The sequence below is a fragment of the Mytilus galloprovincialis genome, chromosome 3 (assembly GCF_965363235.1).
Source record: "Mytilus galloprovincialis chromosome 3, xbMytGall1.hap1.1, whole genome shotgun sequence".
NCBI lineage: Eukaryota > Metazoa > Mollusca > Bivalvia > Mytilida > Mytilidae > Mytilus > Mytilus galloprovincialis.
This window is the reverse complement of record NC_134840.1, coordinates 41,463,150-41,523,151: the sequence shown is the minus strand read 5'-3', so window position 1 is coordinate 41,523,151 and position 60,002 is coordinate 41,463,150. Positions and strand designations below refer to the sequence as shown.

General features: G+C 32.1%; 4 protein-coding genes across 5 annotated transcripts in view; 2 read left to right on the top strand and 2 right to left on the bottom strand.

The window, feature by feature from the left end:
* The window catches only part of LOC143067954 (retinoid isomerohydrolase-like), a 2,930-nt gene extending 1,783 nt beyond the window's left edge, over window positions 1-1,147 (top strand). The window contains exon 2 of the mRNA XM_076241620.1: window positions 1-1,147. This exon is cut by the window's left edge and continues 305 nt beyond it. Within this exon, the coding sequence (XP_076097735.1) occupies window positions 1-1,084 (1,084 nt within the window). The 3' untranslated portion in view covers window positions 1,085-1,147.
* A 6,937-nt stretch (window positions 1,148-8,084) lies between these two features.
* LOC143067952 (beta,beta-carotene 15,15'-dioxygenase-like) lies at window positions 8,085-10,271 on the top strand. The gene is made up of 2 exons (XM_076241619.1): window positions 8,085-8,337; window positions 8,850-10,271. Exons 1-2 carry the CDS (start codon window positions 8,179-8,181, stop codon window positions 10,230-10,232), a joined length of 1,542 nt encoding a protein of 513 aa, XP_076097734.1. The 5' UTR covers window positions 8,085-8,178; the 3' UTR covers window positions 10,233-10,271.
* Window positions 10,272-12,639: 2,368 nt separating this feature from the next.
* On the bottom strand, window positions 12,640-40,482 carry LOC143067951 (cap-specific mRNA (nucleoside-2'-O-)-methyltransferase 1-like). Its single transcript, XM_076241618.1, has 22 exons — window positions 40,374-40,482; window positions 38,983-39,134; window positions 38,340-38,498; window positions 37,878-37,970; window positions 37,134-37,205; window positions 36,588-36,682; window positions 34,636-34,708; window positions 25,852-26,044; window positions 25,090-25,208; window positions 24,521-24,617; window positions 23,925-24,057; window positions 23,256-23,441; window positions 22,663-22,719; window positions 22,324-22,381; window positions 21,870-21,938; window positions 21,267-21,407; window positions 20,304-20,429; window positions 18,825-18,916; window positions 17,793-17,909; window positions 17,162-17,280; window positions 16,725-16,833; window positions 12,640-15,914 (listed from the first exon to the last, which is right to left on the bottom strand). The coding sequence occupies exons 1-22, from the start codon at window positions 40,384-40,386 to the stop codon at window positions 15,776-15,778; spliced, it is 2,412 nt and encodes an 803-aa protein (XP_076097733.1). The 5' UTR covers window positions 40,387-40,482; the 3' UTR covers window positions 12,640-15,775.
* A 9,809-nt stretch (window positions 40,483-50,291) lies between these two features.
* Window positions 50,292-60,002, bottom strand: part of LOC143067950 (acyl-coenzyme A amino acid N-acyltransferase 1-like) — a 25,771-nt gene continuing 16,060 nt past the window's right edge. For both annotated transcript variants that reach the window (XM_076241616.1, XM_076241617.1), the window contains exons 7-9: window positions 52,944-53,034; window positions 51,640-51,841; window positions 50,292-50,545 (exon numbers count right to left, since the gene is read on the bottom strand). In XM_076241616.1, coding sequence (XP_076097731.1) covers window positions 50,409-50,545; window positions 51,640-51,841; window positions 52,944-53,034 — 430 coding nt within the window. In that variant the 3' untranslated portion in view covers window positions 50,292-50,408. The remainder of the gene's footprint in view (window positions 50,546-51,639; window positions 51,842-52,943; window positions 53,035-60,002) is intronic.

Genomic DNA, 60,002 nt, shown 5'->3' with positions numbered 1-60,002 from the left:
ATACATTGCATTAACAGATGCATGGAAGGTATATCAGTTCGAACCCACTTCTATAAATACCATTGGTGAAATTGATCCCCCGAATCCACGTGGAACATATATTGGATTTATTGATACAATGTCCTCAGCTCATCCCGTCCCAGAGTATAATTCTAGTTATCACTTTACATTTCTAACGAGTGTTAGTCTCATTCCTAAGGTCAAAAGTCGTCTATCGGTTATAAGAATGAAGTCGGCCTTTGAGCGAGAATTGGTAGCTCAGTGGGAAGTTGACAAAGCGCCTTATATGCATTCGTTTTCCGTCACGCAGCGTTATGTTATTCTATTTGCAGCTGCTTATTATACAAACATAGGTAAAATGCTTAAATATGCTAATGCGTATGAAGGACTGGAATGGTTTCCGTCTGAGAAAGCCACAATTTATGTTGTTGAGATTAAGACTGGCAATGTACATACTATCCAAACAGAAAATGGCTTTCCATCACATCATGTAAATGCTTACGAAGACAACAATAGAATTATTATGGATGTAACTATGTTTCAAGATCCTGCTTATTCAAAAATATACGAACTTGATACGTTGAGATCGCCTAATAAAAGACAAAACGCACAATATACACCACCAGTAATTAAACGTTATACAATCAACTTGAATGCAACGAATGTAACAGTCACTACCTTTTCTCCTAATTCCATTTTTCCATTCATAAATAATTTTGATTTCCCGTGCATCAATGAAAAGTACAGACATCGTAGATATTGCTATATTTACGGCGTCGCTACCAAAAGAGACACCACATTATTTTCAAGTACAGCTTTAGTGAAAAAAGATGTTTGCGGTACTAATCAAGACAGTGCATTTGCGTTAGATAACCACTATCCTGTGGATATGTGGTTCATATCTAATCCTAATTCCACCAGGGAGGATGATGGCATCCTTCTGACTCCAGTTCTTGACGGAGAGAAACAACAGAGTTATTTGTTGATGCTAGATGCTAACACAATGGCGCCTATAAACAGAGGATATTTACCGTCATTGGTTCCATTTACAATGCACGGACGCTTCTTTTCAGACTTAATTTAACTGATTGCAGCTATATTTTGTTATACAATTTAGAACTTAATAAAATTTTCAAATAGTAATAAATGATACTAGTAATATGAAGCAGAAATACATTTGTATATTAAAAAAAGAATGGAAGAATAGACCAAGGCCATGGGGCAATAAAAACACTAGTCGATGAAAGACTGACAACACAAGGACCAAAAGAAAAATAGCAAATAAACAAGCACCATTTTCGAACTAAAAGAAATTATGGTGTGATTGCCTTTGAGTATGGCGCGGAATCAGGATCAAAAATACTTTTTACGTTTATACATAAATATTTCTGTATATACAGAATTCCATTCCATATAGATGCACAGAGTAAAATTAACGAACTTAATCAATCACCATGTGTGAAATACTAGTAGTGTGCTACAAAATGGATAGACGTTTATATTCACCTAATGGTACACGTTTTGTTCCTCATTTTGGTTATTCCTGTAAAACAGTTGCAGAGAAGTTAACAATTCCTAACATATTACTCAATAGGTTCGAACGCAAAATTTATAAATGCTATTGTCATTCGCGAACTGATTCAACATATAAAGCACACATAACTGTGTCAACATATTAATAAAGCCTTTTAACTATTAAGTTAGAAAACATTATTTTTAAGAAGGAAGTCAACGTAAAGTTTATGTCAAGTTCTTTATAATCTCCTTTAGTACCTGAGTGAATTATGAATTTTACAATTTTTACAAGGTATAAGTAGGGGAGTAGCATATTTGGGTCGCAAAGGATTATCAAACATTTTTTATATTGAAGGTTTCAGAGAAGTCCATTTTATATCGTATATCAAAGCGTTTTTTTGTTTAGTTACTATGTACAGGGTATGAATAGTGCATTCATAAAGCAAGATATGTTTTAGAGTTCATGTGATTCCTTAAATATTGGTTATGATGTGCATATTCTTTATATATTTAAGAGGTTTTAATACTGATACTATACTACTATTGAATCTTATTCAGATTTATATGCTTTTACATTTTTACCTTTTATACCTGTTTGTTTTGCTCTCGCATTGTTCATGATTGTTGTCAACATAATGGAATTCAATGCGACTGTCATAAAAGTGAAAGGTTAAGCTAGCTTTAAAACCAGGTTTTAATCCACCATTTCTACATAAGAAAATACCGGTACCAATTTCTCTTCGAGTTTTTATTATTCTACATTTTCTTTTGAATATTTGAGTAGCCACACTTGCTTCTCATTCCCCTAGATTAATTCATATAGTTTCAAAGTGACTGAGAAATATGATTTAGTTTTCTAACTTTGTTTGTTAGGACAATTACGTCAACCCTCGTTATCTAATAAGGTGAAGGGAGATCAATTACTTCATCAACCAATCAAAACCTTGACCTATAATTTATCTCTTATCACATTTAAAATCATGTATCACATGCATATTATGCAATCATATATATCAAGGTTTTAATTCGATGGATCATAAACTAAGTTTCAAAGTGATGTCTTAATTCTTTTATCACATGAATCGTATAGCAATATATTTTCATGGGATCAGCTCTTCATAACAAATTCAGATGTTACTATTAAGTAGTCTATTCCAAATCGAGTGAAAAGTGTCGAAAATGACAAATCAACACTAACTAGCATCCACACTTTATCTTTATTAAACGTACTGTGTTATCACATTAAAATAAGACTTTTTTTCGAATATGTAACAAAATAACTTATAATAGTCAATCTTTTTATTAATAGGTAGATAAGCTATGCCCATCTATTAATCTAACAACATATAAAAGCGCTTTACAGTATGAATATTTTGCTATGTTATCCATTTTCCAGGACAAGGTTGTTTCTATCTACTTCTTAAAATCACCTTGATGCATTCCATTGACGTAAAAAAGGCAACAGTAGTATACTGGCGCTGTTCAAAAGTCATAGATCGATTGAGAAAAACAACAAATCTGGGTTACAAACTAAAACCGAAGGAAACACATTAACAATAAGAGAAAAACAAAGGAACAATAGGAACACAGAAGTGCATCAAAACAAACGCCAACATACATATAAACGAAATATTTGATAAAAACTCTCATATTTCAGGACACAACTGGCTTGACAAAACGAATTGGTTTACCAATACGATGTGTCGGTTTCTCAAATCACTGTAGTGACATGTTTTTGCGGTCTTATGTCTTAAAATACCAGAACAGTCGTATGATATGTAATTGTACCTGTTGTGTCCTATTGATTATTGTGTCATTTTCACAGAGTGTGAAGCCTATTAGACAGTACTGGCATGAAAATACAGATACTGTGTTATTGAAATTTGTGGTTACAAAATGTTGTAAATGTTTTTAAATCAAGGAATCTATCTCCTTCATGCAAATCTCTGTTCCATTGCCCGGTTTTGGCTATCACTAGCTCATCACATTTTTATTAAGTTAAAATATTTGGTCTAGATAATAACTTAAATGTAATTCATTGTCGAAATGCGAATCTGGTGTACACACTTGGTACTGTTTATGCTATTACTTTCACTTGGTTGATACCTCTGCTTGAGGACTGTTAATTCCCAAGGGTATCATCACCTCGTAGCCAGTAATGGATACTAATATGAAAATACGGATAATTTGCTGTTAAAGCTTTTCTGATTATTTAAATATATCTTAATCATGGAAATATCTCTGATTCCTTGCGCGTCTTGAACATACTTTTTTGACCCCCTTTGGTTTATAAGCTCTTCATATTTTATTTAGTCTAGCATTTTCAAATAGTTTGGAATAGAGTATCATTGATCAGTCGTTTGTTATCGAAATGCACATCTGGTGCAGAAACTTGGTATTGTTAATGTAATTACTTTCACTGGATCGAAACCTCTACTGGTGTACTGTTAATCCCCGAGGGTATCACCAGCCCAGGAGCGAGTACATTTGAAAAAGTACTGGCATGTAAAAATACGAATAAAAAGTTAGTAAAATTTGCAGTTTCATAATTTTATATATCATTCTAAATGAAGGAATATACCGTCATAATGCATATAGCCTTTGATTCCTTGTCCGTTTTTTCTAACCCTTTTTTTTTGGTTTATAAGCTCTTCATATGTATTAAATAGCTAGTTTTGAATTGTCTAATGTTTCAGCCTTGAGCATCACTGTATATACTTTTATTGTCGAAATGCGCATCCGGTGCAGAAACATTAGTACCGTTAATAGTATAAGCATCGCAGAAGATGCATGCAAAACAGGAGACGCTTAACTTGTGGACGCATCTGATCTCACTGTTTTTGTTTCTGTTTCTGTTTGTTACAATGATTTTTCTTTCCAAAATCGATTCACGTGGTTTGAACATCAGTAAACTACTATCGCCTTAATTGCCTGTTGATTTCTAAAAAAATCACTTAAAAATGTAACATGACATAAAAGAAGTTTGATGTACTGCTACTGATTTCTTGTTCGGTCCTTGATAAAGTACACTTTTAAAGATAGTACTGATGTTGAAAATTACTTGTTCTGGAATAAACTCATTCTTAACGACTGAGTCAGAGATTTTCTCGTAAGTATCGTTAGAGTGTCAAAACCCAACATCATTTACTATAATCATATTTTATGAAGAAAGATGAGATCACCAGCAACTTCGAAATATTTTAATATATATGAATATCAATTATATGGTCATTTTTATAACTTTTTTGTTTACAAAACTTTTGAATTTTTCGAAAAACTAAGGATTTTCTTACCCCAGGAGTAGATTACCTTAGCCGTATTTGGCACAACATTTGGGAATTTTGGGTCCTCAATGCTCTTCAACTTTGTATTTGTTTGGCTTTTTAACTATTTTGATCTGAACGTCACTGATGAGTCTTATGTAGACGAAACGCGCGTCTGGCGTATAAAATTATAATCCTGGTACTTTTGATAACTATTTAAACAATACCATGACAATTTCTAGGCACGGAGAAAAACTGGCAGATGGAATTCCATATTGAAAGGTATCAAGTTATACTCACAACCATCTAGTCAGTAGAACATGCATTATAGCATTCTAGAACCAAATAATGTGGCAGATCATAGCAACAATGATACGAATGAGAACAAACTTATAAAGTTCTAAAATGTTAGAACCATCAAGAAGTTTCCAGGTAAAACCAAAAGTTCAGTACTATTTCACATAATTAAAACATTAACTGAAAAAAGTGTACTTTTGGAAGAAATGAACGGCATCTATTATAGCATGCATAGGCTAGCATCTATTACAACAGACGTTACCACACGGTGATAATTTAAAATATGATGAGGACAATATAATTACTAGAAATGTATATGACTAGAAAGCATCGACGATTGGTATCACTAGCCTGTCAAAACTGCAAGTGGGCTCAATACAATTAACTGAAGCGCTGATAATCATAGTCTTTTGAACATTCTAATGAATCAGCTTTTACTACAACTACAGATTTCACCAGTCAGAGCGCATATAGTAGAGACTAGTATCATATGCGTTTTAGCGTCAAATTTATCTTATTCAAGCTACCAAAACTAAAGAACAGATACCACTGGCGTTGGTGGAGATATAAATCCTTGGAGTATTCAGGAATGGTTTATCATTTTTTATCAATTACATATTAAGCTAAACATTGAAACATCGTTGGGTAATCAGTTCAGTTTTTAATTGATTATTCAACAAACGAAATACGGGGCGAGTGCCATAAAAGAGGGACGAAAGATACCAAAGGGACAGTCAAACTCATAAATCCAAAACAAACTGACAACGCCATGGCCAAAAATGAAAAAGACAAACAGAAAAACAATAGTACACATGACACAACATAGAAAACTAAAGAATAAACAACACGAACCCCTCCAAAAACTAGGGGTGATCTCAGGTGCTCCGGAAGGGTAAGCAGATCCTGCTCCACATGTGGCACCCGTCGTGTTGCTTATGTGATTACAAATCTGGTAAATAGTCTAATTCGGTAGGTCACATTCATGAAAGGGAAGGGGATTGTAGTTACGACGTAAGGAACATATCCGATATCATTTGTGAAACGGTTATTCCATAACGGTCAACCAACTCGTGATGGCGTCCGTAAAATTTACGAAGGGATGATTTCAACTTCACCATTTGGAACTCTTGGTTTAATAGCTTCCTTGTGAGCAGTAACCCTCTATCATGAAAATCATGATAGGAAATGCAAGCACGGGAATATCGTATCAATTGGGAGATATATACCCCGTATGCAGGTGCTGCTGGAATGTTGCTACTTAGAAATGGAAAGTTCACAATTGGAAAGCCATAAACTATTCAAGGTTTGATAAAAATTATGCAGGATATTATATTTAAAGGATGCATATGTAGAAAATGAAGGAGATTTCCTTCAAAAAAGGAATATGACGATAAGACAAACATGCCCATAGAACATAACATGGAAAAATTAAAGGCTGTCCAACAAGAACCCCAACAAAAAACTTGGGGTGATCTCTGGTGCTGAAAATACTGCTCCACTAGTGGCAACTGTTAAGTTGTCCATTGTATGTACAAATTCGGTAAAAGTGGTATCCAGTGATGGCAGAATCGAGGTCTAAAAATTGTTGTTCTGATATTTGAAAACATCTGTGGTGATCTGTGACACAGATATTCCATAACGGTCACTGTCTTTCCTAAGAACGTCCGAAAATGTAAACTAGCAAAAACTATCACGTATCTTTTGTGGATAGAATGTAGTGGTCCATTTTTATTGATGTTTTTAAATGCATCGACCTATTTCATATGTTTTTGAATATAGAAAAAGACATATTCTTATAGTTTTTGTCCCTGCCAAAGAAAGGATCACGGATAATAATTCAAGCCATTTGTTTTAAGCATTCTTGTATGTAATCGTCAAATGCGCGAATAAGAAATATATTCATTTTATTTGGAAATTAACAACAGCTAAAAACTTAATAAATTTTTAGGTATTCAGAATCATAACTAATTTTAAAACAAACATAAAAAAAAAAAAATGCATCGTTCGTTGCGCTTACTCGATAATTAGATTCATACTGTGTCTTGTATCAATCAGAAACAAAACATGAAAGACGGTTGAGTCAATCACAGAGCACTGCATGTTGATAATATAAATCCTTGACGAAAAGTTATCTGACTATACTTACCTTGACTTTATCGAACTTTCCCCTTGATTATATTGTATTTACCCGGTTAACTATATCATTATCTTGATTTTGTCATTGGTAGTATTTTTATTATCTCTGGTTCACATGGGACGAATATATGGGACAAAAACGAGTACAATTAATGCATTACATCTTTTATTTCTAAAATGCACTACCCGTAATTAAATTGGTGCTCCAGAATCATATACAACTGATATCACTTTTGAATAACAAAAAAACATCTATTATAAAGCATGCACTAACAAAAAGTGATATTTTATTTTGCACTATTATAAATAAAACTGTAAATAAGGGAAGTAATTTTTCAAGCTTAGCTCTACAATAACATTTTGAATTATTACTGGTGAATATTATCTTTCGTAAAAAATATCTTGACTCGCAAACTTGTGCAATACAAAAATATTCTCTAACTATATCCATGCAATAAAATGATTTAAAGATGATTCAGATTTGATCATCACTAGACATGCTATTAATTAGTGTTCTGTTAGGTTAGAAAGCGACATTTGGTTGAGAATAAAGAAGCCTTGCATTTGTATATCACTACCAGTTTCCTCTGTTTAAAGAATGAAATAATAACTTGGCTGTGAATTAAGTCAAAATTAAAGCAAAAAAAAAAACCCCACTTATCTCAAAACAAGTTAATTTAGCTAAAATAAATATTTAACTATGTTATATTAGTCTCAGCTACAAAATGACAAAGCATTACTTTTATATTATAAAAAATAAGACGTGGTATGGTTGCCAATGAGACAACTCTTTTCCAAAGACCATATGATTGATTATAGGTCATGTTAGTTTATGATATAGTAATTCGGTCACTATTAAAAGTAAGATATCAAATACATGTACATATAAAAGTGAACGTCCACAAAATAAATTCACTTCATTCTGTTCAATGATAGAACAGGACTGGTTGAATTACACTCTACTATAATGAACTTCGTGATTTTTGCTTTGGCGGCCGTCTTTATTGGATTTTCAAGTTCTACCGAAGATGATTTTAGCCGACTCTTTTATGACAACAAGGAAACGTTTGTGGATAGAAGGATAGTCTTTGAAAATCCATTACCGAAATGGCTACGTGGTTCTCTGGTAAGATATTGTCAATTTCTAGAATAAATTATTTGTCTCCATCTTAATAATAAAAAAAAAAACCATTTTGGAGGGAATTCTCTTTCACGTTTTCCTCAATATTTTGCAATATCTTGTTTTTTAAGAATTGTCATCCATTTAAAACATTGCACATCAACCTATATATTTCTCAATATTTAAAGAAAACCTACATTTCAGATAAGTCTTTTGAAATTTATGATCTTTCTAATATATTTGTCAAGCAGTTTAACATTATTTTTTTCACAAACATTTTGATTAAAAATTCAGAGATTTATTTTTTTCCAATGCTTTACTCTTAAAAACAAACAAACACACACACATACTTTTTTATGTATTATTCTTAATTTATTTTAAAAAAATAACAGAATTTACTGTTCCAGATGGAAAAATATGTCATTACTGTATGATACCCTGCTAATTATTAATTAGATATAAAACCTTCAATATTTTCATATCGATCATGAACTATATTTCATTAATATTATTTACAGGTACGAACCGGTCCCGGGATGTTTGGGAATGGACCAAGAAATTTTACACATGCTTTTGATGGTTTTTCCAAGATTCATAGTTGGAAATTCTATGGTAATGGTACAGCATCTTTTTCAACGAATTTTGTGCGTTCATCTGTCTATAACACTTCCATAAAAATAAATAATATTGACAATTACTTAACATTCGAAAAGCCTACTCCACCATTTTCTTTAATGCAAGAGGAACTTGGGATCTTGAAGGGAATGGATAATATGAATATCAACGTTTATAGATTTTTTAATTCAGGCACGGGACAATATGAATATGCAACTTTATCAGATACATGGAAAATGTACCAAATAGACCCACTTACGGTTGGAACCATTTCACCTGTAAATGCAATGAAACCATCTGTTCCACAAGACTTCGTTAGTTTGATGTCGTCCGCCCATCCAGTCCCGGAGTACGGCACTGGACACCATTTTACTTTTTTAACCAGCGTCAGTGTTCTTCCTGGAGTTCAGAGTCGATTATCACTCATGCGAATAAAATCTACATATGAAAGGGAATTAGTTGCACAATGGGGAGTTGACAAGGCGCCTTATATGCATTCTTTTTCTGTTACTCCAAATTACGTCATTCTGCTTGCTGCACCTTATTTTGTGAACGTAGAGTGGATGCTGAAAAATGCAGATGCCTATTCTGGCCTCCAATGGTTTCCGAAAGAAAAAGCTAATTTTTACGTTATTGAGATAAAAACTGGTAAAGTTACTACTATCTCCACACCAATAACTAACCCTACACATCATGCAAATGCTTACGAAGAAGATAACAACATTATAATTGATATATGCACTACTAAAGATCCATTTTTCGCCACAACTTTTGAGGTTGGTGTAATTAGAGATGTAGACAAAAGAAATAAGGCAGACTTTACGCCACTCTTCAGTCGATATACTATAAACCTAGAATCAAAAACAGCCATGGAAACAAAATTTCCACCTAATTCGTCGTTTCCGTTTCTAACCTATTTCGATATTCCTGCTATCAATGAAAACTATAGACATAAAAAGCATTGTTTTGTTTACGGTGTTTCATTTAAAAAAGACTTTAAATCTTTCGCTAGAACTGCACTTGTGAAGAAAGACACTTGTGGCAAAAATAAGGACAATGCCTGGTCATTGGATGGACATTTTCCAATGGAAATGTGGTTTGTTCCAAGACCAAACTCTACAGAAGAGGACGACGGTGTTCTACTCACTCCAGTTCTTAATGGAGCAAAGAAAGAAAGTTATCTAATGATACTTAATGCTACAACAATGACTGTGATGAACAGAGGTTACTTAAATACATCACTTCCTTTCACCATTCATGGGCGCTTCTTTCCGGACGTTGTTTAAGTATCAATTGCAACAATAACATTAAAAAAATTATGACTATTTCACGACATTCCTTTGTAAACATGTGGGCATGTAGAGGCAAGTGGGCAACGTATCTGATATTTTTTCACAGCCATCTATAAGTGTGTTTTTGAAAGTATGACTGTACAGAAAAACCTCTACACCCTACTTCTACTGGGGAGAGCCACGCTTTCCAACATCTCTCTCTACATGTTGTCATCAGCTCTGTGTACTTTTCCTTCTTCCGCTGGTATGCCTCTTCACATCTCTCTTCCCAAGGTACTGTCACTTATAATGCAACTATCATCTACAATGTCTGGGCGTAGGGATTCTGGAAACATAAGCTTCTTACCAATGTCAGACCTCATGTCCCATTCACTGCCTTTGTCTTTACATTATATTTAATGTAACCTCCTTGTCCACACTGACCAATACCCAAATTTCATCATTTATTTAAACAGGGTTGATATCTCACTAAACATGTTTAACTCCGCCGCATTAATGCGACTGTCCCAAGTCAGGAACCTGGCCTTTGTTATTCTTGTCTTTTTTTTTTTTTTATTTCAGTTCATTGATATGCTTAGGATATGAGTCATGATGACGTCCATTTTACTGAACTAATACACATTTTCGTTTAGGGGCCGGATTTTTGCGGGATTTTCTGGCTGTGTTGAAGACCAATTGGTGGCCTTCGGCTGTTTATTACACTTTGGTCGGGTTCAGTCCCCATCTTCATTCTCTACTTTAAGCAATGTATTTTGCTCTTTGTGATAATTTCATCTTAAGGAAGACATTTTTCTACATTAAATCATTCTATAATTTTCTGAGAGCTAAGAAGGTAGATTAGACATATATGGAACAATATTAATGTGTCAACCGTTTTTGTTGTGACCAAGGATATTCATACTGTTGAAATTCATAGGGATTCAACGATAATCTACACTGACAAAAGACAACAGTGCCAGAGATCGTCCGATAGAGATAGCAAATACAGGATAAAGGACAATTAATTAGTTGGGGTTGTATGGTCAAGGTATCAAAAACATCGCTTACACAATGTGAAACTTTATAACACAGTTCGCGAAAGGTGTATAGCCATTTCCTTTATTTGAGCCACGATAAGGTCAAACTTTTTTTCAGTTTAAAGACCTTAGGTGGTCTGCTGATAAAAAAAACCTGGTATCTGATCTAGTTATGAAGTTAATCACTGAATCTGTGACCTTTTGTGTCCCAATTATTAATCAAATATTAGCTACAAACGTTGTTGACAATGGGGTTAATCAAAGGGTATAATAGTACTATGCGATTAGATGTAAAATAAAGAGTTTCATATTAGGAAAGGCTGAAAAATTTACTTCATTTTTCTGTTTTCATTATAGGGAAAGAAAATCTAATCATAACGGACTTGCATCAAAGAGTGATATATAAACAAAATGTTCAAAAAAGAATTATCAAATCAAAATTAAGTAAAATATTACTAGTAACTTTAATTGATATTAAGCTGATAATCATGAGATAAAGTGCTTCAATTGTGAGTAAACAATAACAATCAAATGGAATGATTCTGTATGTATTGGGATGTACATTACATCAAAATAAAGCAATCAATAGTTGATGCAATATAAAATTACAGGACAAGTCTATTTCACGATTTTTTTTTACCTCAATACAATAATTCTTCACAAAAGCTAAATTTAAATAGTTTTCTAAAAAAAACAAAGAGTATGTGGTTATATACAGATAAATGAAAATCAAACATGAAATATGGATTGTTATTTATGTATTATTTATGTATCATTGTCATTTTGTTTATTTTCTTTGGTTACATCTTCTGACATCAGATTCGGACTTCTCTTGGACTGAATTTTAATGTGCGTATTGTTATGCGTTTACTTTTCTACATTGGTTAGAGGTATAGGGGGAGGGTTGAGATCTCACAAACATGTTTAACCCCGCCGCATTTTTGCGCCTGTCCCAAGTCAGGAGCCTCTGGCCTTTGTTAGTCTTGTATTATTTTAATTTTAGTTTCTTGTGTACAATTTGGAAATTAGTATGGCGTTCATTATCACTGGACTAGTATACATTTGTTTAGGGGCCAGCTGAAGGACGCCTCCGGGTGCGGGAATTTCTCGCTACATTGAAGACCTGTTGGTGACCCTCTGCTGTTGTTTTTTATTTGGTCGGGTTGTTGTCTCTTTGACACATTCCCCATTTCCATTCTCAATTTTATTGTAGTGTTCCACTTCAAACTTTTAATGAACCATTCTGAAATAATCATGAATTTTACTAATAAAAGAATGCAACTTTGCATCCACATAACTTTGAAATGATCACAATGTTTATGTTTCTGAACATAACTATCAGCTCTTATGGAAATGCTTTACAAATAAATAAAGAAAATAAAATATACAAATCAATTGGTTTATTTTTTCTAATCTTAAAAGCCATTACAACAACAAAACAAGTAACAAAACTGTAGGGTCATTACATTAATATGTTTTTTGATTGAAGATTCATGAATGCATTATATTCATATAAGTGTAAATACTGCTTAACACTATGCATACACTGTAAATTTTAATTTGTCTTTTCTACCACATGTCATTACTTTAGATGTCATTCAGAGCAAAGGGTGAACAAACTTGCACATATTCTAAAACTAGATTTAACTGCTATCCCTAATCATTTTTTGATTTATTCAGGGTCTAGATAAATTCTTGCTTTGTCAGACAACCAAATCTCTGCAACTTATTAATTCACCATCAAACTTAAAATTATCAAATATTAATGCACATAGACTCTGGATTTCCATATCATTTTATTTCAGACACCCTTTATCAGTAAATAACATATCATTTTACCATCAATGTTTGAAAGTTAGAAGTGTTTTCATGCATGAAATATGTTTTTTTTATACTGGATAGTCATTTTATCTAAAAACATAAATCATATTCAACAATTAATCTAATTATTTCATCTAATCACAACATGCAAGTTTTATCAAATATTATACAATTATTGACCATGATGATTTAAACCAATGTATCAACTCATAACAAAAGTCAACAATTGTTTTATATTTATATAGCAAATTTACCTGACGATATCTGGATATGGGTATTTAGTCGGATCTTAACACGTACTTGTGATTTGTTTAAAACAGGTTTTAACGAAGAAATATCGAAATATTCAGAACTTAATTAAATCTGTTTTTGGGTAAGATGGTGCAAGCATACGATTTTAATTGCGTCTTACACTTTGAGAAGCGAATAATCTTTGGCTACTTTATTTAAATATTGTGTAAAAACGTTAATTATGAGCTATGAAAGTCAAGTGGCTCAAGCATTTTACTGAGGAAGTTTTAAAAAAATGCAAAGAAATATTTAAACAGTGGGTTAGATTTCATTAGTCTTTACTATCTATAGATTAACAACTTTTGGTTATATTCATAATTTAGAATCATCATTGAAAGTGGAGCGCAATTGCACATTTAATTAATTATATTGATGTGCCATTTGTATGCAAGAGTGACATTCCGTTGTATTATGTGCCAATTCCAAAAAGTTATGCGAGTATTGTCTCCCTTTAACAGGTTCATTATTTTATAATTAAGTTTAGGTTTCTGATATAAATTTGAATAGTTACAAAATGTATCAATTCAATATATTTCAGTTTTTGTTATTGGTGTATCAAAAACATTGATGTACGAATATAATTTCATAAATTTGAAACGTTTAAAATGATTACATACCAATATAAAGAACGGTTCATCATTTTTGAAAAAGACTATGATTGAAGTTTGCATTATTTATCTTCCCTTCATGATAGATTGATTGGGAAATGAACCAGAGTTATCTAAAGGTAATCACAGAGAGGGACTAGCAAGCAATTTTTAATTGTAGCTTATTTAAGTTAAAACAACTTTCCACTATAAACAAATGTTACTTTATCCAAATATAAGGACCTTGTTAGCTAAATCTACAAATTTTATTAGATATTATGAATTTTTATTACAATAGATTAATATGCTAATTTATATGACTTTTTTATCTATCTCTAAATTTTGTAGTATTTGCTCATGATATTTAACTAATTTCTAACTACAGGATATATCCTTTTCTATGGAAGTTGCTGACTTTTATCAGTTGACAGGTTAACCGGCTAGTGAAACAGTAGTTAAGACTACTTAGAGCCACAGAGGCCCCCTTATTGACAATGAAACGCAACTTGAATCTGATATAGGTTCACCACATAACCCTTTCATTTGCTATAAATATACTATAATTTTTTGTTCATGGAGAGGTAAAACTTTGTCTTGTTTTTTCTTGTCAAATCTGGTTCTGGCTGACTTTGTAAATAAAGGTAAAAAAAGTCACTTGATTTTTAATACCAATTAAACTTGTAGTACTACATTGAACTGTGACAGCATGCATTGATGGTTGGTCAAAGTGCAGATTTGATGGAGCTTTAATTTATTACATTTACAATGTATATCAACAATCAATGAAAGTATACCCCTTTTCAAGGTAACTGCATGGAATGAAACTGGTACTGTATATTCAGAAACTATTTACAGGTTTCATTTACGCGAAAACTGTGACTATTAAAGATTGGCAATAATAAACAATAGCATGCTAATATTTGATACATATATCTGTATCATGCCTGCAATTTTTCCTGATATCACAATAATTAATTATCAATTTTGGTTGGGTATGCCATGTCAGTATCGCATTAATAAATAATTGCTATAATTTCTGATTTCGCAGTACTTGACTGTTTGCATTTAAGAGAGTAAAGGAAAAGGGGGTATCTAGAGAAAATACATTATTAGCATTATGCCTTTTTGCATGGCTGAATATTAAACTTTTTCGTGTATTCATTCTGTTGCAAATTTCTGAGAAAAGTGTGACAAACATATTTGTGGAACAAAGTGTCAAATTGTCAGATAAATTAACATACAAATAAATGGACGGATGCAGTGATTCCAAGAGGATGTGTAATTTTCTTTTACTGGTGAAAAATGTAAAAAAAATTAAAAGTAGGCTTTTGATGAGAAAAAAATCTATATTACATAATATGATATACATGATATGAGTATGAATGAAAATTGATATGCTTCAGAAAACAATACCAATGCATGATTAAATATAACAAATGACTTTATTATTAAATGAAGGACAAATATTTTTAACACTTTCTGATGGTCAGAGCATGCAAAATATGTCTTGTGGTAAATGCAGCTATTTATGGACATATGGTTTCCTGCATTGAATTTGATTTTTCAAACTGTGAGCATCTTTTCATAAGATATAAAAAAAAAATCAAAGTGCCGTTTACTAGTACCCTCATTTTATGGGCAGGTACTCATGGTAAAGGTCAGCAAAACAGTTTGACCTTGATAAGTCCATGACCATAACTACAGTATTCAGAACTTTAAAATATAAACATTGAACACGTTGGGTATTCTCCCATAACAAACAAATATGTCATCACCCTTCATACGATCAAACTGACTTTCAAATAACTTCTGTCAGAGAATTTCAATGTGGCATTATTTTCTGTATGTGGCTTAACATATCAGTCAATGAAATCTTAGTATTGTCTGGTTCAAATGTTTGATTTGGATGAATCTTGACTCCCATTTCAAAGTCCCATCTATAACTGTTCAGTTTACATTCTCTGCAAGAAATAAATAAATTTTATAAAGTATACTGTAAAACCTGAAAACCATCAGAAACTGACTGAATTTGTTGTCTCTTTTTGTGTATATCATTTGAACAGCTATTTTGTATCACTTACATGTGTTTTGTTTCTGTAGTCAATCAATATATATATAGCTACAAGAGGTGTGTATGCTAGTTCCAGAGAGCTGTTTTCATTTTTCAAATTAGAAATTATAAGAGTACCAGTATCTGCTGATAATTTAACTGTGGTTAATCATCAGCTGTTTAAAACTTACCGAAACCATCAAATTATCATTGTGGTCTACATACTACCTCATCCATCGAAGTTTGACTTTTTTCTGTCAAGTAGTAACATGGATGGATGGATCTGTTGTTCATGTTCAGTGGCAAATATTACATACATCTTCTTATCTATATAAGAACCAATTATCCAGAGTAAGTATGAACTCTGATTTGTATTTGACCAACAAGCTGAGCCATTTTTTTTTTATCATACTAGTTCACAGAGTTACAGTTTGCAGGAAGAGGTGTCAGTCACCCTGCCATGACATGTAATTCTTGCTATGTGGCAATCAGTCTTTGCTCTTACTGCTAAATGTCTAGTGCTAAGAGGAGAAAAGCATCAAAAACAAACTTTTAAGTCCAATTTTACTTGCCATAGATCAAACCAATGACCATTCACACATGCTACCATAAGCACTACTACATACAAGTTTTCTGTCTATGCAGAATTCTAATGAAAGATGACTGAATTATTGCATGTGTTATTTTCAAATGACAGATACAATTTAACTTTAATACTAACCTAGCGGATGCTACACTATCTGGAGGTGCTTCAAATGTAGATGACCTGGATGACATGTTGTAAAAATATTTCCTATTTGCAGATTTACTCAAGGCAATTGTCCAGGGTTCTAAAATAGAAAATTATTGCAATGTGTGTATTACTGCGAAAAATGCAACATGGTTATAATTGCAATAATTTAAACTTGCATTTTAAGTTTTTGTATATTCTCAATATGGCAAAAATTTAAATCATATTTTATTCTAAAATTACAAAATCAAAATAATATATACTCGCAATAATTTCTGAATTTACAGTATAACATTACTATGTATTTCTTAATAAGAATTTTTTATCAATTTCCATTACAAAACAAATCTTCTTAAATTTGCTTGATAATGTTAATATTTTAACATAAGTACAATATAAATCTGTATTTTTCTTTAGGTTAATTCTACCTTTGACAGTCTTCATAATACAAACACCAGTAGGAAGGAAACATCTTTCATCAGGCCTCGCTGGTGGAAAATAACACAAACGAGGTTGGCCTGAACCTTTCACTCTTTTAAATTCTAATCTAAAATATTGCAATTATGTTTTTGTAAATTTTATGAATACATACATATTAATTTTATGATTAGGAGATTGTCAATTTAAAATGCAATTGCAAAATTAAAAACAATAATTTCCTATCTGAAGCTTACTTCTCTCATTTCTCTCAAATATATTCAAGAGCAAGGTTATAATAATTAAGAAATGTCAAATAGGTTATACATCAATACAACAGTCACTTGCAAAATACTGCAATGTTTGGACCATTTCCAAATATTCAAACCTATAGAGTATGAATTCATTTTAACAGCTTACTACTAAAATTTAAAAAAAAAGGAAATTTTCCATTATGTGCGGTTCTTGAATTCTCAAAATCGAACACTTGAAATAGTGAAAATGCCTACTTAAGTTCGGATTGAGGAATATCAGCTTGAAATGTTCTTACTACTTGAATGGACTGAAACCAGAATAACCGGATCTTTTTGGTTAAATAGTGGAACAAATTTTACTTCAAAAGTCACAAAATGTAAATCTTACCTTTCAAATATCTGTCCTATCTGCTCTAACCTGTATACATTAGGAGCAATAATAGGTGTCAAATTTGGTCTGGTCTTCTTTGTCACTGACTTTACAAACTTTTTCAATTTCTCCATCCTATCAAAATGACATAAACCACATCAAAAATAATAATACATTGTCTAAATTGAACTATTTTACGTAAAATGAAAATTTATTCTAGAAATTTCAAAAAAAGTCAAAAGAAAGATGCATACCTGCCAACTTTTCAAAATGCCCATGGGGTATTTGCGTGCTGGATGGCTGCTATAGACCTAAAACACCTTCAAGTGGGCCTTCAAAGGATTTTAATGTTGTTGTTTTTTTTGGCTTCTCCTTACTTTTATAAGCCTTTCCTCATTTTAAAATTAATTGTTTTGTGAAAAATTGTGGACAAAATTGCTCTTTCAAAATTTCAATTTGGGAGCCTCCATGGGGGGAAATCCTCCGCAAATAGTGACAGTTGGCAGGTATGAAGATGACTTTGATCTTTTGTTGTTGTATAATTAAAAGCTCCAAGTGGTGAACACAAAAAAACATAAACTTAGGAAAATGTCATAAATAACATGTCTTTTTAATGTATTTGACAACAATGCTGACTAATTCTGATGAAATATAAAGAAAGTTGACAAGGTCCCATATAGCATAAATGAGGTCTACCTAAGATGAACCATGAAAGACCAACATGTTCAACTTACAATCATTCCATACAACAGATATAGGTTAGATATTGTTTACAGTAATGGAAAAAGAGACCTGATCACAAAAAAATTGAAGTTTATCACTGATACTATTGGAGCAAATATATTTACTCTTTATTTCGTTAAGAACAATTACTTATAATTTCTTCCAGTCAAATAATACCTGTATTTCTTTCATTTGGAACTTATATTAAAAAGGAAATCTGGGTCTCTGAAATATCAAGCTTTAAGCAAAGAGCTAATACAGATGTAGGATTAGCATCTCTATGTCTTGAATTCTGTGATATTAGTTGTAGGCAAAACAATTACTAACCTGTCAGTAAAGTGAAGTTTTCTAACATCATTACCATATAAAAATAAAGCATCTAAAGCATGTACTGTCATCAACCTTTTCTGTCCCATACCCTAGATACAATAAAACAATCAATCTTCTTATACTACATCATATATATTTTGTGTAATCATTAAGAATCAACATGAAGCATATAAATTTAATTTGTGTTGTTTTCAATATTCATTATAAAAAAAAATCACATCAAAAAAAAATTCAAACATAAATTTTTCTTTCAATACCATATAAAGGATGTAGTATTCAGATAATATTAGAAAGCATCTTAAATTTTTTTTGTATTCTATATGACTGCAAACGGGAAAATATACACTTCTTTAAGTGTTTACCTATATATGGATTCAGTGAATCAAGACAACAACTTCATTATTATTATTTCTCTTATCCTGAATACAGTCTTATAAATATGCAACCAAACTTTTCTTAACTAAATACAGTGGATATTTACTTACTAAAAAAAAGTGAAATTTAGAAAGAGTATATAAGACTGATACATGTTATTAAGGTAGCACAATACAAAGATTTTTCACTTCCAATCAGACAACTTTAAACTGATATAATTCATTTCATCCTTCTTTGAATTTTATAAATGAGGTACCAAAAGAAAGAGGAAAGATTATTCTTTCAAGTTGTGATAATTTCATTATGACATAATTATTACATAATTAATTGTTACGTAACTAGTTGATATATTGTGATGTCCACACTTGAATGAATTTAGCTTCATTATTATTCATAGCATCTCAAAATATTTTATAAATTCTTGTACAACACAGTTTGACCTCCAAAACTGTGTCTCAGATTTTTCCTATTGTATTTCATTCTCTCCTAAACCTCAAATGAAGTTTGCAAGATCAATTCACAAAAGATCACTAAATTTAATTGGGTATAAAATTTGTTCTATTGATGTTTTTGGAAATCTGAGACACAGTTTTGGAGGTCAAGCTGTGTAGTACAAGAATCTATAAAATATTTTGGGATGCTATGAATAACAAAGAAGCTAAATTCATTCAAGTGTGGACATCACAATATATCAACTGATTACATAACAATTAATTATGTAATAATTAAGTCATCATGAAATTATCACAATTTGAAAGATAAATCTTTCCTCTTTCTTTTGGTACCTCATTTATAAAATTCAAAGAAGGATGAAATGAATTATATCAGTTTAAAGTTGTCTGATTGGAAGTGAAAAAATCTTTGTATTGTGCTACCTTAACTGTATGAAATACAGTATGTTTCTACTTCATTGTACCTGCATTTATAGATCATATGTGTAACACAATCAAAAGTTAAATACTGAAAACATGAGTAAATGAAGCTTATGTTTTGTTTGATGACTATAAAAGGAATGACTGTAATTATTTTTTTTGTCAAAGAAGAAAAAACATCAAAAATGTGGTGCACACTAAATAACCTGCTTAATTGTTTTAAATATACCTCTCCTTTTAGTTCCTGTACAAACTCCACTTCAATTAAAGTTTTAGCTGGTAATTCCACATGTATATTGTCCTCATCTAGTTTCTTCCATTTACCTCGACCATCCCACTTATACACATGTGACCTCTGCAATATAAAAAAAATAATTAATTAAAAAAAATCCAGAATATTATACATTTATCAAATTACAAGTAAAAAATAATTATATCAAGGTTTAACTTCTTTCTATCTTTAAATTTCATATATAAGGGCTTTATTTTTGAAGAAGTGATTAAACAACTTTAAACCATGCACACATTTCTTTAACAGTACAATTGTATTTTCAAAACAAAAATAAGGACAGGTCATCAATTAATTTCTCCAAAGCAAGCAGTTACCAGATATCAATGGAAAAACCCACAAATTGTATGTATGTACATAGATACCTCCATTTACGGAACACCCCTCAGTGGAATCCGTTAGAATTATCTAACATCTTCTTTGCTGATTTACCTTCACACAATTTCTCCTCAGGAGTAAACTGCTACTACTCAGCCTGATCTATTATTTGAAGTTTTCTATATCTATTGTATCAAGATCAAAACTGCTAAAGGAAACTCGAAATACAAGATAAGAACTATTTTCAGTTCTGGTTTTCTTTAACACTTTCTCTACCGGTTTGACCTGGATTGAGCATCTCTATGACATTATAGAAATTGTACCTGCCCATCATCCGCCTGAATTGCTTTCTGGGCAGAATTGGGGATGAAAGGGTTAATAAGTTGATAGTTAGATTAAAGAGGATTTTTAGAGTATCCTGTCACAGCATTAAGATATCTAAAAAGTCAAAATATGAAATAAACTTTGAACAAAAATAAAGAAATTTAACAAGAGGAAGTCAGTTCAGTGAAATGCTTTTTGAACCACAGAAGTACCATGAAGGATAAAGGAAAAATATAATTGTATTCTAAATTATTAACTTACTCCACAGCCTAACATATACAATCGCTTTCTCTCAACATTCCCTATCACATAACAGCGATAATCAAATGGACTTTTAATATTATGAAGATCTGTCGGTGAAAGTTTGTCTATATCACTTGTAATGTAGTCTGTATTTTCTGTCTGAAGTATAAGTAAAATCATTACTAAAATTAATCTCAAAAGTACATAATATGAACTGGAAGTTACTACTGCAGGAGATTTCAAATAGAGCACTTCATATTTTCTTGATTTTCAAATATTGTCTATTTTAGATTTTTTTTCTGATCATTTATCATTTGTTTATTGAAGCACAAATTTTCCCTTCATCTTAAAGGGGGTAAAGGTTTTTTCATAGAAAGTGTGTTCGTTAATTTTTCTTCATCCATTTTTATGCTGATTGTTATTCAACGTTTTTCATATAATTATGAAAAAATGCACCTTACAAGCCTCAGAATTTTGTTTCTATTCATCATAATTGTTACATATCTCTCTGTGCATAAGTAATGATTATATCTATCCTGAACTCAAATAAAGGGAGACAACAAATGAATATTTTCAGTAAATGCTTGAAAAAGGACTTTTTATAAAGTCAAATGAACTAACCTCAATTAAATCTAAAAATGCATTTCCTGGTGGCTGTTTAGATGGAGCTGTTCTCACTTTATCTGGTACCTACGAATCAAAAATACTCATAAAATGTCATGAATTAGGGGGTCTTACATAAGTTACAATGGAAAGTATTGTTTAAAATAAAATATGTGTTTTCTATTGTGAAAAAAATTATAACATCACTCATCAACTATGACAAAAACTGGTGATTTATACTTAATTGGCTCTCTGATTTTTTTATGTTCACAAAAAAATGACCTATCAAGACACACCAACTTGATATGATTAACAATGAAAACAAAATTAGGGAAATAAAAATGCATAAAATATTTATCATTAGATATCACTTTTATTGGAAACAAGTAATTCCTTAATGTAAAACAATTGCTATCTCTCAACGTGAAATAAAAATCAAATCTCTCAGAAATTTTGGAAATAAATTTCTTACCTGCCACTTTACAAGACATTCAGTTCTAGTGTCTGATTGTCTGGCTTCATATAATTCCCTAATTATAAATAAATAAATATCAAATAATTTTTGTAGTAAACAATATTTTACATTGAAAACATCTTAAATTTGGGGCCCATTATAGATTTGAATCAATTGAACTAGAAGTTGGAGACTATGACCACACACAATTCCTGTAAGAAACATGAAATCTATTTACATACATATTTGTGGTTTAGTGGTTTTTAAAATAAACAAACAACAAATGAAGAAATAAATATATCAAGTAGATTCTTATGCTTTTATTATATATAGTATAACAGAATGAAAATTACTTACGTATTTTGAGTAAATGCTTGAATTTTCTTTAATCCAGCAATCTGCATCTTTCCTAACCTGATGAAAGAAAAATCATTTGTAATTAATTAAACATCTTTTTGCAAGTAAGGACTAGTTGATTTAAATGTAAATCAAGGTAGAAAAAAAATGGGATGTGGTGTATATTAATGAAACAGAAAGCCAAAAACACTAAAAAAAAAAAGTCAACAAGTAAACAGTGTCTATACAAATATGCTAAAATTCAAATTGCCCAAGTCTAAAAATGGTTCATCATAAAATTAACCAAGACTATCAATATCTTTTGTCAATTCTAAATTCTCCAGTAAAAAAATATTCAGATGACACAAAGTAAACCACTGATAAGGTTCCAGGCTTTTCTAAAACATGAATATGTGGTAGGTAAAACTAGACTACCACATGTTAATTTTTCAAATACTCAAAAATTTCTTGATTCTTGTCATAGAACTTTCTCTGAGTTCCTCTTGTGAGTTTCCATATCTTATCTTTGTAAAGATACATATACTATACTAACTATGATACCTTTTACACAAGATTAATAAACATCAGTTAACTTAACTCCAAACAAGACTTACGTATTGTTAGAATTAAACATGTATGTAAAGAACTGTTCACTTTCTTCTAACATATCATAGGGCACTATCTCATTGATATCCTGTGAAGATGTTGATACTAAAAGTTTATTCAACTCAAGATTTATCTCATGGAAATATTGTCGTACAGTGTCCATATCACTTGATAAATTTTTACACACTATATATCTGAAAGAAAGTAACAAAAACTATTGGTATTTATAAATCCTACATAAAGTTATTAAATATATAATAAAGAAATGCTGCAAAGTTTGGTGACTTTGTTCACTGCATCTGTCTTGCTGAACTTTAAATAAATGATACAACAAATATAGTTCCGCCTCATATCTTGACAAACATAAGGTAATTTGACAGGAAAGATCGGTTGAGAACTAATCTTTACGACATTTTCAATCCAGCAGCACATTTTTTTAAAAAAAGAGTTGATATCTCACAGTTGTTACAATATTTGTAGGCTGACATTTTCTATCACGATTTCCTTGATAAGGTTTACAAGGAAACTTTATAGATAAATTTAGGTATTGATTGAGTTATGGAATATACTTGTTGATTGCTGTAATTATATGCTGAGTGAACTCTTCTTTAAGATGAATAGTACATGTATAAACTGAGACCTAACTAGATAATGATAAACTAAGTATGACAATTTACCTTTCAGAATTTGCTGGTCTACTGGTTACAGGTTTTATAATGGAGATTTTGTTAAATATTCTGTACATTAAGTAACAAAGACCTATGCTAAATGGTGTGAATAAATCAAACAGCTTGCAAACAAAATGACCACCTGAAAAAAAAGTTGTGTATCAATAAACAATTTAAAAGTCTTCCTACTACCTCAAAAAAGTGAATAATTATCCAATTTCAGTTCAATATGTATACAGTGGAATTTAGTTCTATTTACCTGTATTGTCATTGTGTTTTGTAAACATTGCCGTTCACAATTATTTATCTTGTTGTTTGTGTCTGAATACACAAAGTGAAAGATCAGCCACAAAATGGTACTAGTTCTGAATATTTACTTGGTTATGTTGTATTTCTGAAATAGGCAAGGTGTCTGCTATATTAACATTTATTCAATAAATTGTGGTAAATTTATCAGTCTCAGGTTCTTGTTGATTTTCCGTCTCATTAAACATTTTTGTAAATTTTTCACTATTGCAAATCTACTTTTATCTCTCATTTCACAAACCAATGCAATGATTATCATTAATTGATAATTATGTTTGTATGGCTTACGTTATACCTACCTGTCCTTAAAATAGAAATGGCCACCAGAAACTGGCAAAGATATAACTGCTTTGATAAAATTTCTTGAATATTCTCTTGTCCTTCCACTGAAAATCCCTAAAATGAACAAACAATGTCAATTTAATGTTTGCTAGTGATGCAATTGATGTTGCGTTTTAATAAAAAAGATACTTTAAATTCAATTGTACAATTTCACTTCCTGTCAAATGGTTCAAATTCATTCAGGCTTCTTTAATTATATATACAGTAAGAAGTAAAAAGTGTTTCACACAAAAACAAATTAAAAAAAAAAATTGTCCTGTTTAAATTAATTAAATATTTACTACACAACTATCTATAATTACTTACAATAGTTTTGAAATATTTAACTGAATTGTACTTTTAAAAAATCAGTTTGAATTCAATCAGAATTTCTACTCAAAACAATTATATAAGTATACATGTGCAAGGAATCAGCCATTAAATGTTAAACTAGTTTTTATATGACGTAATAGAGCAAAGTTTTTTAAAAGGTGTAAAACACATTTGACCTTAGACTGTACATATAGATGCATTTATCTATCCTTACCCCATCTGCCATTACAAAATGTACACCCTTTCCATCTGTATTTTCTTTAACAAATTGAATGAAGGCTGCTTGATTATCTGGGTTAAATATGTCACCATCACCTTCTGCACCTCCCACTCCTGTAGATTATAAGTTAAATTTCTCAAAACATTTGAAAAATATTTCAGAAAAATGTTAAATAAAAATGGAACACTTATTTGTTGACAGGGAAGTCCTGCTTGCACTTTTTTGTGTGAAGCACATAAATTAAAAGTTGATTATGGTGTAAACAAAGCTGTACATTTCAAGGTTATATTGATGTTTTGTACCTTCTTGCACTAGGAACACTCTTACATACCCTATGTGCTAACATTGTCACTGGGTAAATAAAATCTCACCATATTCTTAAGTTCACAGACTCATAACTCCTACAAAAGTAAACTAATAAAAGTTCATTGTGGATATGCATATTTACTTGATATGTCCTTGTTATATACAAAGTTTCTTGAAATTCTTTTGAGTTGTTTCAGAGCAGTAATGATTACAAGAACAGGACTAACAGACTGACAGACGTATAGAAGATGGATGAAAGATACCAGACGGACAGTCAAACTCATAGATCAAAAATAAAATGTCAGGACAAACTAAGAGGAAGGATCAATAACATTAAACCCAATGCAAATTTGTTGCACAGGGTATTATTTTATTGCATTGGGTTCAACGACATATACATGTTCATCATTTTAACAAAACTGGCCTCTTTCAGAAGTACTAAGTCCTTACCATAATATGGTTCAAACATTTCAGCAGGACCTGCAAAGAAATCCTCCAATTTAAAGTCACATGGCCCTCTCAATGTCATCCCAAATCCTTTTGCTTCAGCTTTACTCCTCCAAAGTACATATTCACTGAATCCACCGGGACCAGCACAAATATCAGCAAAATATAACAGTTCTGAAGGATTCATCAATGGTTTCTAAAACCATAAAACATCGCATGTTTCTATTTTGTCTTCATATAATAAAAATCTGTATAATAGGCAAGGTGAATAAAGAAGGTATTCAAAGTGTACGAGTACTCTTTTACAAGAGACTGGATCAGCTAAAAAAAATCTGCACTGATATGATTCAAAATAAATGGGGAATGTGACACTGACAAAGTCCCCACTTGCATATATAACATTATAAAGGGACATAACTATAGGTTGCATTTCTGTAAATATTGACAATGCAATTTCCTGTAGGAACTCCTTTTACCAATAAAACTGAACCACTTTTACTATGAAGTTTTGAAAAAATCTTATCTTAGAATTGAAAGTTCATATGCACCACGATTTTTTTCCAAAGGTTAAAATATAGGGCTGTGCGGCATATTTTCAACATTTATATGCCCTAAACTTCTCAGAGTTTAAACTAGCACTAATTTTCTTAACTACCCCTACCTCGAATGAAAGGTTACCACAGATTTCAATGTAAACAATATGCACATGTTTATTTACTGGTAACATTCCCAAGTTATGTCTCTGTGAGATGGAACACAGAGAGTATAACTGGGAACCAGTATGTAAACAAAATTAATTTTCTATGAATATTCAAGATCTCCCCAAAAAAGGCGTGCTCTGAGAAACAGCTGTATTTACAAAGTGCAACCTATACAGACATTTATTCAAATAGAAAACTCTCTAAAATCAGTTTTTCTCACATTAATACTCATTTATCAGAATCATAGTCTTAAAGAAATCACTGTGTATACTCTAAGTTTTTCTTTACTATAAATTTTATACCCCTCCCCTGTTTCAATTTTTGAAGATTTTAACCAGATGCTCCGCAGGGCGCAGCTTTATACGACCGCAGAGGTTGAACCCTGAAAGGTTGGGGCAAGTATGGACACAACATTCAAGCTGGATACAGCTCTAAATTTGGATTGTGATTAAATAGTTGACACAACATAGGTTTCTGACACAGAATGAATGTGGTCTACTGAACTTAAAATATTTTTTTTGCCTTTGAGCAATTCACTTTGCTGTTGAATATTAATCCTCTCAAAAAAATGTTAGAAGAAATTTTCTTTTTATTTATGAAATCTGAAATGAGAAAAATTTAACCCCCCCAATTTTTTTTTCACATCCCCCTTTCCCTTTTTCCAAAACTGATCTCAATTCAAATTTCTAATGGAGTTTGCAACAATAACTACTCATTTAAATACATCATAAAATATTAAAATGTAACAAAAGGTGCTTGTTATCACTGAATGATAAAGATTGTTTTAATTTATCAGTTGGTAGTAAAAGTGAATATACATTGTATATTGTATAAAACAATGATTTAAGTTGACTCAACTACTATTCTGGACAAAGAAAGATAACTCCAATCAATTGAAAATTTCTTGCTATTGCACAATATTGTGCAATTAGATATTTCTGGCTATTGCGCAATACTGTGCAATTGAAAATATTTGCTATTGCACAATACTGTGCAATTGAAGATTTCTTGCTATTGTGCAATACTGAGCAATTGAAAATTTCTTGCTATTGCACAATACTGTGCAATTGAAGATTTCTTGCTATTGCTGAATACTGTGCAATTGAAAATTTCTTGCTATTGCACAATACTTAATATAATAATTTTGGATCCTGATTTGAACCAACTTGAAAACTGGGCCCATAAACAAAAATCTAAGTACATGTTTAGATTCAGCATATCAAAAAAGCCCAAGAATTCAATTTTTGTTAAAATCAAATTTAGTTTAATTTTGGACCCTTTGGACTTTAATGTAGACCAATTTGAAAACGGGACCAAAAATTAAGAATCTACATACACAGTTAGATTTGGCATATCAAAGAACCCCAATTATTCAATTTTTGATGAAATCAAACAAAGTTTAATTTTGGACCCCGATTTGGACCAACTTGAAAACTGGGCCAATAATAAAAAATTTAAGTACATTTTTAGATTCAACATATTAAAGAACCCCAAGGATTCAATTTTTGTTAAAATCAAACTAAGTTTAATTTTGGACCCTTTGGAACTTAATGTAGATCAATTTGAAAACGGGACCAAAAATACATACACAGTTAGATTTAGCATATCAAAGAACCCCAATTATTCAATTTTTGATGAAATCAAACAAAATTCAATTTTGGACCCTTTTGGGCCCCTTATTCCTAAACTGTTGGGACCAAAACTCCCAAAATCAAACCCAACCTTCCTTTTATGGTCATAAACCTTGTGTTTAAATCTCATAGATTTCTATTTACTTATACTTAAGTTATGGTGCGAAAACCAAGAATAATGCTTATTTGGGCCCCTTTTTGGCCCCTAATTCCTAAACTGTTGGGACCTCAACTCCCAAAATCAATCCCAACCTTCCTTTTGTGGTCATAAACCTTGTGTTTAAATTTCACTGATTTCTATTTACTTATACTAAAATTATTGTGCGAAAACCAAGAATAATGCTTATTTGGGCCCTTTTTTGGCCCCTAATTCCTAAACTGTTGAAACCAAAACTCCCAAAATCAATCCCAACCTTCCTTTTGTGGTCATAAACCTTGTGTCAAAATTTCATAGATTTCTATTCACTTAAACTAAAGTTATAGTGCGAAAACCAAGAAAATGCTTATTTGGGCCCTTTTTGGCCCCTAATTCCTAAAATGTTGGGACCAAAACTCCCAAAATCAATGCCAACCTTCCTTTTGTGGTCATAAACCTTGTGTCAAAATTTCATCGATTTCTATTCACTTTTACTAAAGTCAGAGTGCGAAAACTAAAAGTATTCGGACGACGACGACGACGAAAGACGCAAGACGACGCAGGACGACGACGCCAACGTGATAGCAATATACGACGAAAAATTTAAATTTTTGCGGTCGTATAAAAACAATTTTTAATTATTACCAGCTGACCCTATTTGCATATTTTCTGATAAAAAATGCCTAGAACCTGTTTAAAACTGTTTTGATAACATATTGAAAGCATATCAGAATACTATAAATGTAATGTTTAGCAGTCAATCATTTCAACATTCAAGATTATATAAAGTATCCAATCCAGCCTCTGTCTCCAGTCCACATCTTACTGTATGCCTATTTGTCAATTAAAGAACACATTTTCTGCCTCAAATGGTCAATTTAGAATTCTTGTTACAACAGTATCATCTGTTACCATATATCTGACACAATTTAGATAATATATATGCTAGAAGTGTTGAAACAAAGCCATATTTGCTATAGTTGTATGTATGCCGATACCAGTCTGAGATATAAATTCACTTAAAATGTTGTAGAGATGTCTGCTAACATCTGATTTTTACATAACTTCTAAGCATAGTTATTGTTTTCTATATCAAGAACTTTAAAATCATAAAATATTTACAAGTTAAATTATTTGTTTTATGACCCGTGGGTACGCAATTTTCTATGTTTTTTCCCCTGGGGCCTCAAATTTCCTAAATCATTCTGCTGTTTCTAGCAATTTGGAATATTTAGTACATATTGTTACGATTTAGTGATCGTATTATTAAATTAATGGATCTCGTGTTATCCATAGTTTACAGTAGTAATTTTATGAGTCAGCTGTTTTTGTTTACGTTTTCGCTACGCTATTTTTTACGATGGAATGTCACCTCGTACAGAATATTCACGGTTGGTTGGCATGTATTTCAATGATACATGATGCGATAATGTGTTTACCTTATTTGCTTATTTATTTTCTTAATGTAATAACTTGTGTTTTAGCCGTAATCGTCTAAATACCAGCAGTGCCATAGTTTATTTACAAGAGAAGCCATATTTATTTGTGTATTGGCGGTCTGCAACACGAGATTGCCTGTGAACATAACAAACGTTTTGATTGGTCGATCCATTGACCGGAAAATTATAAATAGAAGGTTGACGAAACGAACTTTAGATTTAATCTCACCGCCTGCAAGAGCAGTCGGAATTTATGCTGTCTTGATGTCCTTATAATTTAGTGTGAAGGTTTTGACTGTTTTAAGAAAACTAAACCTTCTTACACATGGCAATTGTTTGTTTTGAAGAAGAGGAAGACGACCTTCGACCTACGGGAAAGTCCCGTCAGCTGTCGTTCCACTTAGTCAACTTTCTATAAATACGATGAGAGAGGTTTTCTGGAAATCTACTTTCACTTTAGCAGAGAGAAACCTTTATGAGATGATTACGGCAAATTGTTTATAAATATAAATGAATGTTTTTATGATCAATTGTAAATATTTGATTATATATAGATATTATATAAAATACCTATGAAATGTTACCTGACTTAGTTATTATTTCAACCATATACCAACTCAAAGGATCCATGCAATTTATGTTTGATCGAGCCTCCTTATTCAATTTAACTTACCACTCGGTTTAAGGGGCGAAATCGTTACAATATTCAGGGTAGAACACACTATTGTAAGTTTTCTTGAGATATTTTTTTTTTTTAGCTTGTATTTATTATGCCGTGGTGACAAAAAAGCAGATTTAAGTGTTGCGGCTTACTTTTGGGTTATCGAAAGAACACAAATACTCCATAAATAATATTGAGGAAGGATATATGAGTTTCAATGACTGTGAAGAGTAAATATAAGCACTTCTTAACAATTTAACTTACAAATATGCAAATATTATAAATTAATTTTGTATCCAGCACTTTGAGTAAACTATGCATCCTGTAAACTGTGAATTTATGCTGAGTCATCATATTTAAGGCCCAGGATTCTATCAATCTTCATTGAATATTTATAAAACTTCATATTTGAGTTAATTTCTTTAAAATCTGTGAAATAAAGCAAATTTGGTTAAATTCTGAATGTTCCCCTTTTCACCTTATATAGAACAGTATGTTAAAAGGCTAATTTTAGTATTATTTGTGTAATAGACATTACAAGAACTTTAACTGAGACACCTGCTAACCGTTAAATAGTAATATTTTCTTAGCATCTGAATGAACTCTATAGAACTGTCGCAATTAATTAGTGCTATTTATCTATGGTCGTAAAGTCGCCACTGAAGAACACTTAAAGTTTCTGGTTATTCTAACATGTTTAACATTCAAAGATAAAGACAGAGTAAATGTATTTTCTGGTCAGTTTTAAGGTTGTTGCTCGATGTGAAAAGTTGGTTACATGTTTGCAATATATAAATATTGTATAAGAACTCGATGTTGTCTTTTTAATTCATATTGAGGTGTAACATAAATGGTGGCAGCGGAAATGGGATTAATTAATTTAAGTTATTAATTATTCTATAGTGGATTATAAGCGTAATTTTCCTAAAGGATATATGTGCTATTGTAGGATTATTGCTTATGTAGCTGATGTGATTTATCAGTGTTTTATTTTTTTGCCGTTAACCTGGCGTATATCCAGCTGTGTAATTCAGCGATTTATTGGATATAGTATATCCAGCTGTGTGATTCAGCGATTGATTGGATATGAAACTTTTGTTTAGTTTATTGGATATTGATTCCGTATTTTGGAATATATCCGGCTGTTGATTCAGCGTTGACTTTGAATTATCGAGCGTAGCCTTAAACTTACTTTTTCGTTATATTTCCATTATTCACAGGATTAATTGTAGTTAGTGATACTATCCGTAATGGCAGAAGAAGGTGTACTAGAAGGAGGCAGCATAGCAAAAAATCGATCAAGAAGAAATATAAATTTAATGCAATTTACAGATGCCGAATATGCAGATGAAAGCGACGTGCCAGTTGAGGAAGAAGTTTTTCAAAGACCGAAAACTCCGCCGCCGAAAAAAGCAACAAGAAAGACAAATAAACATGAGTTAGATATTGAAAGGGAAAAGCTTGTCATCGAACGGGAAAAACTCGAAATCGAAAAAGAGAAATTAGAAATCGAAAGAGAAAGAATTCGTTTACAGGGATTAAACTGTTTAAATACTGATAAGTATCAGTCACTACCATTTAAAGTAAAATTACAACCATTTGATCCGAAACTCGATGACATCGTAACATTTTTATCGGAATTCGATGCAGTAAGTGGTCAGGCAAATTCGTCTAATGACATTAGGATTTTACATTTAAGAACATTGTTGACAGGTGAAGCAAGACAGGTTTCTTCACAAGCGTCCACTTCGTACGACGATCTGAAACGTGCGCTAATCGATCGATATGGAAAGAGACCCCATGAATATTTTGTTGACTTAGTTAATGTTAGAAAAGCTGACAATGAAACTTACAGAGCTTTAATGGCGCGGATTATACAAAATCTCAACCGATGTACCAAGGACAAAGATCCGATCAAAAGTTTACAAGAGGAATTTTTTCTGAAGGCTCTTTTACCAGTTCAAGCGCAATGGATAAGAAGAAATAAAGGCAGCGCGTCCGTAGTAGAAGCAGCAGAAGACTATATAGTACCGACAAAGAATGACAATGTACAAAATGATGAAAATAGAACTGACAATAATCGTTGTTTCAAATGTAAAGCTATTGGACATTATGCACGTGATTGTGAAAAAAAGGACAAGAAAACAGGAAATCTTGCATCTTATTTAGTTAAACCGCTTGTTGGGCATAGACTTATCTGTGTTTCAGGAGAAGTAAACGGGAAGCAAGTAAGCTTTGTGAAAGACACTGGTACCGACATGACATTAATTCGTGAAGACCTTGTGGATAGAAAGAACATTTTACAAGGACAACATGTAACTCTACAATCTGCTATTGGACAACCGTTTTGTGCTAAGCTTGCTGTAGTTAACATAGACACACCGTATTATAGAGGTATCGCTAAAGTTGGACTCGTACCGAAATTGGCCGCCGAAGCACTTTTGGGAATGGATATACTAGAGCGAACTAGTAACCCATTTGTTTTAACCAGAGAACACGCCAAGCGCGCCGAAGATGAGATTGAATCTGACAATGATACACACGAAAGCAAAATTGAACATGCTATGGAAGTGACGAAAATATACGAAGATGATGAGATTGTTATTGGTAACATTTCGTCTGGAAATATTGAATGTACAGCGTCTACATACAGACCGCAGTCGAATGGTAGATGTGAGCGATTAAATGGTTCTTTAAAGTTCATGCTCAAGAAGTTGTGCACTGTCGATGAATGGGATGAATTGGTTCCTTATGCGTTATGCGAGTATCGTGAAGTTCCGCATGAAGAAACAGGCTTTTTAGCGCCGTTTCAGTTGTTGTATGGCTGTCCTGTGAGAGGTCCGATGGCTATACTTCGTGGATTGTCTACTGGTGCGGATGAGAAACACCGTTCAGTTATTCAATATGGAATTACTATACGTAATTGTTTGGCAGCTATGCCAGAAATTGTTAAAGAAAAGATCAAGGCTTGGTTCAACAAGCATACAAAGTTCAGAGAATTTGAACCTGGGGGCGAAGTGCTATTATTGTTACCGTCCAAGGCATCAAAGAACAATGCCGATGCTTTATCAAGAATATAACAAAGATTGACAGTAAGCTTTATGCTTTATTGTTTTTATTACATCTATGTAAATTGGAGCAACGCCTTTTATTTTTTTTTAAAGTGAATTTTCGAAAACAGTGTTTTCTCTTGAAAAGGGAGATGTTAAAAGGCTAATTTTAGTATTATTTGTGTAATAGACATTACAAGAACTTTAACTGAGACACCTGCTAACCGTTAAATAGTAATATTTTCTTAGCATCTGAATGAACTCTATAGAACTGTCGCAATTAATTAGTGCTATTTATCTATGGTCGTAAAGTCGCCACTGAAGAACACTTAAAGTTTCTGGTTATTCTAACATGTTTAACATTCAAAGATAAAGACAGAGTAAATGTATTTTCTGGTCAGTTTTAAGGTTGTTGCTCGATGTGAAAAGTTGGTTACATGTTTGCAATATATAAATATTGTATAAGAACTCGATGTTGTCTTTTTAATTCATATTGAGGTGTAACACAGTAAAAGAGACGCGACACAAATTTGTACTTGATCTGAGTTTTTTAGTAATAAGCATTATGTTTAAGTTTCATAAAATTTGGATGAGGCAAACTAAATGAATGAATGGAAACAAAAAAAATCATGAATTCTACCATTTGTAAAGGGGCACAACTCTAGAATGGTATAAGTGAAAACTGATTTGTGTTTTGTGGTAATACACATTGTGTATAAGTAAATTTTAATATCATTTAGTTGAGGCAAACTAATAAAAGTGTGAGAATGGAAATGAAAAAAAGGATAATTTTTCCATTTGTAAAGGGGCATAACTCTAGAATGGTAAAATGATGCCACCAAAATTCAAACAAGGTCTGTGTTTTGTGGTTATTAGCATTGTGTATAAGATGCATAAAATTTGTCGAGGCAAACTAAAGTTAGAGAACATAAACCAATTTTGGGATGTTAGGGGAGAGAGGGATGGACATACAGACAGACAAGGGTAAAACTTAATTCCCCCTCAGCTACGGTAGAGGTATAAAAAATAATTCGCTCCTTCAAGGTATCAAGTTTTCTGAAGTCCATTCATTATCAGATTAACCATTGTATACTTTGTATATCTTCCACCTTTTAAGTGTCAATGTTGTATGAGGAATATAAATAAGGACAATGATAAAACTGACTTACTCCATCAACATCTAATGGTTTTGTAAACATAAAGTCTAATATGGCATCCATGTTAGCCATCTTCATAGCTGCTCTGAAAAATAATAGAAGTTTTTTGTTAACATTGAAAGACTGATATCAAATATTATTCATAATAAATATGTGCTCCTACATACATATAAACATCTCCACATACACACTTTCAATTTTTGTAATTGCTGCTTTTCTTTTTTTTCTATTATGCTCATGAATTTTAAGAGAATTCTTGCTAAGAAATCACTATAATCTGGAGGAGAATGATTAATTAGATTTTTTGTCATTCTACTATATGCACAGGACAACCTAATTTGTTTTAGTGTTTTACTATAATGGTACCATATTTAATCAATGAAGTTTATAGTAGAATGCAATGACACACAGGCTAGGTATCAAAAACTGATCAATACCAATATCCCATAATAATGGCCATATACATGATAATGAATTTGTTCCAAAAACAGAAATATTAAGCAACAGATCGTTTAGTAGCTATTAAAAAAAAAGAAGCTATATTTATTACAAGGAATTTCATACAACGCAAAAGTGACAAGACACAATTTACCCATCTGGCTTCGAGTTACAAATATTAATAGTCTGTTATATTAAGAAATATTAGTTCTTAATAGCTAGTGCTGCTATTTGATTACTCAGAGAAATAAATTACTGTAAAATCAGAAATTATTGTGTGCAATTGTTTTTGCCATTTTGTCATTTTAGACTACAATGCGATTTTAATGTTTGCGATATTGAAAAAAATCTACCCTGTTGCATTTTTCGCAATAATAAAAACATTGCAATAATTTCTGTAATTTACTGTATGTCAACAACAGATTGTCAAAACAGCAGCTATAACAGTGGTTATTACATTTAATAAAGGGATATAAAAATCCTGAATGACAAAAGTGAAACCTGTCAACATCAAACTTATCCTCAGTTTTGACCTCAGCAACAACATATTAAAATTTGAAAAACATTGGTTAAACATTTCTCAAGTTTTCATATTTGTTTACAACAAAAAGTGCTATTTTCCAATCATTTGAAAATTGCCAAATTGATCTTGACCTATAGTTTTTCATCAGGATTAACATACTTAATGATTTGAATGTCCCTTTGGTATCTTTTGCCTCTCTATTCAACAACATATTTAAAGTATCTCTTTTTGAATAGTGAAAGATCTATTCCACAAAAAACAACAGTTACCATCAGCCCACAAGAGAGCATCTAGTCACCCTATATATAATGGTGTACAAAACTGAATCAATAAGGATTTCCTTTAGAAAACCTGGCTAAAACAAGAATGTGTCCAAAGTACACGGATGCCCCACTCGCACTATCCTTTTCCATGTTCCATGGACCGTGAAATTGGGTAATAATCTAATTTGGCATTAAAATAAGAAAGATTACACTATAGGGAACATATGTACTAAGTTTCAAGTTGATTGGACTTCAATTTTATCAAAAACTACCTTGACCAAAAACTTTAACCTGAAATTCCCACTTTCATTTTCTATGTTCAGTGGACCGTGAAATTGGGGTCAAAAGTCTAATTTGGCTTTAAAATTATAAAGATCATATCATAAGTAACAAGTGTATTAAGTTTCAAGTTGATTGGACTTCAGCTTCATCAAAAACTACCTTGACCAAAAACTTTAACCTGAAACTCCAACTTTCATTTTCTATGTTCAGTAGACCGTGAAATTGGGGTCAAAAGTCTAATTTGGCTTTAAAATTAGAAAGATCATATCATAAGCAACAAGTGTACTAAGTTTCAAGTTGATTGGACTTCAGCTTCATCAAAAACTACCTTGACCAAAAACTTTAACCTGAACGGACGCACAGACGGACGGACGAACGAACGAACGAACGGAGCCACAGACCAGAAAACATAATGCCCCTCTACTATCGTAGGTGGGGCATAAAAATTGAAAATATACCTGTTCAGGAAAAATGCACCTCTTATTGTTTCATATGGATTTGATCTTGTTCTAGCTCTTCTCATTTCTTCTGGTTCCAAGTTATCAAATATGCTCTAAAATATAGGTAATTTTTTAATTTGTAAAGCTAATCTTTTAAATCTGATTTGCACTAGGCATGCTTAAATTATTCATTAAATCTTACTATCAAATTTATGATTCAAGCAAAAAATAATTATTTTACCTCAAAATAGTTCCCAACTTTTTTAGAAATAATAATGAGCATATCTAGTACATACATTTTGACATAACATGCAAATACAAACATTAGCTCTCAAAATGTTTTATTCTTTTGTGTAAATAACACAATATTTTAAAACCTAAAAATATTAATTTTACTGAATCCGTCATATTACTGAAGCATTTTTTAATTGTTTGTTTTTGTAGCCCTGATTACAGACAGACAGGCAGACAGAATATTGGAAAGATGCACGGATATAAAATACATTGCCCTCTCCTATAAAAGGTGGGGTATAAAAAAATTTCAAAGTTAAGAATATCTGTTACCTTACTACTAAGAACCATCTGTAAAATCTTCTCATCACAAAATTGGGTCTCATCACCTATTGTTCTCTTTTTCTGAAATAAAAGTTATCATGTATCAGTAATGACAAATATTTACCCTTTTCTGATTGAAAAATATTTAAAACATATATTTCTTGTAATTTCTTTTGTCCAAACCTTTTTCATTTGGAATAATATGACATTTTAAATAGTATATAAAAGAGATCTACATAGAATTGAAGGGCCATTAAATTGCATAGAGATGTTCTACAAATATAATGTACTGCACACAAATATATTTATGGATAAGATAATGAGACTATTTTAAGCAACCTTTTTGGTAGAATTGTCTTCTTTATTACAGGCAAAAAAAAATTACTTGTAACAGTTGATATCATAAACAACCTCAATTATGAGATGATTACTTTTAATCAGTACATATATTTACTTTTTGGGCTGCATTTTAATAAATATGACACTTCTACATTGTGCTGTCTATATACATAAACTCATTTTTCTACAATTTCATTTTGTAAAGATGAAAATTCAGATTAATTAGTCCTTAAAATGGACATTTGACGATCTTGTTTTTTACTAAAATGGGCAATTCAAGAAAATTCTGATGTATTGCAATACAGCTCTTTTTTAAATAAAAAAAAACAAGAGTTAACACTTATAAGATAAAAAGTTGTAACATTTAACCTCAGAGGAATAATCATTGTGTAAATAAATTAGACAAGTACCTACATTTCCTATCTTTTTCCAACTTCTTAAAGTTTCTATGGATGGTTTCTCCTCTGTACAAGTGGGTATCCACTCTACTGTCTCTGCTTGTACTATCTAATATGAAAAATAAAAATAAAAAAATAATTTTCACCATTTTGTAGGATTTTTAACTTTAGAACAATGGTAAAAATAAACACACTAAACAAAAATAATGACCAGACAATTAAAATTTTGAGAACAACTTTGTTTTCACCTTTTTTTTCTGTTTTGACAGAGTGAAATGGGTGTCTGCTAACTTATATTTCTGCTTGTTTCTAAATTTCAGACTTTAAGATAACAATAACAAAATTTACAAAATAGACATAAATTAATTCCTAGTATATTGCTTGAAAAAACAGGAAGTCTAGACCAACACTTCAGTTTTAATTTCATGTCAAGATTAAGATTTTTTACTTGTAAAATTTCACATTGAATAAATCTTACCTTTTCTTGTTCAAAATCCCAATCAATATCAGCTGGTTCTAAACCTTTTAGTGTCAATCCTAAGCCTCTACGTCCTCTTTGCTTGGATGCCTCTATGATGTCTACAATACCTTGGCCATGCTTTCCCAAACCTGAACCTTTTTGATGACCCATCTTTGCCTATATGTTATATAGTTACAAAAATCATAAACAAAGAAAATTCTTCAAATACAATTGAGAAAACAATAAAAACATGAATAAATTTTATTTCTGTCAACTTATAGTCATATGAAACAAGTGACTGGTGAAAAATAATGTTTATCCAATTCTTAAACCAATGCATATATATATATATATCATAAACTTAGTCTTCTGTGCCCGATTTTACGCAAACATCGTATAATTGTCAATTTTATCCCTCTCTGTCAGTTACATGTATGAAGTGAAGATATGTCAACAGCATATAACTTTAAAAATGTGTCACTATTTGTGTTTCTTATGTAAGTACAAATCTGGTGATACTTCTGAATTGTTGATGTCACAATGAAGGGAAAGAAGACAGGAGTTTGTTTATCATTAAAGACAAAAAAATAACAAGGACTTGACTTGAAAAATTCATTCAATCTGTATTTTGATGATTTAAACGCAGTATCATTTTTCATACCATCATCCGTTTGGCAAAATCCGTATACCCATCCAATTGACTGGATGTCTTGGCCTTCTTGACTGCTGGCTCTCCAGCACCAATGTCATCCCCATTGCCTCCATCGTAGACTTGAAGTTTTTCATTGTCACTATCACTATCGCTATCAGAATCTAGCAAGAAAACAGATAACAATTATTATCTGCATCAAGATCAAATTAAAATGACATTGCTTTTTAAATTACTAACAAATTAAAATGTACAATGATCATGATGATGTATAAGATTAAACAATTGAAAAAAAAAATGTATATTGTTTGCTTTTTATAATAACATCCTTTAAAAAAAGAAATGTGATATAAATGCAAAGGCTAAAACAGTAAATTCCTCTAAACTGCATAGCCCAAATGACTTCATTAATTATAATATAAGAATCAATTTTGTGTCTGCCTTGTTTTAACAAATCATGTTCACATCTCATAAAGGTTCAATTCTATTTCAGGTAATTAAAAAACATAATACTTATACAAAAAAAAAAAAAAAGAGTTGTATGTTTTAGGTGACTGCATCACTAAAGCAAAAAATTGCAGATATATACATTATATTCACCAGGTGCCAAGGTGGCTAGAATTCATTAAGGACTGTCTCCAAGTATTTGCTATACTTTTGTTGAAAATCAATGTGGAGACCAAAATTATGCATATGCAAACCAGCCTTAGTCCACATAATTATGACGTCTTGCAAGGCTTTTTAAATTATTTCTGTTATGCCTTCCACAGAAAAAAAAATTAAAATAGACTTGCAAGACCATAATTATTTGGACTTGCGCTATGTCTATGTTATTTGGTCTCTGGTGGAGGGTTGTCTCATTATCAATCATACCACATCATCATATTCCTGTATTGTCAGTAGGTAAGGCAGCAACCATTTGATTTTCTGGGGGGGGGGTGCTATGAATTTTTTCCCCGGACAAACTTTTTTTTTTCGCCTTGGGCAAAAACAATCTATTTTTTTGGTGACAAGTCGAAAAACAATTTTTTCTTTCAATTTTAGCATTACATATAGTGGCAGTTGAGGGTCAAACAAACAATTTTGTTTCCTCAGATTCAAAAACAAATCATTTTCTTCTCCAAAACCTGGAAACAAACTTTTTTTCCAAAAAAAATCCATAGCCCCCCACCCCAGAAAATCAAATGGTTGCTGCCTTAACAATTCACATCACAACTATGCTTACAGCCGAGGTCAATTTCATTTTATTGATTATGATAACCCATGTAAGCAGATAATTCATCAACTTCATGACATGTGCAGGATAACAACTGTGCGAAGTCATTAAAAATTTTCATTATTTTCCATATTTACTTTTCTAGTGTAATGTTTGAGAAAGCAAAATATTATGTTTGCTTCTTTACCTTCTAAATTCATGATGTCAGATTGAATTACACCATTTTCCGAAATTTGAAAAAAAAGAAAGTAAATTTAGATTTTCAACTTTCACTTTAAACGGAAGCTACACCAAAGTTACCGCCAAAAAGAAGAACAGAATCTAACTTGATTGGAGCTAACCGGCGCAGCCCGTAACCGGAGGAGAAGGGGCTATTCACTTTTAAAACTACATTTAATTAGAAGATTAGAAGATATACTGTATTTCATGTTTCATCTTTGAATGTACATTTGAAAAATGTAATTTAAGACAAAAGACAAATTTTATACAAATGTTTTCCCATACCAGATAGATTCTGCATAGATAATTTATAATTATCAACGAACCCTTAGAAACATACACATTCTAAAATATGTGATTTTTTTGTTGTTGTTTAATGCCTTTAATCATTCATGAAAGTAAAATAGTGAAATAATAATTCGCTTTTACCAGCCCGCATGGTTTAATTTTGTCAAAATAAGTTAAGAAACATCGATGATCATTGCAAGTGAATAATTCGACCTCATTAAATCCGTATTCATGTGACATTCAATAAATCACCTTAGCTAGAGGTGGATTACGCATGAACTATGCGTGTTTAGTTATTACAAGTAAAAGAATGTCAACATTCAAATGAAACAAAGGTAAATAATTTGATTGGCTTATACGATTCACAAAAGTTCATTCAGAAACAGGTAAACACGATCATTTAACTTATTTTTTAAGCTATAACATGACATCGAAAAGAAATAGAAAATGCAATTGCATGAGGTCGATCACTATCTATTTATATTTATGTTTATGTTTATATCATGTTATGTGACCGTCGGCAGTTTTCGGGGGTCTTCTCAATAGTAAATTAGATGGCGCCTACACTAAAATACAGACGAGATTATGATATATATATGTATATATATTGCACGTCTCTGGGTGCGGGATTTTCTCGCTGTGTTGAAGACCCGTTGGTGGACTTCTGCTCTTTGGTCGGGTTGTTGTCTCTTTGATACATACCTTATTTCCATTCTCAATTTTATAATAGTTGACATATATTCACTCCACTGGGTCTGTGTACACTATTTTTGCAATGTAACTAGCAAAACCCAGAATGTTGTATACATTCTTCAATGTCGATGTTGCATGCAGTATGTTGGCGAGACACAACAGCCATTCAACACACGTATAAATGATCGTAGAAGTGACTACACATGCAAGACCGACCAAGGCCGTAACTAGGCATCTTATTTTAGTGAGGCAAAATAATTGAGCCGAGCGAAGCGAGGCGAACATTTTTTTTGGAGGGTATGAAATGAATTATGCAAAATCCTGCATTCTAGGCATTTTTAGAGAGTTTGATAATGTTTTGAATTTGGACACTTTTTATATAAATTTTTCATATTTTAAGACTTTTACTAACACCAAATTTTTAATAACTTTATTTAAATTTATATGTAAGATAATCATCCAAATATCACTGATTTGAGTCTGCTGCCAGAACATAGAACAAACATCGATTTAGTAGAGTTTGTCAAATTTTTTTTTATGGCTGGTTCAGTCAAATCGTTTCAGAATCATAATTTGGTCTGCTGATATCCTTATCGCGATGAACATGGAGCATGGCAAGACCACACAATCTCTCGCCACTCATACATGCTCTTTTCCAAGTTTTCAGTCGTTTCAGGGCAGTCTGTGTTTCTAAAGGTAGCAGATTATCATCAACACAATGATCAATGTCTTCTTCCAATTCCTTCTCCATCAGCAATTCGGTAACAGCTTTTGTTTGCAAAAGGGAATTAAGCTTTCCTGTAAGCACCATCATACAGTCGCAGTAACAAAATATTAAACTCGCTTTCATGCTGACAAAGAGTAGACAAACTGGGCCGGGATAGAATGAGATAACATACATGTATATGATTCTATCTATAGAGTAAGTATATATGATATGGGTACAGGGGAATTGGAATGGAGTTTTTGACGTTTACATGTAGTTCCGTAATTTTAAATTATTTCTGGAAATAGTTGGTGGTATTTTAGTTCCAGAATCTATAAATTTAGGGGTTAGGGGTTGGGGTGTCCGATTCCGAAACCCCGAATATAAAGAAACGAAATTCCGAATTCCCGAATAAGTAAAGACAAAATCCTGTGTTAAAGGTTCTACCATTCCTCAATAATATCAAATTGGAATATGGGATATTCTTTTAATTTTTAAGGTTAAAGAAACATGGATAAAAACTAATCCATGCATTCATGTTTCATATTATTTATATTTTATTTATCTGTAAAGAGAAAGATTAAAGTTCGTGAAATAAATACGCAGATAGGACTGCCCCCTTGCGATGCCCAGTACTTGATATGTCAAAAGTTGGTGAAACGGAGAAATGAATACGCAGACAGGACTGCCCCCTTCCGAAGAACAGTACTTGATTTGTCAGTCTACTTATCGTTTTTGGATTGTTCTAATGAAGTTATATGTAGTACTCAGACTCTGTTCACAAAAAAAACTAGTTTACTAAAGTTATTCCTTCTTTACCTTCAGTGTCGCTTTTCATTTTTCTGCAAGAGCCTGTTTTTAACTAAAGATGAGATCCATAATGATTATCGTTACTAGGTTAATGTAATCGAGAAACATCACCCGTCGAGATGCTGAGTTATATCCAGGAAGAATAGTTTAAAAGGAATGATGACAAGTTATAGCAATTAAGGTTGAGACAGAACAACAAATGACTATTATATTTATATATATTATGTATAAAAAAAAATAATCAGTGTCGAAATTTTAGTGCCTCAAGGGTAGTTACGGCATTGCCGACCTCCAAGTAAGTCGTCATTTGAGATCACCTGGGTACGCCCAAGCTCTAAAAAAACCTTACCATCACTATCATAGACTACAACGACGGTTGGTTAAGGACCGACATACTTGCTCGGGAAAGGTTTTAGATAACAAGTCACTCATTTTCCCGCCATCACTTGTTTCCTGTAACTCATGCTTCCGTAAGGGACTCGTAGTCTTAATGTATTTATTCCTCCTCCCCAACACCAATATTGAAAAAAAATACAAGCGTATTGATTATTGATAATTTGTATGACGATAAAGATTATTATTTCAGTTTGACTAACACATGTCGAGATATTAGATTCATTTTACATCTTACTGAGGAAGGATATTAGTACATGATTTAAATGTAAAAGTAAGAGAGGTTACATATCAAAATTTACAGTGCATACATGTACGACTTTGTATATTATATATATATGTTGTGAATCATTTTACTCTTGAAACAAGCTTCAGTTATTACTATGTTTCAAACTAACTCAAGACAAAACACTTTGTGGAATACACCATGTACACATGTATAATCACTGGAACAGGCACACATGAGCCGATGATATACACAATAATACAAATTCCCTTTAACACAATAGAACCACTTTATATGCTGACAAAGCTACCTTTAAAAAAGGAAAAAAGCCAACATAATTAAAACATCCAAATAAGATGCAGATGTCAAATGTTCAAATTGTGATAAAGGGAGATAACCCAAATTAACACCAAGATGAAATGGCAAACTACACATTTATATACACTGTAGTCAATGTTTGGTAAACAGTTAATGTATATTTATGACCAAATCAATGATAATTCTGAAGTGCTGAATCCTGGGCAGGTGAACCCCTCGGGGATTAAAAACTCCACCCGCAGTGGCATCGACCAAGTGGTTATAGATAAACTCATCATATATTTTATAAGAGCTGCATTGCACTAAGTATGATCTGGTCTGTTCATTGTTCATTATATTATAAGTTTTAACGTCTGCAACAGTGACATCTCTACGAAATATTTTTTTCTCTCTCCATTGGATCACAAGTGATGGTGATACAATTAAGGCTGAAACACATTCTGTATACTAAGTATATTACTCGACTAAATAACAGCCCGAAAATGTTAGATCTGTTAATAGATAAATCAGCTGATCTGTCAACATTCCACCTTCATGCCTTATATCATGTACTGTTTTACGACGCTAGATAAAAACTGACGGGGTAAGGCAACACCCGGCCACCGAAAGCTTTTTTTATTGTAGAGCCTAGATGGTCGAGTGGTCTAGCGCGTCGTGCATTTTGCAAGGCCATTTGGTGCCACGATATCTCAAATGGAAGTTTTTATCGACCTTGACGATGAGAGCTACAATAGAAAAAGTACGATGACAATTTTAGAAACGGTTGTTATGAACCATTGTTTTTGTGAATTTCCGGCTACATTTCTAATTCTAATATGTTGAAGGTGTAAAACTAAATATATAAGGCGAAAAATGTATTTCAAAATATTGATCAAGCTCGGGATATCTAGATATAAACGGATAATGTTCACCGCTTAAACAAAAATGTGTCAATGTAATCTATTTGTGATATAGCAATGGAACCATAAACATTCCTGTCAGACATGAAATAATTTGGAAAGCAAAGCTGACTAGGAAAGTTAATCAGTTATTGGAGGACACCGAACCCTTAGTATACCGATATCATTTCAAGAAGAAAAAGAACTGTTTGTCATGTTCATGAGGAGGACAAAGATTCATTTAAAATAATGGGATAAAAACTCTTACCGGAAGTGAAAGCGTGAAGAAATTATGTTAAAGTATAAAGGTGCTTTCTATGATTCAGCAGGAGAGACAGGAACAGACATTCAAATCCGTCAACGAAAACGTCAAGTGATTTATAATGATATTAAAGATTTGGAGGATTAGAAATTGTATTGAAATGTCGTCAAGATTAGAATGAGTTCAAAAGAGCGATCTTTCGTGGCGCCTGTATGCGTTTTGATTACAGGAAATTGAACAATAAGATGATCAAAGATGCGTTTCTAATCCCTAGAACATATGATCATATAGACGTATTGCGTAGAAAAGCTGTCAACATCTCATATACTTGCATATACAGAAATCGACAGAGAGGAGATGATATTGGATACAGATGAGAGTCACTTTAGGATATGATCTGTTTTGTCTCAAGTTGAGAAGGATAAGAGAGGGCGATACGATTTGCCAGTCAATAGTTTCAAAGACTATCACCCCGGTTAATAGTTTCATCAACATATTTCCCGTACTTTTTCATACTTATTTTTCATTGAACAGTATAATGACATCACAAACTTTTTCACTCGAATATTTGCGCTGGCTACGTCATTATGATAAAATCTGTTTTTGTCTGTTCTAGTTTAAAATTAATATATCACTTATCAGAAGCAATAAAAAAAGAATAAGAAAATCTGCGCGACGAATTTTTAAAAGATCTAACTAAATATAGTAAATTGTGTTATATGGGTCGGTGTACAGTACTTTAGCTATTCTAGTAGAATTCATTTTATGCATGGGAGTTTTTCCTAGTCTTGACTCTTGATTAAAGTAAATGAAATATTTATAAATACAACCAAAACTATAAAAAAAAAATATGTAGTTCATCATGTGCATGATTATGTGACATTTTTCTTTTCTTTCAGATGATTTATGTAAACTTTTTATTAAGTTGATTTGTTCAGTTTAATAAAACACCTAATGACTGGTTGTGCAGGTAATAGCAAGTTTGTTGTCCCTTCGCATGCCAACTATTGCCCTCGACTTCGCCTCAAGCAATAGTTGGTATCTCAGGGACAACAAACTTGCTATTACGCTCACACCAAGTCAATAGGTGTATACTATTGACGAAAACATTTCCAGTCGAAGTTTTAGTGACGTGCCACAGGATCCGTCAATGGATCTCACCAGTTCACATTTAAAAAGGAAGATGGGAACTTTAAGTGAATAGTATAGTTCTTAGAGGCAGTAACACTCATTCTAGTGTTGGACTATATACTTCATAGATTGGTGACATTTGATATTTTTCATTAATACAATATTCTAGTCCGGATTAAGTGTCTGCTTAAAATATAACTATGAGTATATTTGATTTATTAATGTAATAGAACATTTGAACTGTTGAATTTGTTTGTTAGTATTTTGTTTTGTTCTTACAAAATTGAAAATAACACGTTGCGTCCGCACCGCTTTTCTGAATTTACCTTCATCAGGAACGCTTAAAGCTAAACATTTGAAATCCGAAGGTGTATAAGTACCGAAACCATTGAAGAACTATATGACAAAAATACATAGTAAAATAAATAGCCAAATTCATCTAAAGTCAACTTTGCCTGAGGGAGTTGAAACCTTAATTTCTTAATAATTTCAAAATTTATAAACGGAAAAGTTTAGAAAAGTTTGTTAAATCATGTCAGTACCGAAGTACTGACTACTGAGCTGATGATACCCTCGGGGGTCACTGATAGTCCACCAGCAGAGGTATCGATCCAGTGTTAAAGGTTCACGTAATACTAACTTATATAACATTGAATCAGGAAAGTATCGAATCGTTAAACATAAAATTGGCCAGTTAGTGATAGCTCTCTAAAAAAACATGTTAGTATAGTGTTAAACAGTTTTATGGCAATACGTTAAATACAAATTGAGAGTCGTTCCTCTCTAAAACATGAAAGATCTGTTTTTGTTCGAACAAAAGTTTTAATTTGGACGACATGAGTACATTATACAGTTGGTAGCTGCATTGTGTCGGTTTTTATACGCCCGTCTTTTAGACGGGACGTATTATGGTATACCGTTGTCCGTCCGTCCGTCCGTCCGTCGTCCACACTTCGGACAATAACTCAAAAACACTTTCACCAATTTCCATGAAACTTAAGTGAATTGTTTATATCTATTGACGTAAGCTCCCTTTCGTTTTTTTTTTTAATTTCAGATTTTAAGTTTTGGATTTATGGGGCTTTATTCATAAAAAAAGGGGAGATTTTCAACACTTCAGACAATAACTCAAAAAGGCTTTCACCAATGTCCATGAAACTTTGGTGAATTTTTTAGAATGAAATTCAAAACAGTGTGGCTGTTGCCATTGTCATCCATTGACTGGGAAAATTTACGTGAACGTTTGTCTGTAACGACCACTGTTCACGACGTACCTACGATAGACATTTAAACTGTGGGGTCACCAAAGGTTTCTTAACGCCTTTAATTATAAAGTAATTCGAAAAATTAATCAGGAATAACCTTTATGTGTTGATTTATACAATTGATATAAATCAAAACATCGTGTTATTTCTGATTAATTTTTCGAATTACTTTATTAAGGTGTCGAGAACCTTTGGTGACCCCATAGTTTAAGTGTCTTTAAAAAGTACATAGTGAGCAGTGGTCGTTACATACAAACGTTCACCTAAATTGTCCCAGTCAATGAATGAATTTAATGTGTCAATCAATGGCCACAGCCACACTGTTTTGAATTTCATTCTATATCTATTGATGTAAGCTCCCTTTCAATTTTTATAAATTTCAGATTTTAAGTTTTGGATTAATGGGGCTTTATTCATAAAAAAAGGGGGTTTTTAACACTTCGGACAATAACTCAAAAAGGCTTTCACCAATGTCCATGAAACTTTGGTGAATTGTTTATATCTATTGATGTAAGCTCCCTTTCAATTTTTATAAATTTCAGATTTTAAGTTTTGGATTTATGGGGCTTTATTTATAAAAAAAGGGGGATTTTTAACACTTCGGACAATAACTCAAAAAGGCTTTCACCAATGTCTATGAAACTTTGGTGAATTGTTTATATCTATTGATGTAACAAATAATAGTTAATAAAATCTGATGAAAACATAAAATTTGTAAAATCTTTAGTTCAATTTAAAACATTAAATTTCTTGTAAAAAATAGGTTCCATGAATGTCATACGTTTGTACTATTATTGAATGGTTGCAAGGATGAAAGCACATTAGCAGTCCCTGAGATACTAACTGTTCCCTGAGGCATATATCATTTTATGATAACATTTTTACTATCTAAGCTATGGATAAAAATCAAATACTGTTTTTGCATATAGGATGTTTTACTCTTGTTAAAATTGGTTGCAATTGAAATCAAAAATGATACCTTAGCATTGCAGCTTTTTTATAGAGTTCGGTTTCGGTGGAAGGGTTGAGCGCAATAAAAAATGTTATAAAACATAACTAGTCTACAATAGCACATAATAAGTGAACAAGTGACAGCATGAAAATCCTAACATGTGATTAAATATTCCTTAAATGTTAAAGGGTGTCATTTTACTGTGTTCAACAGAATCTAACTATGAGCAATATACCCCAAGAAAATTACCTTCTTTCAAACTACTATAAAATTTGGAAATCAGCCATAGAATTACTAAAACCCATAATCATATATCACTTTCCTTATATTGCACTGAAGACTTCTATGTTATATGCCAATGTTAATGATATTTGTTTTTTATGCTAAATATTGAAAAGCTAAACTAGGTTTAATCATCAGTGTCTTCTTCACTGTAATCACTGTCCTCATCAACTGAAAAATTCTCATTTTCATTCTCAGAAGAGGCCTCCTCATCATCAATGAAATCTTTATCTTCATCATCAATGAAATCCTTATTTTCATCACCTACTTCCTCATTTAGATCATAACTTTCAGTAGAGTCACTTTCACCATCTTCACTTTCCCTGTTATCTTCTTGCTGCTCCTCATTGTCATTGTAGTCTTTTTTGCCATTTTTATACGCCCGTCGTCAATGAAATCCTTACTTTCATCACCTACTTCCTCATTTAGATCATAACTTTCAGTAGAGTCACTTTCACCATCTTCACTTTCCCTGTTATCTTCTTGCTGCTCCTCATTGTCATTGTAGTCTTTTTGCCATTTTTATACGCCCGTCGTCAATGAAATCCTTACTTTCATCACCTACTTCCTCATTTAGATCATAACTTTCAGTAGAGTCACTTTCACCATCTTCACTTTCCCTGTTATCTTCTTGCTGCTCCTCATTGTCATTGTAGTCTTTTTTGCCATTTTTATACGCCCGTCTCCTTTCAAACAACGGGCGTATCATGCGCTAAAGCGCAGCCCTTTATTGTAGTTTGTTTTAATTATACGACACATGGTCTAGATGTTTCAAAAGGGAGACGTGCGCACACATTACACTGGTATTATGCCACCCAACTGGTATTATGTCTGTACCAAATCAGTCTCATAGTAATCTAGACCATGAGTTGAGTTGATAATTGCTGTTGGTCCGTTTATTTCTTCAGCAATCTGATTTAAAAACTAAAAAAGTACAATTTTTGCTTAAATGCTTGTTAACGATGCGTGGATACATGATCTGTATTTCAATCATATTGTTTTTTCAGGTGGTTTAGGTGTTGGAGTTATGATGTACTGTCCCGCAATTTTGGCGATTCCTTTTATCCTTTTTGTGCAGTATAAGATGTGCAGATGGTTCTACGGATGATAGAGAAGGTTTGGTACAATTAAAATGTTTAATCCGCTGCAATTGTTTGCACCTGTCCTAAGTCAGGAATCTGATGTTCAGTGGTTGTTGTATATTTATGTGTTTCATACATGTTTCTCGTTTCTCGTTTTTATATAGATAAGACCGTTGGTTTTCCAATTTGAATGGTTTTACACTAGTTATTTTGGGGGCCCATTATATAGCTTGCTGTTCGGTGTGAGCCAAAGCTCAGTGTTGAAGGCTGTACCTCGACCAATAATGGTTAATTTTAATTAATTGTTACTTGGATGGAGAGTTATCTCATTGGCACTCATACCACATCTTCCTATATCTACATATAAATTTGACTTATACATAATCGCACATTATAGGTACCATCAACGTTAACAGTCATACTGATTACGATTGTAAAAACTAACAGGAGCGTTATTATGAAAAAACTTGAATCTGCAGCTAATAAATGACATGTATCTAGTTAACCTCAAACAAATCATCCAGTAACTTCAGTCTTGTAGTTCGAACGAAATCTTAAATACACGTTTGATTAGTTTAAAAAAATACAAAGCATTAAACATTATGAGCCATTACTTCTAATATATTTATCATAAATGTTTATTATATTACTTTCATGGCTGGACTGATTGATAAAAGTATGTATTTCTATATGAACATAGTATATCAATAATGTGTGTCACAACTGACTTGAAAAACTTTTCCCCTTATTGTTGGTTAACAATGTCCTTTTGAAGAAATGCAAGATAGATTTCCAGGAATCTTCTTGTGCTCTAGCATGGTCTTCTGGTATCCCTCCCCATACAAACACAAAACCTGAAAAGATATAAATTCAACTATTATATGAATAAAAAAAGATCAGTGCTCTTCAACTTTGTACTTGTTTGGTTTTCTTTGTTTTTGTTTTAGCTCAGCGTCACTGGTAAGTCTTATGTAGACGAAACACATGTATGGTGTATTAAATTAAGCCTGGTACCTTTGATAACTATCAGCATGTCGAAATGTCCTATTGTGATGTTTATTTGTGTATTTCTCTGTCCGAAATGTTCTTGTATTATTTGTACTGTAGTCCTGTCATCTAGTGTTATTGTTTAAGTGTATATTTAACATTGCCATAAAAGTGCGAAGTTTGGCTAGACGCAAAGCCAGGTTCAACCCACCATTTTTTCTTAAAATGTCCTGTACCAAGTCACGAAATTGGCAGTTTTTATCTAATAGTTCGTTTCTGTGTGTGTTGCATTGTCATTTTTTGTTGCACTTCAGTGTTTCTGTTGTTTCGTTGTTTTCCTCTTATAGTTAATGTGTTTACCTCAGTTTTAGTTTGTAACCCGGATTTGTTTTCTCTCAATCAAATTATGACTTTCGAACAGCGGTTTACTACTGTTGCTTTTATTTAAAGACATATCAGAGCTGTTCCGCCTTCATGTTATGATAAAAGTAAGCAAAACAGACAGCAGAAAGAATAAACAGTAAGAAATACAGAAAATACCATGCCAAAAGAATATTAATTTCCTTAATATGAATACAAATATATGTAGGATATACAAGTTCATCAATGAGATACTAGTAGTTAACATAATCACATAAACTGATTTAAATAAATTCCTGTGTATGCCGAAAGAACAGCATTAGAACGAGACCAAAACAAATGACATCCAGAGGTTAACATGTGGTCTTTAACTATAAACTGGTGTCTACAATATAAAAATTTAAGTAAATATCATTTCTTTATTTTCTTAAATTAAAGTTAACATTAAACATTTTTTCTTCTTCTTGAAAGCAGTATCCTTTTTACTCAACACCATGCTGTTTAAAACACAGTAATGTACTTCGACTGATGCAAGTGTCAAGATGGGTATAGAATTTACTTTCATAAATATATTGTAAAACTATTATATACATTCTCTCACCAAACATTTTGTGAAAGGAAGCTCTGCATACTGGTAAATATGCTGGTTCAATTAGATGCCCTGCGTTAGGATATTTTTGTATAGTCAGTTTATGTTTTTGGTTATCAGGATAGCAATTGTACACCACGTTAGCATAGTTTGGATCTACTGACTTGTCATCCTCTCCAATAATGTATAAAATCTGAACATCTGATTCCCATGTCTTAAAAAAAAAAGTATTCTAACATAAATGATCTAATGGGAAAAATGACGACATATTTAAAAATATGATTAATTGTTCATGTAAGTACTGAATTTATGTATAGAAATCGTTTGTATATGCGACTTTTTGTATTTCTTTGGTTCTTATAACATGACACTGTACTTTAAAAGAACCCGTCAGTATGATATTGTCCTATTTTATGTCATTATGATATATTTCTATTATGAATTACAAAATACGTTGAACCATAAACGTCAAAATCATTCAATCGCGTAGTGGAATTAACTATTTGCGGATTTTTATAAATTCTATATATAACTTTTGGACTATTTTCAATCTCGGTCTATATCTGAAATTTATTCTAACATACTTTTGATTTTTTAACCCTATATGCTAACATTGCCTATGTAAATTTTAAAATTGTTTGTATGATCTTGTATGCACATTGAACGACAAATCTATGTACGTGACGTCTAAAATTTTCTGACGTCAGACACACATATCAATGAATGTGTTTGTAGATAGATGTTTTTGTGTTCTGTTAAATTGTTCCTTTTTATTTTGTTATACGATGATGACTGATGTACCAATATTTTGACTAATTTGTTTATTGTGTCTGTTTAGTTAACGCATCAATGTAAATATAACGGAATTTGATGAGACTGTCATCAAAGTGAGAGGGTTCGCGCCAGGTTTAATCCTCCATTTTCTACATTTGAAAATGCCTGTACCAAGTCAGGAATATGACAGTTCTTGTCCATTCGTTTTTGAAGCTTTTTGTTATTTGATTTTGCCATGTGATTATGGACTTTACGAATTGATTTTCCCCTAAGTTCAGTATTTTAGTGATTTTACTTTTTGCATTCGAATATGACAGTTGTTATCCATTCGTTTGATATGTTTGAGCTTTTGATTTTGCCATTTAATAAGGGACTTTCCTTTTGAAATTTCCTCAGAGGTCAGTATTTTTGTGATTTTATTTTTCACATGTTTTAAACTAACTTTACTAACTATAAATTTTAAAATGTATATTAGAGTAGATTCAGAGTATACAAAACCAGTCAATATGATATACAGTACCACTAATGAATGTACAGCTCACCTTTAGAACATGGTCAGGTTTGAAATGTGTATTCATAGCATCCCAAATATGAATCCCTTCATCTGTATATTGAAATCTTGAAAAATCTGACCTTAAAGAAAAGAATATTATAACTTTACAATTAATTAGACAATAAGATAATAACCAGGATCTTATAAAACAAGGTATTCGTTGTAAATATTGTAAATCTAAGGTGAATAGATAATGAAAGGTTTAAGCTCATTATAAAAGGAATCAAATGTGTGGAGGGATACTAGCCATCATTTAAAACTAACCTTATCTAATATACCTACATATAAATTGGAAAAGGAACATAACATGCACGGCTGACTCCAGTAAATATAACAATTCCCCGGGTTTTGACGTTGTCCTTTACTCAAGCTTACTGGTGGAAATTCTTGTTCTATATAGCTTATTTTTATTTGCATGTTCAATAGATTATTTTTGTTTGCATGTTCAATAGATTATTTTTATTTGCATGTCCAAATGATTTCGATGGTTTAGAGTTCATGCTATGTAGATTGATGAAAGTGTAGCATAGTAGACATAGGATATGCATATGTAGCTGAAATATGAGGTTTCTCAGCTGATGTCATATATGTCTGTTTGAATCTGTTATGTGCTGTCACATAAAAAATTGAGAATGAAAACGGGGAATGTGTCATAGAGAAAACAACCCGACCAAAGAGCATAAAACAACCCAAGGCCTTCAATGGGTCTTTAACACAGCCAGAAAAGCGTGCTTCATCTACCTCCTAAACAAAAATGTGTACTAGATCAGAGAAAATGAACGTCACACTAAACTTCAAAACACATAAATGAACAGAAGTTAGAAATAATTTTTAAAAAACTAAAAAAGGATAGAGGCTCCTGACTTGAGACAGGCGCATAGTGCAGTTGGAATAAACATGTTTGGTGATATTTCAACTACCCCATTATACCTCTAGACAATACACACTAATACGCATTTTAAAAGAAATTCGAGTCCGATGTTAGAATATATAGGTAACAGAAAAAACTTAGCAAAATGACAATGATACATAAATGATAATTGTTATCAAATGTATCAGGATTATAATTTAATACGGCAGACGCGTTATATAAATTAGCAAAAGACTACTAGCATGCAGTTACTGACATGCCATCTCCAGACCTCAATTTACGAGATTGAAAGATTATGTCTCCATCATATCAAAATCAAGTACAATCCCTCCCGTGAGTGGTTAAGTAACATACCATCATATTAAAATATACTGGTATGTGAAAAAAAGGACCCGTATCATGCAAACAACATTTTAGTTTAGAACAAGAGTTTTCAAAGGTACCAGGATTATAATTTAATACGCCAGACGCGCTTTTCGTCTACGTAAGACTCATCAGTGACGCTCAGATCAAAATAGTTATAAAGCCAAACAAGTACAAAGTTGAAGAGCATTGAGGACCCAAAATTCCAAAAGGTTGTGCCAAATACGGCTAAGATTATCTATTTCTGGGATAAGAAAATCCTTAGTTTTCGAAAAATTCAAAGTTTTGTAACAGGAAATTTATAAAAAAAATTACCATATAATTGATAGTCATGTCAACATCGAAGTACTGACTACTGGGCTGGTGATACCCTCGGGGACGAAACGTCCACCGGCAAATGTGTTTATTTCCTGACGCCAATACCCTATACTAGTAAGTGAATCAATATTGATTTCAAAAAAATTCTATCGAAAGTGACCTGACAACAGTAGCGTAACTATATCCCTTCTAAATAAGTCTATTTAAAGTTTTGGTAAGGTTTTGGGGTGAATGACAACATTTTTGTGCTTGATAAATAATATTACCATAAAAGATTGGGTGTGAAATATCTGAACGCATAACATGTTTTCATGTTGGTTTATATTTACGGATGATGTCACGCTTTAAATGATAAAATTTAGAAATGCTCTGATAAAGGAGTAGGTCCGGTAAGGGCCGATTTTGGCCTCAAATTTCAAGTTCATTAGACGAAAGATTTAAGACACTTTTTAAACACTTAAGTGTCTATTTTAGGCGCGTCTGGCGTACAAATTTATAATCCTGGTACCTTTGATAACTATTTACACCACTGGGTCGATGCCACTGCTGGTGGACGTTTCGTCCCCGAGGGTATCACCAGCCCAGTAGTCAACATTTCGGTGTTGACATGAATATCAATAATGTGGTCATTTTTATAAATTTCATGTTTACAAAACTTTGAATTTTACGAAAAACTAAGGATTTTCTTATCCCAGGCATAGATTACCTTAGCCGTATTTGGCACCACTTTTTGGAATTTTGGATCCTCAATGCTCTTCAACTTTGTACTTGTTTGGCTTTATAACTATTTGGATATGAGCGTCACCGATGAGTCTTATGTAGACGAAACGCGCGTCTGGCGTACAAAATTATAATCCTGGTACCTTTGATAAATTATAATCCTGGTACCTTTGATAACTATTTACACCACTGGGTCGATGTCACTGCTGGTGGACGTTTCGTCCCCGGGGGTATCACCAGCTCAGTAGTCAACATTTCGGTGTTGACATGAATATCAATAATGTGGTCATTTTTATAAATTTCCTGTTTACAAAACTTTGAATTTTACGAAAAACTAAGGATTTTCTTATCCCAGGCATATATTACCTTAGCCGTATTTGGCACCACTTTTTGGAATTTTGTATCCTCAATGCTCTTCAACTTTGTACTTGTTTGGCTTTATAAATATTTGGAAATGAGCGTCACTGATGAGTCTTATGTAGACGAAACGCGCGTCTGGCGTACAAAATTATAATCCTGGTACCTTTGATAACTATTTACACCACTGGGTCGATGCCACTGCTGGTGGACGTTTCGTCCCCGAGGGTATCACCAGCCCAGTAGTCAACATTTCGGTGTTGACATGAATATCAATAATGTGGTCATTTTTATAAATTTCATGTTTACAAAACTTTGAATTTTACGAAAAACTAAGGATTTTCTTATCCCAGGCATAGATTACCTTAGCCGTATTTGGCACCACTTTTTGGAATTTTGGATCCTCAATGCTCTTCAACTTTGTACTTGTTTGGCTTTATAAATATTTGGATATGAGCGTCACTGATGAGTCTTATGTAGACGAAACGCGCGTCTGGCGTACAAAATTATAATCCTGGTACCTTTGATAACTATTAGTTGATTCAATAAGTATATATAAAAGATTTTTACTGATTTGCTCATTAAAAATACCCCAATTCTAGCTTAAATATGAAAAATCTATCAAATTTGCCAAAAATTGTCACTTTTCAGATGGTTTTTGTCAAAAATGAAAGTGGCCGCATCCGTGTTCATCCTCAACCTTTATATATGTCATGTATTATCATCAAATACAACTTAAATTTCAATATTAACAATGAACACGAAAGCGGCCACTTTCATTTAAGACGGAAACCGTCTAAAATATAACTAAAATGCTAAAATTGTGAAGATTTCAGTAATTAAGGATGAATTAATGATGCTAGTACCCGATATATGTGCATTGTATTGTCAAACACAGCCCATATTTATTTAGCAGAAGCTCTACGGTCCAATAAATAACTAAAAGTATACATTTTAACAATTTTGTAAAACTGCTATAATTTGGGGTCAAAAAGGGGTCTTACTGAACCTACACCTTTGTGATATTGAAAACCCTGGTGTAAATCTTTTCAGTAATACAGAGATTACTTTCTTTAAAATCAAATACTTTTCTACATACACGACCGAATTAAACAATTTGAGATGTATACAAAAACCATAAGACGGTGACGAGGGAACGTGACCATCTAAAAATGGACATTAACAATAGTAAATGGATATTAACAATAGGAAAGGAATAATGTTCTCTTTTATCATATTTTTTTTGTATTAAGCCTCCTGTTAAAGATACAGATATTAAGATCCTGGAAGGGTCGGTGTGCATTGTTAGTATTGGCTTTATTTAAAGTCAGTTCAATAGAATAAATATCTTAAGTGTACGTAGTGAATTCGTCATTATCGAGAGCCAAATATCTGAAGTGTTAATAAATGTTTGTATCATATATTGGTTCATTGAGTCCTTGCTGATTTTAGTCATAAATTGTAAATCGTAACAATATAGAAACAGGTCTACAATAAACGGTGGAAAGTTAATTCTAATTGTAATTCCAATAACTTAATGATATACGGTGTCTCCAGGGCAAACAAAAATGCTATATTGTAAAAATAAAAATGCAGTTATCGTTTCAAAGCAGGTTCAATTGACATACTTTTTTTATTTGTTGTTACTAAAAATGATATAAAAAAAGTTTGAACATATATTTGCCTTCTAACTTTTTAAATGCACATTTAATTAGGAATGCAAATTTTCAAAGCTAAAGTAATATCACAAAGATACTGAACTCCTAAGAAAATTCATAAAAGCTGGTTTTATAGTTAGCTAAACCTCTCACTTATATGACAGTTGCATCAAATTCCATTATATTGACAACGATGCATGAACAAAACAAACAGACATAATAGGTAGTGTCGCTCACCTTGGTCTTTGTGCATATTAAACAAAGGACACAGATGGATTAATGACAAAATTGTGTTTTGGTGATGGTGATGTGTTTGTAGATCTTATTTTACTGAACATTCTTGCTGCTTATAATTGTCTCTATCTATGATGAACTTAGCCCAGTAGTTAAAGTGGAAAATATTTTGTAAAAACTTACCAAAAGGAGTAGGTTCAGTAAGACCCCTTTTTGGCCCCAAAATATAGCAGTTTTACAAAATTGTTAAAATGTAAACCTTTAGTTATTTATTGGACAGTAGAATGCTTCTGTTACATAAATATGGGCTGTTTTTGACAATACAATGCACATATATCCGGTACTAGCACCATTAAGTCATGCTAAATTACTGAAATCCTCATAATTCTAGCATTTTAGTTAAATTTTAGACGGTTTTCGTGTAAAACGAAAGTGGCCGCATTCGTGTTAATCCTTAATATTGAAATGTAAGTTGTAATTTATGATAATACATAACATATATAAAGGTTGAGGATGAACACGGATGCGGCCACTTTCATTTTTACCAAAAACCATCTGAAAAGTGACATTTTTCGGCATATTAGGTAGATTTTTCATATTTGAGCTTGAATCGGATCGTTTTTAATGACTAAACCTGTTAAAATCTTTCACATAAACTAATTGATTCAAATAAAATAGACACTTAATTAAGTGTTTAAAAAGTGGTCAAAATCTTTCGTCAGATGAACCTGAAATTTGAGGCCAAAATCGGTCCTTACCGGACCTACTCCTTTACAAAACTTATGAAAATTGTTAAATATTGACTATAAAGGGCATTAACTCCTTAAGGGGTCAATTGACCATTTTGACCATGTTGACTTAATTGTAGGTCTTACTTTGCTGTACATTATCGCTGTTTACAGTTTATCTCTATCTATAATAATATTTAAGATAATAACTAAAAGCTGCCAAATATTCTAAAAAAATACCAATTCATGGGCAGTAACCCAATAACGGGTTGCCTGATTGGTCTGAAAATTTCAGGGCAGATAGATCTTAGCCTAATGAACAATTTTATCCTGTAAGATTTGCTCTAAATGCTTTGGTTTCAGAAATGTGAGCCAAAAACTGCATTTTACCCTATGTACTATTTTTAGCAATGTCGGACATCTTGGTTTGTGGGCGGGGTCATCGGACACATTTTTTGAACAAAATACCCTAATGATAATTGTAGACAAGTTTGGTTAAATTTGTCTTTATAGTTTCAGAGGAGAAGATTTTTGTAAAGATTACAAAAATTTACGAAAAATTTTTAAAAATAGACTATAAAGGGCAATAACTCATTAAGGGGTGAACTGATAATTTTGGTAATGTTGCCTTATTTGTAGATCTTACTTTGCTGAACATAATTGCTGTTTACAGTTGATCTCTATCTATTATAATTTTCAAGATAATAACCAAAAATGGCAAAATTTCCTTAAAATTACCAATTCAGGGGCAGCAACCCAACAACAGATTGTCACGTTCATCTGAAAATTTCAGGACAGATAGGTCTTGACCTGATTAACAATTTTACTCCTTGTCAGATTTGCTCTAAATGCTTTGGTTTTAGAGATATAATCCAAAATCTACATTTTACCCCTGTTCTATTTTTAGCCATGGCGGCCATCTTGGTTGGTTGGCCGGGTCACTGGACACATTTTTTAAACAAGATACCCTAATGATAATTGTGGCCAAGTTTGATTTAATTTGGCCCAGTAGTTTCAGAGGAGAAGATTTTTGTAAAAGTTAACAGACGACGACGACGGACGCAAAGTGATGAGAAAAGCTCATTCGGCCCTTCGGGCCAGGTGAGTTAAAAATGTCAAAAATAGGGGTACAGCAGTCACCATTGTGGTATAATCTTCATCACTATAAAAACAAATAAATATGAAGCAAAGAAACATATAAAGGCATATATCAAATTTAACAACCTCATTATTTGCTTTTTTATATTTTACGATTTTATCTATCGTTGTTAAATCCACCCATACAGAATTGAAAGGTTTTGAGCACTGGGGTTGAATCCATCACTCTGACAGGCACATGGTTAGGTTAACATTAACTATGATGTAGACTCGCGCGTTTGACGAGCATCAGTTCGTATATAGTGTAGAAAATCAAAATTTCGAACAGATTCAAAATCTAGAATATGAGCATGCAATTTATCAAGTACTTTCTTCGAATTTTTGACAACCTAAAAGTTATTAATTCCACTATTTTCAAAGGCAGCATTTAAACAATTTATTAATGTATGTTTGTAACTATACTGCAACGATTTGCTAATGTATCATATATCCGTGTGCCTTTGATACTTCTTTGTTTTCTAGCAATGTGCCGAATCCCAGGATTTTTCAGTATACGGATATAGATAGTAAACTGCACATTGCTAGAAAACAAAGAAATATTGATATTAAAATTTTAATCTGCTAACCGAGTCCCTGTACCAACTACAACCATAGAAGAACAACTAATGTTGCAGTCTCCTGCAAGGCGTTAACATGTCTGG

What these genes read in the sequence shown, in the direction of transcription:
- LOC143067951 (XM_076241618.1), bottom strand. An exon ending in GGTGCATTTTTCCTGAACAG is followed by an intron (nt 34,709 to 36,587) that starts GTATATTTTCAA and finishes ATTATTTTTCAG; the next exon opens with AGCAGCTATGAAGATGGCTA. An exon ending in GATAGTGTAGCATCCGCTAG is followed by an intron (nt 15,915 to 16,724) that starts GTTAGTATTAAA and finishes TATTTCTTGCAG; the next exon opens with AGAATGTAAACTGAACAGTT.
- LOC143067952 (XM_076241619.1), top strand. Translation starts at nt 8,179, where the DNA reads ATGAACTTCGTGATTTTTGCTTTGGCGGCCGTCTTTATTGGATTTTCA. An exon ending in AATGGCTACGTGGTTCTCTG is followed by an intron (nt 8,338 to 8,849) that starts GTAAGATATTGT and finishes TATTATTTACAG; the next exon opens with GTACGAACCGGTCCCGGGAT.